General features: G+C 41.2%; 6 protein-coding genes and 1 long non-coding RNA gene across 13 annotated transcripts in view; 1 reads left to right on the top strand and 6 right to left on the bottom strand.

Annotated features, from left to right (window-relative positions):
• Positions 1-3,425, bottom strand: part of maco1b (macoilin 1b) — a 23,139-nt gene extending 19,714 nt beyond the window's left edge. The window contains exon 1 of one of the 2 annotated variants that reach the window (XM_034195425.1): positions 3,144-3,425. In XM_034195425.1, the coding sequence (XP_034051316.1) occupies positions 3,144-3,223 (80 nt within the window). In that variant the 5' untranslated portion in view covers positions 3,224-3,425. The remainder of the gene's footprint in view (positions 1-3,143) is intronic. The other variant, XM_034195424.1, reaches the window with a different exon arrangement.
• A 6,867-nt stretch (positions 3,426-10,292) lies between these two features.
• Positions 10,293-21,009, top strand: rhd (Rh blood group, D antigen). Its single transcript, XM_034159645.1, has 10 exons — positions 10,293-10,531; positions 11,736-11,922; positions 13,177-13,327; positions 13,398-13,545; positions 17,353-17,525; positions 17,763-17,900; positions 17,979-18,106; positions 18,177-18,256; positions 19,926-19,999; positions 20,369-21,009. Exons 1-10 carry the CDS (start codon positions 10,393-10,395, stop codon positions 20,393-20,395), a joined length of 1,245 nt encoding a protein of 414 aa, XP_034015536.1. The 5' UTR covers positions 10,293-10,392; the 3' UTR covers positions 20,396-21,009.
• On the bottom strand, positions 12,045-17,883 carry LOC117500862. Its single transcript, XR_004557874.1, has 2 exons — positions 17,736-17,883; positions 12,045-12,114 (listed from the first exon to the last, which is right to left on the bottom strand). It is a non-coding gene; the product is annotated as an uncharacterized LOC117500862 (long non-coding RNA).
• A 1,517-nt stretch (positions 21,010-22,526) lies between the features above and the next one.
• Positions 22,527-53,345, bottom strand: tmem50a (transmembrane protein 50A). Its single transcript, XM_034160048.1, has 9 exons — positions 53,336-53,345; positions 46,482-46,486; positions 30,876-30,906; positions 26,989-27,093; positions 26,386-26,498; positions 26,188-26,255; positions 24,079-24,171; positions 22,839-22,899; positions 22,527-22,740 (listed from the first exon to the last, which is right to left on the bottom strand). The coding sequence occupies exons 4-9, from the start codon at positions 27,088-27,090 to the stop codon at positions 22,695-22,697; spliced, it is 483 nt and encodes a 160-aa protein (XP_034015939.1). The 5' UTR covers positions 27,091-27,093; positions 30,876-30,906; positions 46,482-46,486; positions 53,336-53,345; the 3' UTR covers positions 22,527-22,694.
• mgst3b (microsomal glutathione S-transferase 3b) lies at positions 34,895-41,723 on the bottom strand. The gene is made up of 4 exons (XM_034160046.1): positions 41,518-41,723; positions 41,311-41,433; positions 35,801-35,873; positions 34,895-35,406 (listed from the first exon to the last, which is right to left on the bottom strand). The coding sequence occupies exons 1-4, from the start codon at positions 41,641-41,643 to the stop codon at positions 35,306-35,308; spliced, it is 423 nt and encodes a 140-aa protein (XP_034015937.1). The 5' UTR covers positions 41,644-41,723; the 3' UTR covers positions 34,895-35,305.
• Positions 45,176-48,910, bottom strand: rsrp1 (arginine/serine-rich protein 1). 6 transcript variants are annotated; one of them, XM_034160043.1, is made up of 6 exons: positions 48,717-48,900; positions 47,371-47,793; positions 47,248-47,340; positions 46,966-47,138; positions 45,774-45,848; positions 45,176-45,517 (listed from the first exon to the last, which is right to left on the bottom strand). In XM_034160043.1, exons 2-6 carry the CDS (start codon positions 47,780-47,782, stop codon positions 45,359-45,361), a joined length of 912 nt encoding a protein of 303 aa, XP_034015934.1. In that variant the 5' UTR covers positions 47,783-47,793; positions 48,717-48,900; the 3' UTR covers positions 45,176-45,358. The 6 variants fall into 6 exon arrangements, 4 of the variants coding, with proteins under 4 accessions (XP_034015934.1, XP_034015932.1, XP_034015933.1 ...); XM_034160041.1 differs by having other exon boundaries at positions 47,248-47,793; positions 48,717-48,901; XM_034160042.1 differs by having other exon boundaries at positions 47,248-47,793; positions 48,814-48,836.
• Positions 53,346-54,176: 831 nt separating the features above from the next.
• On the bottom strand, positions 54,177-67,466 carry syf2 (SYF2 pre-mRNA-splicing factor). Its single transcript, XM_034160045.1, has 7 exons — positions 67,419-67,466; positions 58,997-59,095; positions 57,490-57,615; positions 57,201-57,318; positions 55,899-55,989; positions 55,382-55,480; positions 54,177-54,351 (listed from the first exon to the last, which is right to left on the bottom strand). The coding sequence occupies exons 1-7, from the start codon at positions 67,434-67,436 to the stop codon at positions 54,186-54,188; spliced, it is 717 nt and encodes a 238-aa protein (XP_034015936.1). The 5' UTR covers positions 67,437-67,466; the 3' UTR covers positions 54,177-54,185.
• Positions 67,467-70,341: the final 2,875 nt, after the last annotated feature.

Below are 70,341 nucleotides of genomic sequence, written 5' to 3'. Positions count from 1 at the left end.
CGTGCTGCAGAAACGGTTGCTTACAGACCCGCTGCAGACCAAACCCTGAATATCCGACTTTATTTGTACGTCCGTATGACTCTGAAACTCAGACAAATCCGTATAATTTATGGACTATAGGTTGACATGAAAACCAAGGCTGTGTTCACCGCGGGGACACGTTCGGCACGGCGAATGATGTGGAAAAAAAATATCACCGATGCAACTGCATCGGTCCAAACCGGTCTGGATCCGGGCCGGGATAACACATTGTTTGACCCTTATTATGTGACAGCACTGATCCCAGCTTGCAAAAACAGGTGTTCAACCAACTCCATGTCTGAAGAATTTATTGGCATCACTCCACATTTGCGGGTGTATGAGGTTATGATTTCAAGTGCTGCCCCACCAAGCAAGGCTGCATGGCTGTAGCCATCTTGCTGCCCTTTCTTTAGAACAGAAAGGTATAAATCACAAATACTGGTCTGAAGTATAGTTCAAGGTATCAAAGTAATTTACTCTCAAATAGCCCACAGAAGAGCAGAGAGTTCTGTTCAACTCGGAAGCAGAGATTTTTCAGAACCTGTACCAAACCCTTAAAGTACAACATCAGTATAAATATCTGTGGTTTCCCTAGACTGGGTGTGTTGGCCTCAACAGGTATTCAGTGTAGTTTAATAACATCTGCTTTCTACCTGAGCTACAATACGACGCGTTTGATACTTCAAAATAATATCTATCCTCCTGACTACATAGGAGGATAGGGCAAAAATGCTGCTCAAAGGCACTTTTAGGCCCCACTTTGACCTAGATTTTCCATATGAAGGAGACAGAACACCAATTCAATCTTTTGAAGTTTTTATTACTGGAATATGAAAATTCACTGTAAAAAGTTTCAGAGTGATGCTATTTATCACACATGGTGAGAAATATGGTTGAATTTCACTAAATTTCAGACTCTCCCCTAATTAAAGTAGGTCCTACAGAGACACTAAACACTTCAACAGTGGTTCTAAAATGTCATTAAAGACCCACACACAATGGCCAAATACTATGAATCATGATTTACTGATTTATATGGCATACAGAGAACTTTAAAAACATGGGTGAAATTAAGATTGAGTTTTTTTTTTTGTTGTTGTCTCAAGAAATCAACCCTCCATACAATTTTTCACCCTCAGACTAGGGCTAAAAAGCTGACTGTTTTGTAACCAGCAAAAAAAAAAAAAGAGAATGCTGTGAATTTCATGCCTCTAGCTGTTATATTTAAAGAATTGTGGCCCTGTGAAGTACCTACCTGAATGACAGCCATCAGATGTAGACCTAAACCCACCCCCATATAATAGGGTGTAAAAGCAAAACACATACACATATTACAGAAAACCTGTTTCCTACCTTCCTTTTGGACCAAATGGCACACAGAGACCGACTATGATGTAAAATCAAAGGTAGTACTCCTGGAACTTTTTTGGATATTGGATGAATTGACATGGAAGATTATGCGCAACATTAAATCATTTTGAGGTTCTAACTATCAGCTTCAATAAATTTTTGTTTTAATTGCCCAGCCTTACTACATACGGCTCAAAAAGTACAGCCACTTGCCTAGTTCCGGATCACTGCTGTAGTTTTTGCGTCGCCGTTTCTCGTAATCAGTGTGAATAAGTTAATACTTGGTACCAATGGAAAGATTGATGTTTTGTCTACAAACGACCACAAGCTCGACCGGATCCAGCCATCTTTGTGATCAGGAGAGGAATCAAAACATCCCGGTGTCTGCGGTGTGCGCGCCTTTTCTCACTCACTCATTCCTGCAAGTTTTAAAGTAACGATCTCTAAAACGCAGCAAAGGTGAGTTAGCCATTGGGTGTTTTTGGTTCTAGAGTGTGAAAATACTTACCTACTTGGGTAGAAAATGTCAGTGTGTTATGTCTTGCTGTTTAATTGCTGTGAGCATTTATCTCCGACGCGAAAATTTGCCAGTTGCGGATCACTGATGCAGCAGCCTCATGTCAGTATCCAGAACTGGGCAAAGTGATCCATTTCCGGCAAATATTTGCACTACACATAATGTTGCTTCACACTTTAAGTAGAAGGGCTACACCATCCAGACTTTTTCAGCGCGATAACATCCAAATGACCAATACAACAATACCCAATAAAAGACATTCTGTTGCATTACAGCTCCGTATAGTGGGACTTTAAAAAAGGTGATCCGGAACTGGGCAACCATCTGTACTTCACAAAGTGTTTGTGGTAAGAAGGCTATTGGAGCAGTCAATAGCGAGAAAACTCTACATCTCACTGAAAACATTTTCTCTCCTGTCCACTGGTGGCTGTAATTATTACCCAGACTGGGTTATTAGTTTGTTGTTTGTTTCTAAACTTCATCAGGCAAAATACACGATATAATAATGACACTACAAATACGTATACTTGCGGAGAATGTCAAGAAAAAGCACAGACTTATTTCCATCGTGGTCCCACATGCGATTAAACAGTCCTAAACTCCAGAAAGTAGCACAGTGTAGGTGTTCTAACGTTAAAAACCTCGTAGTTGTGTGTACTGGGGCACTTGTTCAGTAATCCAGGGTCTGCCCATCATCTCCTGCCCCGCATGCCACGTGTGTACAGAATTAAATGTCACATATGGAAGAATACAGTTAGATGGAAAAGCAGTGATCGCGACAGGAACGGACACAGACTGCTATAAACGGTCCGCTACAACCACTACAAACGTCTTGAATGACTCATTGGGTTCCAGAATGGAGCTCTACATTAACGTCCACATATGTCACTATTTCCAAATAGTCGTGAAGTTACTGTTAGTTAGCATAGAGGCTAGCCCTCTGGCTAACAGAGCGCTGCTAGTAGCAGATGACAGCAGAGGGGAACGAGCGGCTGGTAGCCGTTCAGACACCAACGACATACTGCGTTCACTTTTATGTGACAACTCTTATTTTTATTCAAAACTGACTCTTTGGCTCCGGGGCCTAGCCTACATTAGCTAAAGCTAAGCTAATGTGGAATGACAACATAGCGTTAGCATAGCGAGCAGCTAGCCAGCTAGCTAGCTCACTGTCACCGCCGCTCACTCTGGTGTTTGTGAAGGCACCAAACCTCCGGTTGTTATTGTGACAAGACCCCCCGCCAACCTAACCTACCTGCCGTATATCCCCTCGGTGATTCGGTTACGTTTTAACGGCCGTCGGAGTTTGCTGCAGTCCGCATTGCGCCGCTTCATCCTCCTCCCCTTCGCTTTGGCCTTGTAGCCGCTGTAATCTGATCCAGTTTTCTTGCGTGTGCGGACAAAAACTAATAAATGAATTGGCCGTAGTTTACGTTGCTGTTATTGTTTTCCCCCCAACTGGAAACAAAGAAATAAATAAAGCACTCTACTCGGGTACCTCCTCTTTTTCTATCAGCGCAGACTCAATAAGCCCAAACCGCGTCCCGTTGTGAGACAGCGGCTCCGTCCAATCAGCGTGTCCGCTGTCACACCTCCGTTTGACGAATGCAGCACTCAGCCAGCAGCCGCTGAGCTGCCACGAACAGCGAAGCAGCAGTAGGCGGGGTCCCGATGGACGACTCAAGACTTTGACCAATCAAAATGTTCATGGACAAATCGGGCATCGCTGACTCACCAATCAGCTGCGCACACAGGCGGGGTTTTCTGTTGTCTCGTTCGTTTACAGTTGGAAAAAAAAAATGCAATTTACATTTTTATAGCAGCACACAAAAACAAGCTTTGCAGCATTTTTTGCTTCTGGGCTTTCATGTGACATTGAAAAACCTGTCGCAAAAATTTGTTTGCCAAATTCATGTGCATTTACATAATTGTGCAATTTACTGGAGGCTTTCAGTATGGACAAATGAATAAATAACTTCAATCCTGCTTTAGACTGAGGTTAGGACCACCTACATTATTAGCATAAAGACAACAATACACCAGAAATACATTGATTGATTGATTGAAATTATTTGTTGTAAAATTCAACACTAAAATAAACACATGAATGACACACAATGAAGTGAAAACATGTCCCTAGGGTGAATAAAAGTCTGTGGGTCACAGAGCTTTCTCTTATCATGCGCCTGTTCTGTGGAATGATCTCTCTGCATCAATAAAATAGTCAGATTCTGCAGAGACTTTCAAGTCCAGACTTAAGACACACTTATTTTCCCTTCTTTATGGCTGGCATACTGGCATAGTATGTTACTATGGTTTTTACCCTTTTAAATTAATTTTATTAGGAAATGGAGCGACCGCAGCCTCAACTTTAACGTCTGGGTCTGTTAGTGAAGCTTAGGGCTAGTGGCCGGTGATCACCTTAGTATTTCCTTTGTTTTTCTTGTTGTTTAATGCTGACAATTATACTGTAATTACTGTCTTTCTGCCATCTGATTCTGTTTTGTTTTTTTTTTTAATCTGTTTGAGGTGCGGCTCCATCTAGAGATGGGTGTGGTGTGTGTCTACTTCTGCAACCCTCCCATCCTGTGCACGTGTCGCAGACTGAACGGTCCCCCTTAAAAATTGGTACGCCTTGCTTCACTGTGCATGCGTCATTTCGGACCACAGCAGCACGTGTGAAACGGAGTCTCTTTACCCAAAGCAATCAAACGGATTAATGGGATTATTAACCATCAGATGATAAAGGTAAAACCTCTTAAATCATTCTGAAGTCAGTTTTAAGCAGAAATAAGGCTGTATTAAGCAGAAACTGTGAAATTCCTTGACACTTTGAAATGACTGATGTACAGTGAACATATCAGCTAACAGCTGTTCAGCCGCTGCTCTCTGATTGCTTCATCCGTCTTTTATGATGAAATAATGTCGAATTTATGTGGAAATGATTGTTGCACAAAAGCTTCAGATACCTGTCGCTGATGCAGATGATGACTGGAGTGCAGGTTTAAGCAGAAAGTGTTGGGAAGGTGTCGTAGCACGGACCCACAACAGGGGGCGCAAATGAACGGACAATGAATAAGCCAAAAAGTAACAATTTAATGTTGTGATAACACACAACTAAATACACAAAATTTGCAAAGTCAATTAACACCAGGTGACGTGTGGGCAGGCTCGAAGATAGAAGACCCCCGACGAGAGAGAAGCCGCGTCCCACACGGCTTCCACCACCAACGGTCTGAAGAACACCGGAGCCGCCAAGTCCCGAGTCCCCAGGTGGCCTCCGTCTTCGGCTGTCGACCCTGGTACTGCTGGCAGAAAGCAAAGACAAGATGAATGAGTGTGAGTCCGCACACTCAGTAATCCACAGTCTGCACACAGTTAGGAGGGAGCACCTCCACCTCCAATCACACACTCGTGCAGCTCCTGTTTAATCCACTTATCTGGTTTGGGGTGTGAGGCGAAGCCGTCGCTGTCACACCAAACGCCAATCCCACAGATAAGGACGAACACCACAGGATAACGGCTGCAAAAGAAGTTCAGATTATCACTCAACGGTTTGAGTCAGCAGAGAAATTACCTCTTCGGTAGTCGATTTCTCGGCGAGGAGGTGGAGTTGCAGTCCGGCTTATATAGTGGTGTAGATGAGTGACAGCTGGTGCGATGAGTGACAGCTGTCACTTCTTCTGGGTCTGGCGCCCTCTCGTGCTTGGAGCCCACACTCCAAGCAGGGCGCCCTCTGGTGGTGGTGGGCCAGCAGTACCTCCTCTTCAGCGGCCCACGTAACAGGACCCCCCCCCCTCAACGGGCGCCTCCTGGCGCCCGACCTGGCTTGTCCGGGTGTCTCTTGTAGAAATTGGCCAGGAGGGCCGGGTCCAGGATGGAGCTCCTCTTCACCCAGGAGCGTTCTTCAGGTCCATACCCCTCCCAGTCCACCAGATATTGGAACCCCCGGCCCTTACGACGGACGTCCAGGAGCCTGCGGACTGTCCAAGCAGGCTCCCCGTCGATGAGCCGGCAGGAGGCGGCGTAGGTCCAGGTGCACAGAGGGGCGAGGTGTGGTGTGGCTTGATGCGGGACACATGGAATACAGGGTGGATCCGCAGTGAAGCTGGGAGTTGGAGCTTCACTGCGGCCGGGTTGATGATTGAGGATTTTAAATGGTCCAATGTATCTGTCTTTCAACTTAGAGGAGTCCACACAGAGAGGGATGTCCTTTGTTGAAAGCCACACCTCCTGCCCGGGCTGGTATGTGGGGGCCGGGGAACGCCGGCGGTCCGCATGGGTCTTGGCCCTCGTCCGGGCTTTCAACAGGGCAGAGCGGGCGGTCCGCCACACCCGGCGGCACCTCCTGAGGTGGGCCTGGACCGAGGGCACACCGACCTCTCCCTCCACCAACGGGAACAATGGGGGCTGGTACGCCAAACATGCCTCAAAAGGGGAGAGGCCGGTAGCAGACGAGACTTGGCTGTTATGGGCATACTCGATCCAGGCCAGATGGTGACTCCAGTCCGCCGGGCGGGCGGAGGTGACGCAGCGAAGGGCCTGCTCCAACTCCTGGTTAGCCCGCTCTGCCTGGCCGTTTGTCTGGGGGTGGTACCCGGACGAGAGGCTCACGGTGGCCCCCAGCTCCTTACAGAAGCTCCTCCAAACTTGCGAAGAGAACTGGGGACCACGATCTGATACGATGTCCGATGGTATCCCATGCAGCCGCATGACGTGGTGGACCAGGAGGTCTGCCGTCTCCTGGTGAACCGATGCAGGAAGTCCCGCAAGACGTCATTTACCAAAGCTTGGAACGTCACGGGGGCGTTAGTGAGGCCGAACGGCATGACCAGGTACTCAAAGTGACCTAACGGGGTGTTAAATGCCGTCTTCCATTCGTCTCCCTTCCGGATCCGAACCAGGTGGTACGCGTTTCTAAGATCCAATTTTGTGAAAATTTGGGCTCCATGCAGGGGCGTGAACACTGAATCCAACAGAGGTAACGGGTATCGGTTGCGAACCGTGATCTCGTTCAGCTCTCTGTAATCAATGCATGGACGGAGCCCGCCGTCCTTTTTGCCCACAAAAAAGAAACCAGCACCCATCGGGGAGGTGGAGTTCCGGATCAGCCCGGCAGCTAAAGAGTCCCGGATGTAGGTCTCCATTGAGTCGCGTTCCGGACGTGAGAGGTTGTACAACCTACTGGACGGGTACTCAGCGCCCGGGACCAAATCGATGGCACAATCGTACGGTCGGTGCAGGGGAAGAGTGAGCACCAGATCTTTGCTGAAGACGTCAGCAAGATCATGGTACTCCTTTGGCACCGCCGACAGATTGGGGGGGACTTTGACCTCCTCATTAGCCGTCGTGCCGGGAGGAACCGAGGATCCTAAACACTCCCGGTGGCAGGTTGCGCTCCACTGCGTCACAACCCCGGACGGCCAATCTATCCGGGGATTGTGCTTCACCATCCATGGAAATCCCAAAATCACTCGAGAGGTAGAAGGTGTTACATGGAACAATATCTCCTCCCTGTGATTTCCAGACACAACCAAGGTCACTGGCTGTGTCTGATGTGTGATTAATGGAAGCAGGGTGCCATCTAGTGCTCGCACCTGCAATGGTGCCAGCAGAGCCACCAGGGGGAGCCCTACTTCCTTTGCCCATCTGCTATCCAGCAGATTCCCTTCCGACCCCGTGTCTACCAGTGCTGGGGCGTGAAGGGTTAGATCCCCACAAAGGATCGTCACTGGGATTCGTGCAGATTTGCGGGATTTCCCCGCGTGCGTGTTATGGCCCACCCTTAGCCCAGTTTCTAAGGACGGGCGTTGTAGTTTGACCGTTTTGGGGCAGTCCTTCTGCATATGCTCACAAGAGCCGCAGACAAAACACTCCCCGTGGGCCAGCCTCCTTTGTCTGACGTTTGTTTTTACTTTGGCCCTGCTCGTGTCCATAGCCTCCTCAGCAGGGGGAGCTGTAGCCACACGGAGCTCTCTGGCAGTGAAGCGTGGGGACGACGTCACCTTCTCGGAACCGGAAGGGGGAGGGACGGCTCGTGCCCTGTCACGCCCCCCCGGCCTGCTCTGGACGATGCTCATTTAAACGGTTGTCTAAGCGTATAACCAAATCGACAAGCCCGTCAAAATCCAGCGGTTCCTCCTTAGCCAGAAGGTGCTCCTTCAGGATCGGAGACAGTCCATTTACGAAGGCGGCGCGGAGCGCAACATTATTCCAGCCGGACCTCGCTGCCCCGATGCGGAAGTCGACTGCATACTCGGCTGCGCTGCGGCGCCCCTGTCTCATTGACAGCAGCACGCTCGAAGCGGTCTCGCCTCTGTTGGGATGGTCAAACACTTGTTTGAACTCCCGTATAAACCCAGCATAAGACGTTAGGAGCCGTGAATTCTGCTCCCAAAGCACCGTAGCCCAGGCGCGTGCCTCTCCTCGAAGCAGATTAATAACATAAGCCACCCGGCTGGCGTCTGACTCGTACATAACAGGGCGCTGTGAAAAGATGAGCGAACACTGCATGAGGAAGTCTGCGCACGTCTCAACACAGCCCCCGTACGGTTCCGGAGGGCTTATATATGCTTCAGGGGACGGTGGGGGGGTCGTTGAACGACCAGTGGAACGCCTGTTACAGGCCCAGGACCAGCAAGAGGAGTGACTGCAGCAGCGCCCTGATCGCGCGCTTCCACCCTGGCGGTGAGAGCCTCCACCCTCCGGTTAAGGAGAACATTCTGCTCGGTCACTAAATCCAGCCGAGCTGTGAAGGCGGTTAAGATTTGCTGCATCTCACTCAACACGCCTCCCGCTGACGCCTGCGCTCCTGGCTCTTCCATTGGCTGTTCAAGCTCGGGTTGACGCCCCTCGGAATCCATGACGAATGGCCGAGAAATCCTGTTGGGAAGGTGTCGTAGCACGGACCCACAACAGGGGGCGCAAATGAACGGACAATGAATAAGCCAAAAAGTAACAATTTAATGTTGTGATAACACACAACTAAATACACAAAATTTGCAAAGTCAATTAACACCAGGTGACGTGTGGGCAGGCTCGAAGATAGAAGACCCCCGACGAGAGAGAAGCCGCGTCCCACACGGCTTCCACCACCAACGGTCTGAAGAACACCGGAGCCGCCAAGTTCCGAGTCCCCAGGTGGCCTCCGTCTTCGGCTGTCGACCCTGGTACTGCTGGCAGAAAGCAAAGACAAGATGAATGAGTGCGAGTCCGCACACTCAGTAATCCAGTCTGCACACAGTTAGGAGGGAGCACCTCCACCTCCAATCACACACTCGTGCAGCTCCTGTTTAATCCACTTATCTGGTTTGGGGTGTGAGGCGAAGCCGTCGCTGTCACACCAAACGCCAATCCCACAGATAAGGACGAACACCACAGGATAACGGCTGCAAAAGAAGTTCAGATTATCACTCAACGGTTTGAGTCAGCAGAGAAATTACCTCTTCGGTAGTCGATTTCTCGGCGGGGAGGTGGAGTTGCAGTCCGGCTTATATAGTGGTGTAGATGAGTGACAGCTGGTGCGATGAGTGACAGCTGTCACTTCTTCTGGGTCTGGCGCCCTCTCGTGCTTGGAGCCCGCACTCCAAGCAGGGCGCCCTCTGGTGGTGGTGGGCCAGCAGTACCTCCTCTTCAGTGGCCCACATAACAGAAAGGTGTTAATCCATGAACCGCGGCTAATGATGTATACGCAGTGAAGGCAGGGGCAGACCATTCGGTCGGCGACACTGCAAAATTTACTGTATATTTGTTTTGCTAATTGTGTCTGTAGCATGGCCCAAGCAGAGGGTCACCCCTTTGAGCCTGGTCTGCTTGAGGTTTCTTCCTCAAATCATCAGAGCGAGTTTTACCACTGTGTTCTTGCTCTACTACACAGGCGAAGTAAGGTCTAACCTTACTAACCCCTAGGGCTTGGTAAGGTTATCCCTTACTTGTGTGAAGCACCTTGAGACAGCTTTGTTGTGATTTGATGCTACATAAATGAAATAAATGAATTTAAAGTAAAACACTTATTTCCACTGTGGTTCAGAATAATAATAAGGCATAAATGTCTCAATAAATTCATGAAGAAATGTGTAAATAAATAATTAATTAAAAATACACAAATAAATAAGGGGGAAATGCAGTAAAACAAATCAATGTATGAATAAATGGAAAGATACACAATAACTTAATTAACTAATGAATATGGAAATATAGAAATTAAAAACAAAGGAGCATGAAAATAAATAAATTAAATAAATTGGAAAAAAAAAACCAAGTAATAGTTGATGTATGGAAATGTAGAAATAAATTCGGTGGATTTGTTAAAATATACCTTTTCATAACTAAAATGTATTTAACTTTATTTATGAAGGCACTTATAGATGCTTGAAGCACCAAGTTGTTCCTTTCTGCTGAAGGGAGCGTGTAATCTGTGTGGATGTGGATGCGGCAGCAGCCCCCTCCCTGATAAGGGGCCCTGGGCTGCGCCTCTTTGGTCGGTTGGTGCATCTGTTGGCAGCATGGCGCCTCATTCGCACTCCCGTTTGCCGTCGTTACTCTTATTTCTGCAGATAACGTTCATTCTCATCTATGCTTTTTACACGGATATAAAAATCAACTTCAGGGCCGCTGAGATCAACTTCAGTGGCTCTTATTCGGGTGAGTCTTGTTTTTTTGGGGGGGGGGGTCAATTTAATCTGTTCACTTTAAGAATGGTAAAGTCATTTCTGTTCAACTATTAGAAATCCAGTCTAGTCATTTTGTGTAAATTTGTCTTATTTTAACTTTCTCTGTTCTAGTCAGTGTTTTTTGGTTGTTGTCTTTTTCGTAATTTATTTTATTCTTTTACTGTTTATTTTCAGTTTATATTTTATCCATCTTTGTCTCCTGTTTTTAAATAAGTCTTGACTTTTTTGTGTTATCCTTGAAATTCCATTGTAAATATGTAATATATGCACGTTTTAATACATTGTGTTTATTGTACATCACATGTGGAATTTGTAAATATCAATCAATCAAAAAAAAAGTTTGGGTTCATGAAATCTAAAGGAAATCGGCACTGCGAATTTGAAAATACTAAATCAAAAGTATTTCATATTCGTGAAAAAAACTTCTCATCCTTATGACTTAGTTTGTAATTCATTTATAAACAGTAACTCATTTGACTTTTTGAAATTACGACTTAATTTCCTCATACTTTTATCTTATGATCTCATAACTATGACTATATTGTAATTAGCATTGGGTGGATCAGTGATTAGCACTCCTGCCTGGAAACTAATGACTTGTTTTCTCATGAGAACTTGGAATATGAACAAAGCTGAAAAGGCTTTGAGATGTTTGTGCTTATAGCAGAGCTGAAAGAATATGATGGTGATGATCATCATCAATCAATCAATCAATCAATTTATTTTTATATAGCGCCAAATCACAACAAACAGTTGCCCCAAGACGCTTTATATTGTAAGGCAAGGCCGTACAATAATTATGTAAAACCCCAACGGTCAAAACGACCCCCTGTGAGCAAGCACTTGGCTACAGTGGGAAGGAAAAACTCCCTTTTAACAGGAAGAAACCTCCAGCAGAACCAGGCTCAGGGAGGGGCAGTCTTCTGCTGGGACTGGTTGGGGCTGAGGGAGAGAACCAGGAAAAAGACATGCTGTGGAGGGGAGCAGAGATCGATCACTAATAATTAAATGCAGAGTGGTGCATACAGAGCAAAAAGAGAAAGAAACAGTGCATCATGGGAACCCCCCAGCAGTCTACGTCTAAGGGATGGTTCAGGGTCACCCGATCCAGCCCTAACTATAAGCTTTCATAAGTGAAAGTTATAAGCATCATAACAATTTTATTTCTCTTGCAGAGTTCCAGGATGTGAACTTGGTGGTCATATTCGGTTTTGGGTTCCTGGGCACTTTTCTGGTGCGGTACGGGTTCAGCAGCTGTGGGTTCAACCTTCTTGTGGCAGCCTTGGTGACACAGTGGGCGATCATTCTCAACGGCTTTGAGTCATGGTACCACATAGGAACCATCAGGCTCGACCTGAGAAGGTCAGTAATCAGCTGAGGTCCAGATGGCACCACGGAAGTTATCTCACAGTCACACATTTGTGGATGCACATGTGCTGCTGGAGGTGAATGGCTGAACTCTCACCTCTACGGCTCATGTTTTCAGGTTGGGTCACTCTCGTATTTGAAAGGTCAGCAGATGATTCCACTTGGAGATCATTTTGAGAGATTGGCCTTTAAAATATAAATAAATAAAAAATATTAGAGGAAGCTTTAGTGGAAGTGACAAATCTTACATTTCAAAGAAGATGGCAACTATAAAAGATGTCATTTTGGAGGTTACAATATTGGAAATATTAAAATAGAATCATCTGAGAAGGGTTCCATTTGTGGCTTTACCCACTTTGCCTGTCAAACTCACAACTTGGAAGAAGTGATTTGATTTTGAGATAGTTTTGGATTTGTACTCTGAAAGTCTTTAAAGGATTTATCACCATTGAGAAATATGATAAAAATTACTAATTATTTTGATATAATAATAAAGACCTTACAAATGAGAAGACGTCAACTCAGAAAAATTGTCCTTATATACAGAAAATTCTTTATTTTTGCTCATTTCTTTTTTTTTTTTTTTTTGCAGTTCATTGCTTAATATATATAAGAGTTCAGGGTATTTTAAAGCGCTTATTTTGGCAGACCAACAACCAAAACCCAAATGCATTTAATTAACAGTGACATAAAAGAGGCCTGTGTAGGCCAGAGGGTGGCGATGATTAGCTCTGGATTCTGTAGCATCAAGCCGTTGAGAGTCTACGACTTCCCCTGGACGGGTCGCCAGTCCAACACAGTTTACTTTCCCAGCTGACACCAGTATCCATTTACACCTGGGTGGACTGGGACGGAGTAGTTGAAGTGTCTCGTCCAAGAACACAGTCAGGAAGCATGAGTGGGATTCGAACCCAGGTCTACATACTGGCAGGCCAGCTCCTCATCCACCTGCTCAATATATAACCGTAACAATGCGCAATTCAGACTGGAGAATCTAAAACCAGTGAACACTGAGTATAATTTGCTGCCGATCATTAAAATGAAAATAGCTCATTATTAAAATAGCTTTTTTTTTTTTTTTTACATGCAGGAGCGACACCAAGCCTTTAAAATGAGTACTTAACAGAAAGGAAACAGGACAGAGTATAAATCACAGCAGTTTTGTCCTGTTGACAATAATTTTACATTTAAGAGTTTAATTCTGGACATAAGTGAGGAACAAACTGATTTGTGGTATTTTGCTCTTAGTGTGGTCGTGGCTGAGATGTGCACAGCTTCTGCTCTCATCTCAATGGGGGCCGTGCTGGGCAAGACAAACCCGCTCCAACTGGTCCTCATCGCCCTGCTGGAGGTTTCTGCATTTGTTCTGAACCGGTGGCTGGTCCAGACTCTGCTAAAGGTATTCAAATCTGAATCACACCTTCCAGCTCCTGCAGATTTCTCATGTGTTCACTCCCCCCTCCCTGCAGGTCCGTCCCTTGAACAGCATCATGCTGCTTCATGTATTCGGGTCCTCCTTTGGCCTCATGCTGTCACGTGTCCTCCATCAAGAAGCATCAGAAGAACAGTTTGAGAAAGAGAAGTCTGACCGTACAGCAGGACTCTTCTCCATGATGGGTTTGTGATCAATGACAGAAAACACTTTTCACAAGTTGAAATAAAACATCTAAAGACGTCTATATAGATGAGGCTCATTTCTCTCAGATCCATTAAAATCCGTATTATTGAGCACTTCACTTTCAAGTCATGTGATGTGTCATCCCTTAGCCAAAAGAAGTTTATTCAAGTGTACTATGAGTGTACTTATTTTTTACTAAAATTGAGGAAATATACTTGAAGGTGACTTTTTATAAACTATATTTTATGTACTTAAGAATAGTATAGTGAAGTATACTTGGCTTATACTGAAAAGTATAAACAAAAGTCTAAGTACATTAATACTAAGACTTACACTCATACTTTAATACTAAAACTTATACTTTTGTATACTTTTTACATCTTTCTGCCACAAAGTACTAACACTTATGCACTTGGAGCAAGATATACTAAGTCAAGTCATTGACTCAAGTAACTGAAAAGAAGTCATAAAAGTACAGATTTTTTTTATGTAGTTATTTATTTTTGGTTCCAAAGGTTCGCACTTTTCTTTTACCTTTTTTGACAAGGAAGGACTTTAGTTCTCAGTTGAAGACACCGTGTTTACATTTTTACAAATAAGGACTTGATCTTGGAGAGACCATTATGTTCACATTTTACATGCACTGTTGTGTGGGCCGCCAGAAGAGGAGGTACTGCTGGCCCACCACCAGAGGGCGCCCTGCCTGAAGTGCGGGCTTCAGGCACGAGAGGGCGCTGCCGCCACGGACACAGCCGGGAGTGACAGCTGTTACTCATTACTTCCTGACAGCTGTCACTCATTCTTCATCATCTCACTCCATAAAACCCAGACGTCATCTCCACCTCATCGCCGAGATATCGTACTTCTTTGAAGGTAATATCAGCCGTTTTGTGTTACAATATATCTGTATATTGTGAGTGTTTGCAGGAGTACCGGTTCCTCTTTCTGTGGAAGCTGAGTGAGTGCAGGACGGCACTCTTTTCCTCTGAGGAATCACTGCGGTACTCATCACATATTGAGTGAGAGGTGGAGGTGGCATTCCCACCGTTGTTGTTACTGGGTGTACATACACCCACACTTGACTGTCTTTGTTCTCGCCAGCAGTACCAGATCCGACAGTCGGAGACGGTGATCACCTGGGAATTCGGGACTTGGCGGCTCCAGTATTCACCAGGTTCGGTGGTGGCGGAAATCGTGTGGTTCCGGCCCTTCTCAGGACAGACGTCTTCTATCCTCGAGCCTGCCCACACGTCACCTTTGTAATTTGACTGTAATCATATTCTGAGATTGTCTGTATATTCGTTGTGCACATTTCACAACATTAAATTGTTACTTTTTGGCTCATCTATTGACCGTTCATTTGCGCCCCCTGTTGTGGGTCCGTGTCACTACACTTTCACAACATGCACTTTTTCTTTTAATTTTCTCCACAAAGGAAGGACTTGATTTCACAGGTCTTTGTTTTTGAAATGTTTGAAAATATATCAAACTTGTTTTCAACATTCTGTCTTGTGATTTTTTTAAATGCTTCACACTCTTGTGTATATACAGTATGAGTAAACTTTAAGAATACTTTAAGGAGTATATTTTCAGTATATAAATAGTAAGCTACAAGTACACTCAACAAAAATATAAACGCAACACTTTTGGTTTTGCTCCCATTTTGTATGAAATGAACTCAAAGATCTAAAACTTTTTCCACATACACAATATCACCATTTCCCTCAAATACTGTTCACAAACCAGTCTAAATCTGTGACAGTGAGCACTTCTCCTTTGCTGAGATAATCCATCCCACCTCACAGGTGTGCCATATCAAGATGCTGATTAGACACCATGATTAGTGCACAGGTGTGACTTAGACTGTCCACAATAAAAGGCCACTCTGAAAGGTGGTTTTATCACACAGCACAATACCACAGATGTCACAAGATTTGAGGGAGCGTGCAATTGGCATGCTGACAGCAGGAATGTCAACCAGAGCTGTTGCTTGTGTATTGAATGTTCATTTCTCTACCATAAGCCGTCTCCAAAGGCGTTTCAGAGAATTTGGCAGTACATCCAACCAGCCTCACAACCGCAGACTACGTGTAACCACACCAGCCCAGGACCTCCACATCCAGCATGTTCACCTCCAAGATCGTCTGAGACCAGCCACTCGGACAGCTGCTGAAACAATCGGTTTGCATAACCAATGAATTTCTGAACAAACTGTCAGAAACCGTCTCAGGGAAGCTCATCTGCATGCTCGTCGTCCTCATCGGGGTCTCGACCTGACTCCAGTTCGTCGTCGTAACCGACTTGAGTGGGCAAATGCTCACATTCGCTGGCGTTTGGCACGTTGGAGAGGTGTTCTCTTCAAGGATGAATCCCGGTTCACACTGTCCAGGGCAGATGGCAGACAGCGTGTGTGGCTGAGCGGTTTTCTGATATCAATGTTGTGGATCGAGTGGCCCATGGTGGCGGTGGGGTTATGGTATGGGCAGGCGTCTGTTATGGACGAAGAACACAGGTGCATTTTATTGATGGCATTTTGAATGCACAGAGATACCGTGACGAGATCCTGAGGCCCATTGTTGTGCCATACATCCAAGAACATCACCTCATGTTGCAGCAGGATAATGTACGGCCCCATGTTGCAAGGATCTGTACACAATTCTTGGAAGCTGAAAATGTCCCAGTTCTTGCATGGCCGGCATACTCACCGGACATGTCACCCATTGAGCATGTTTGGGATGCTCTGGACCGGCGTATACGACAGCGTGTACCAGTTCCTGCCAATATCCAGCAACTTTGCACAGCCATTGAAGAGGAGTGGACCAACATTCCACAGGCCACAATTGACAACCTGATCAACTCTATGCGAAGGAGATGTGTTGCACTGCATGAGGCAAATGGTGGTCACACCAGATACTGACTGGTATCCCCCCCCCCCCCCCCCCCCCCAATAAAACAAAACTGCACCTTTCAGAGTGGCCTTTTATTGTGGACAGTCTAAGGCACACCTGTGCACTAATCATGGTGTCTAATCAGCATCTTTGTATGGCACACCTGTGAGGTGGGATGGATTATCTCAGCAAAGGATAAGTGCTCACTACCACAGATTTAGACTGGTTTGTGAACAATATTTGAGGGAAATGGTGATATTGTGTATGTGGAAAAAGTTTTAGATCTTTGAGCTCATCTCATACAAAATGGGAGCAAAACCAAAGTGTTGCGTTTATATTTTTGAGTGTAATATGCCAAGCAAAATTAAAGTATAAAAAGTAAAATAGTGAAATAACCAATGTCTATAACAGTATACTTTAAGTATACGATAATAAACTAAAAATAGGGAATCAAAGTATACAACTAGTACAATGGCAATATATCAATAAATGCACTTGTGGTATACATTAAGCATAGGAGAGGGATATATCAAGTACATTGGTAAGTGTACGTGTGGTATACTTTAAGCATACAAGAGGGATATACCAAGTACACTGATAGTATATAGATGAGTGTACTTGTTGTATACTTTAAAGTATAGTTTTGCAAACTTAAAACGAACTTTAAAATATACTTTTATAAACTTGAAACGTTCCAATTTAGTCAGAAAAAGTATTAAAGTTGTGTACTTTCTGGTATACAAAAGTACACGGTCTGTAGTATGCTTCCTATACTTATACTGAAGTATACTAAATAAAATGAACTTTAAGTATACTACTTTTTGCTAAGGGATATCAAGAAGCTGATTACAGACTTAGGTTTGAGGCTCATGGAAGTGTCTTTGAGTCCGATACTGAAGTTCTGTCTGTGGTATGCAGGCTCTGTGTTTCTCTGGATGTTTTGGCCCAGTTTTAACTCCATCCTGGTGGACGGTTCGAGTCCCGGGAGGAAGCTGGGTGCAGCGTGCAGCACCTACTTGTCGCTGGCTGTCAGCGCCCTCACAGCAGCTGCTACCTCAGTGCTCTGCAGCCCCAAAGGAAAACTCCACCCGGTACAACCCGACCACCAACACAGACATCCACTTCCAGACACACGAAGCTTCCACTGATGAAGGTTTTTGTCTCAGTTAATTTGTCAAAACAAATTTGCAGCATTTCATAATCTTTGTGGAAATATTGTCTGTTAATCTTTGATATTTTAATAACGCCAAAAACCTCAGAATGTATCTTAAAAATAAGAATGGCACTGAGAGGACACATACCTGACTGACTTATGTCCTCTCCTTCAGGGCCACATGCAGACGTGCATCCTCGCTGGTGGCGTCGCCATCGGCGTCTCCATGGCAGCAGTTCGTCAGCCGTGGGAAGCTATGACGGTGGGATTCCTCGCTGCTGTTGTGTCAGCCGTCGGATTCCGATACCTCCAGGTTTTCATCACTGAGGAAATTAACCCTTCATAGGCGAGTCTGTCGCACATCCTCAGGATGACCTTCTGGGTCTTGCAGGTGCACATGCTGCGTGCACTTCAGTGCCGTGACACCTGTGACGTTCTGAGCGCTCATGGCCTCCCTGGTCTACTGGGATGGCTGGTCCTTCTCATCCTGCAGATTAAAGACTCCGACGATCACACCACGTAAGTGTTGACGTGCACAACAGCAGACTCACACCGAGACGCCGTGTAGAACTGATCCTTTGCTCCGCAGGGCGGCCCGGTTTGCCGTGTTCCACATCTGTACCCTCTTCATCACCCTCAGTCTTAGTCTGTCCACGGGAATCCTGACAGGCAAGTTCATGCTCTGACAGCACCTCACCATCAGGACGCAGCAGACATTTAAATGGCGTTCAGCTCCAAAACGCTCACTTTAATTTATACATCTATATGTGTTTGTTATTGAAGTTATGTTCAACACATTTAGGATTACCAGTAACGCCAGAGCAGACTGAACAGCATGTAACATTTTTTCACTGTAACATTTTAAATAAAAATATAAGGCAACGCTAAAATACCCTCATAAAAATATGAAAATGTGACCTCTTGACCCCTTAAAATAGGTCAAGGTTAGCCACCTTTGAACCTGTCCAAGGTCTGTGTCCCAAGAATACTCCCTGTGAATTTGAAGACCCTGGCAGTAAAAGGACTGGAGTTATGTTGAGCACAGTCAGACGGATGGATGCAAAGTCTTCGCAATAATGAAATAATAATAATAAAAAAACAATAATTTAAAGGGATAAGACTTAAATAAAATGCTCAATTAGAAATCCACCAAACATATTTTGATGAATTCAGTGACCCCACCCCCCCACTAACAAATCAGACCCATTTGGGGGCGTGTCCAACTCCATTTTGGGTCATTCCATGTTAAATCAACCAATCACAGAATCTGCTGACATCTCAGTTTTGTAAATATTTGTGGAAAGATTTAGATTCATGTGTAACAACCCAGAACGCTCATATTTTTGCTCAGGTCTTCTTAAATACTGAGATACACGCTAGCAAAGTTTCAGCTAATTAGCACGCCCTTGTGCCTCAAGAGATACAGCAGCCAGAGAGATTGTTTCAGTGTCAATTTTAAGCTCTTTTCTTCATCGACAAAATTCTCCAACATCAATGTCAAAGCTTCAAACAGATTAAAGTTAAAACAATTTGAAGTCTTCAAATGTGAACCCCCCCCCCAACAAAAACAAAAGGATCCTTCAAATTTCTTCAGATTGATTCCTGTCAAATTTAGCTCATCTTAACATTCCCTGAAAATGTTGTAATGGGCGGTCCGACATCAGCTGAAGCTATGGTCAAATGTAAGCATCACGTTCACTCAAAAACCGCCATGAGTAAAAAATAAATAAATAAATAAAAATAAAATCAAAATAAATTGATCTCTAGAGGTTATAATGCACTGCTTCTTTACTTTCCAAACAGAAAAAAATTCTGAGAAATGTCCGCAGATTCTTCGTTGACTGTTTACTATTTACGCATCATATAATCTGAACTCAAAGTGAGACTCTGGGAGTAAAAGAGGTTGTACGTAGTCTCTGGTGCACAGACGAGTGCAAGTACGTCTCGTGGTTTAAAGACATGAGCGCCGGGCCAACGATGCGAACAGGAAAACTGGGCCCATTGTTTCAAGCCAAAAGAAATCATAGTTTATGGTAAAAGTAAAAAGTCAGCTCAGCTTTTTAGTTTGTTTTGCTGCCTTTTTTTTAAGTTTCAAGCTATTGAAAATCTTAAAGGTTTAGATTTTTGGTTGAAAAAAAGCTATTTCGGGTTTCATCTTTTGCTCCAGAAACATCACTATTATTACAGATGCACAATGAAGAAAATAACTTGGAAGATGCTTATTCAGAAGTTTAATCATAAAGTTTTTCTGCTTGCGTCAAGTCCTCGGTGCACAACCTCAGGAGAAAGTTGAGACTAACAAACGTTTTCCTGACCATGTCTGGTTCTTTGTTCAAAGGGATCCTCCTCAAATGGAATTTCTGGAAGCCGCCACAAGGAAAAAAATGTTTTGACGATCAGGCTTTCTGGGTAGTAAGTATTCAGAAGCTGTGAAGATGCTTCAGAATTTTAAGAAACACGTCATATGTATTCTGTAAATACGTCGACACGTGGATTCATTCCAACTCATTCTCAAGAGTTTAAAACAGGTTCTGCTCCAGAATCTGATCCAATTACTCAGGGAGTAATGCTGTTATTCTTTGTCTGAATGAAATTGTCTTTTTTTTCCTTATTAGGTTTAGTTTAACGTGAACTACTTCAGTTTGTCACATGAGTTAATCAGAAACCTGCTGCAAACAGTGACATTTACCAGCAGTTATTAATACACAGATTATGTTTCATTGTGTCAAGTATCAAAAAGACAAATTATTAAATCATCACTGGGAAAATGTTCTTTTACAGTTTCCACATCTGGCAAAGGGGAACTAAGAAGATGGAAAAAAGAAAGTGTGATTCTGGAGATACACGTCATTCTGTATACTTACAAAAAAAAAAAAAAAACACTTTTCATTAACAGTTTTTCAGTTTTATGTATATGCAACAAACAAAAAGTGTTTTTATGTGCATATGACTGAACTATAAAACGGATTTGAACTATGAGAGTCACTTCTTGTTTAGTATATTTTTTTAATGCTGTGGTTTGTTAGAAATGACCTCAGAGTCTGAATATTACACAAGGAAATGTTTGCAGTCACATACAGAACATATCTCATAATTTAAAAATAATGAATGTTTCCCATTGCACGAATGGAAAACATTCATCATTTGTTTTATAAGACACCTAAATAGATGACAGTCAATGCAAAGTCAACGTGCTACAGATAGCTTCCTCATACCGTGGACTTTTTTTTCTGTTTTACAAAAAGGTAGTGAGTCATTCAATGGAGCAAAACATATGGAGCAAAACTGCACAGAAAATGATGTACGAGGTCTATTAGAAAAGTATCCGACCTTATTATTTTTTCAAAAACCATATGGATTTGAATCACGTGTGATTACATCAGACATGCTTGAACCCTCGAGGGCATGCAAGACTTTTTTCACGCCTGTCGGTTACGTCATTCGCCTGTGGGCAGTCTGAGTGAGGAGTCGCCCACCCTCTCGTCGATTTTTTCATTGTTTAGGAATGGCTCAGAGACTGCTGCTTTGTTTGATCAAAATTTTTTCAAAACTCTAAGGCACAACTGAGTGGACACCATTCGATAAATTCAGCTGGTTTTCGGTAAAAATTTTAACGGCTGATGAGAGATTTTGGTCTGGTAGTGTCGCCGTAAGGACGGCCCACGGCGCCTGACGGCGATCTGCGCTTCGAGGCGGCAGCGTCTCGCCGTTTCAAGTTGAAAACTTCCACATTTTAGGCTCTGTTGATCTAGGAAGTCATCAGAGAACAGAGAACTTTCAGAAGTCGGCATGAGGAGTTTATTCGGACATTCCATTGTTAACGGACATTTTGTAATGAAAGAACGTGTGGGCAGAGTCGCATGTCGGGCCGGACCCGACCGCGGGGGGTCACGACAGGAAAAACACCTCCGTTGGAAACCTTAACGGGCAAGTTGGAACATGCCCAAGCTGTTAAACAATTTCTCAGTTACTCACTTGTTGAAAGCCATCAAAAGCCGCCTGAATTTTACAAATGGTTTTCAACACGGAGGTGTTTTTCCTGTTGCAGCGCACACAGATTCGCCGAGTCGTTTTGCGCACACGTCTTTCCTTAAAAAATGTCCTTAAACAGTGGAATGTCCGCATAAAGTCCCCATGCCGGCCTCTTCTGAATCTTCTCTGTTCTCTCACGACGTCCTGGGTGAATTAAGCCTTAAATTAGGATGTTTTCAGGTCGAAACAGGCCGACGACAGTGCCTGGAAGCGCTGCAGGACGTCCTGCTCTGTGGGAAGTCCTTAAAGCGACAGAAATACCCCATAATCTCTCATCAGCTGTTAAACTTTTCACCGAAAACCAGCTTAATTTCTCAAATAGTATCCACTCGGATATTCCTCACAGGTCCAGAAAAAATTTTGATAAAGCAACACGCGCCGTCTTGAGCAGCGTGTGAAACAAAAGAATTCAGCCGAGAGGGCGGGACCACATCTCACTCAAGGCCTGCCCACAGAGAAATGATGTCACCGACATGCGTGAAAAAACTCACACATGCGCACGAGGGTTCAAGCATGATTGGTGGAATCGCACGTCATTCAAATCCATATAGTTAAAAAAAAAGGGTCGGTTTATTGTCTAATAGACCTCGTAAATCATATAAATGACTATTTTTCTATAGAATGAGACAATCACTGCTACATGACATAAAATCCACTGATCACATGACAAGGATCTATTTAGGTATCTTATAAACACAAAAATACTTCAGCTGTGAAAGTTTCGTTGATTCCAGGTCAGCTGCATAACCGTGCTATCTTTGAATAGAAAATGTGAGTGAATACAAAATTTAAGAGCCTGAAAATAATAATTATCCCGTACAATTACATTAAGTATACATGCATAGAGGATTATGAAACATGACTGTGATGTTTTGTACCTTTAACATATTTTTGGATTTTCATAACATGTGCTTCAATGCAACTTGGCCTTTATACAGCAAACGTTATAAATTAATGTTAATTCCAAAGCTATAAAAGTCTATATAACAAGCAAATAACCGCTAAAGCATTATCTGTCTGACGAACACAAATAGCAGGGTTTATAACCTCGGACAAAAAGACACACCGCGATATGTTACTGCCACAGATCCTCAGTCCGTCCAAACTTGAAGACCAATCCCCTAAAAAGCAGAAGACAGGCTGGTAGAACCAGAAAACTATCCTGTTCTCACAGGCAAATATGAAAAGGAATTAAGTCACAGCTAAGATGTTGACTTACCCAAAGAAAATGAACGCGTTCTGGAAAAAGATGGCAATACCAGGGTACACGACATCCTTCTCTGCAAAACAAAGTATAAAACTGTTGACCTCCAATCACCACATGAAGACGCTAAGTTTGGTTCAATTTATTAACTTTGGAAGTGGTGCCTAATATCGGTCAAGGGCCGAGAGTGATGGCTGAACTGCAACATGTGACTAGTTTCTCAGTGAAGGCAGACTGAAATACCATAATTTCCTGACCTTGTATTTTGTTTAGTTTTTTTGTTTGTTTTTTTTAAGATAATTTAGGAGGTACTGCAGTATATATGAAAATGGCACAGGCTCAGCACATGACAAGCTGCTCCTGTATACTGAACGAGGTACTGCGATTCACACTCCGGAGCAGAATGTGGCAGTAATGCACTATTAAGCTGAATGCCAACCACCATAAAACAAGATGACGATCCAATATGAAAAAAAATAAGTGTTGTGTCTTAGAACGAATATATGAAAGAAATCATGCTCTCAAACAGAAAGACCACAATCTGGAATAAAAAGGAATATAGCTTTCATACTACTAGACTTGTCTGGAGTATCAGAGACAACAAAAACAGCAATGGCAGGTCAGCTAGCCACATCTATTAATAAAAAAATAATGCACTGAATTTACACTGCATGTTTACCTCACCTATGATTTTCTTTTCAGTGGGAACAAGAAGCAGTTCACCTGCCTTTTGTGCCTCATGCAATAACTTTAATTAGCTCCTTAGCTTCTGATGGCTAACATGGTGTTTGCATTGCAAAAAAGTAATATGAAAAGTTTTTCAAACATTTAATTACATTGCACATTTATCTCATGTATGATCATCTGTTCAGTTGCAAGAAGAAGCAGTTTATTCGTGTTCTGTGCCTCATACAATAACATTAATTAGCTCATTAGCTTCTGACCAGTAATGTGGAGTTGGTGTTATAAATAAATAATGCGCTGCTTAAATTAATTTTGCTTCTTGCTGCATAAAATTATAGCACCACATTTTAAAATAAATGTGACATAAACCAGTGTGACTACTGTTTTAATGTTTAATGATGCATTTTTGAACAGATACAACTAATAATCAGGTGCGACTTAATAGTCTGGAAAATATGGTAAATGTCATTAGTTCGTAGACGTTAAGCCGTGGTGGAACTGTACCACTGCCACACCTCAAGTCTGAATACTACCTAGTAATTGTGCACCAATATGGGCCAAGAAGACTTACGAGCAACGACAAAACCGGCAAAAAGAATCCACACGGAGGCAATGAGGGAACCAAAAGCCAGCATGAAGCCAATGAAGAGCCACACACGAGCGCCTGCACACAAAGATAAGAAAGGGTGTGTGTTCCTCAACCAACTGTTTGGATTTCACCGTCTGTCCTGAAACTGACAAATAGTCTCATACTACAGTGCTCTAATAACAAAAAAATAAACAGAAGTAAAAAAAAAACACAACGGGAGCCGTCAAACAATGACTAATTTGAAATGGGTCTTTTCCATCGTGAATGTTTGACACAAGTCAGGATAAAACAAACCAGCAAAAATGGAGGCCAAAATATTGGGGGGAAAAAAGGGGGACCCCTTTTTATTCTGCAAAGAATCAATAAAGCAGTTTGGTTTTTTTGTTGTTTTTTTTTTTCCTTTGGCTCACTGAGCAGTTTTTAGTTGTGGTTCAGTTAACCCTCATGAGTCCATGGACTCACCAAGGAGTCTATATCAATGTTTCTGTTTTTTTTTTTCATGTTTCTAACCTATAAGGGTTAAACCCATCCTTTTAAGAAACATTGATTTCAGTGTGATGTCAAAATAATTTCGTATTCCACTGCACCACACATATGATGACGTCAGCTGAAATCAGACAAACACAATTATTATAAATGCTGATGTTATCTCAATAAAGTGTCATTAAGGAAGCACAGAGGAAATGATCAGAGCTCATTACAGAGCATCAACTTTAGTTACGGATCTGATGATCAGTCACTTCTAATTGGTGTCCATGCTGCACCAATTCCAAACAAAGTTTAGAATCATTAATATGAACAGACATAGCCTTTCAGATGGTTTCCACAGTAACAGCTTCTAAAAATAATATACAAAAAATAGGTTTGCATGTGGTTGCTGTGGTAACCAAGAAAACGGCAAAAAATTAAATACAATAAAATAAAACAGGCTTTTTCATAGTTGCAAGGAAACTAAGGAAAAACTAAAAATAATGTAGAGTAACATCCTTTGTGGATAGTTGCCATGACAACAGTGGCAAATACTGTACTGGCCCAAATATAAGACATGCCTGATTATAAGGTACCCCCCCCCCCCCCCCACACACACACACACACACCTTTTTTAAAGACCCATTTTCATAAAAATGATTATAGTGAAGATCAAATCTTATTTATAAGAAATATAAAATACTTTTCATTGAAAATAATGCAAATAAAAGGATATCGGGGGGGGGAGGGGGATACAGCTGAGGCTGCACAAAATGGTAATAAAGTGCATTAAAATGACACAATAAACTACAAAATAACTGACCATCTTTGTCACTCCCTCACCATTTATGTAATGATGTAAAACTGACGACATCCTCCCTGAAAAAATGCGCCAAAAGGCATCAGCCCAGTAAAACTTACATGAATGGGTCTGGGGATTAGAATCAGGAGGCAGATTTAACGGTTAGTATCAGCTTACTTTCTGCAAAAGAAGGTTTATAGCAAGCTGTGATTGGTCAGTTTTGAGGACACGCGGCTTCGGTGCACGTTGCCATCACTCATCGTGTTCCATCCGCGGTTGAGGAACAACATTAAGTTTTATTTTTATTTATTTATTTTCATTTATTTATACAGCACCAAATCACAACAGAGTTGCCTCAAGGCGCTTCACACAAGTAAGGTCTAACTTTACTAACCCCCAGAGCAACAGTGGTAAGGAAAACTCCCTCTGAGGAAGAAACCTCAAGCAGACCAGACTCAAAGGGGTGACCCTCTGCTTGGGCCATGATACAGACATAAGTTACAGAAACAACTCACAAAATGAATATGGAGGAAGTAACCTTGTCGTGGTCCATTTGAAACTGTTTCAGGCAGAATTACACATGACCTGGTAGACACAAAAAGTTATGAACCTGAGGACGTCTCTGCAGACTCACCGCACTCACGACAGACTGCCCATGAACGTACGGATGTTTACAGTCTCATATTATGGAAGAAAACACTTTGTCCTCATCTATAATCATGAAAAATATGACTCCAAAACTTGTTGTGTTTTTCAGGCAGCTGTAAAAGCTGAACATCTTCAGTAAAGAGTGACTTCGTTAACCCCATGCTGGTACACACCTGTCTGTCCTATGCAGCCTTCACTGTAGCTGTCCCCTCTCACTTGTCCGTTAGACACGGCATTTATCCTGCGCAGAAGAAACAAAATAAAAACTGATGTTATTTCAAACTCATCACAAGCTGGTTGTTTGAAGCCAAAAAGGTCATAACATCAAAAAGTGGAGAATGTGGTCTTTTTGGAGACAGACAGTGTCTTACATGAGAAAGGCCACTGTAGCAATGACTCCACAGGTGTGATATGCATGATGGAACTCTCCTTCTGTGGGATATTTCACCGCTGCATCGATGATGATCCACCAGCCAGTGAAGAACTGTGACGACACATGATGCGTGGTGACCAAGATAAACGTGCCGACTTGTTAAAACTATCGCAATGCTGGAGTGCAGACCAACCCCAGCAGCTTACTCACGGTCCAAACACTCAATCTACCTTCACATTTCTGTCACCGTTTATTTATTAGCAGGGTTACATGGAAAAGAACAAAGTGATTTTCTTGGTGGAAAACTCTGTTCTTGTAAGAGGAACCTGACATCATGTTGCTAAAATGCTGAGACAATGTTGGTTCTCAAAGATAAAAAGGTATTTAATACATTTTCCAAAGTCAGAATATTTAGTCTTGTTTGCTAATAACTGCAGCTCTACCTCTCCCTATATATATTTTGTGTGTGTGTGTTTTAATTCCTTTAATGGGTCTTTGTGGAAGGGGTGCCATGTGGCGCACAGTGTGTAAGAGCTGCAGAGTCGGACAGTTCTCATCCACATCATCACACCGTGTTGGGATGGCAACTCAGGCAACGTACCAGAACTCCAGCAGCTATCGATGCGATGGTGTTCCTCCTCTCTCCCCACTCCACGTTACACTCACAGTCCCCACACCGGATTCCATCGAGAAATCCTGACATGATCTGGCAAAATTTAATTCAGGTTAACAACATGTATCATTACAAAAAATGATAAACAAGTGAATCATCTTCAGAGATACTCAAAGGGTCAACACAAATGTTCATTCAATACAAAAACTAAGAAGTTTTTTTTTTTTTTGGCTGTTCAAATGTGGAGTTCCTTTTCATTTTTCAACACAGAAATCACAAAAAATGATTTTCTTCAGCACCAGTAATAATTTTCTTTGTTCGTATTTACATAAGAGATTCACAGTCCTTTATTATGAATCTTAGCAAAATTCACCTCATCTGGAAACAATTTCGGAATTACTTGACCCACATGGATTTAAACTCAGTGTCACAGGTATGCCATTTCAGCTTCAAAGAGCACCGGAATGCTACGCGATATATGCCAGAGTTAGCATCACACAACCAAAGAAACACAAGTGTGACTGAAAGTGCCCCCGAAAAAAAAGAAAAAAGATTTTCTAATAATCTAATAAACATGGGCCAGCAGATATTTTGGTGGGAAAAAACTCAAGAAAAAAAATCTGGACATATTCCACACCAAGGTTTTGATGGATACCTGCTGGACAGTAAAAACACTCGCACAGTCTGCTGTGTCAGCTGTCAACTAAAATTAGTTAGTTACAGTTAATCTTTTTACTGGGTTTGCCAAATTGACTTAGTAGGGCAATTAACATTTTAAACAGAGCTGAATTTGATGCATACGACCGATCTCAATGCCGTCACGACTTTCAGCTGGTCCTCCTGTCTTTGTTGGTCATTGGGCTCCAGAGATAAAATATATTTAGCAGTCACTCTCATTTCAAGCACATATGAAAAACGAGGTGCCCAATGACACCAACCACTGACGACATGAACGTCTGTTCCCGCGCGCTACTGCCAGAGATGTTTCTGCCTACCAGTTACCGCACGCCGGGAGAACAGAATGCAAACAATAGCAACGGCTGATTGTATTTTTCAGAGCTGGACATCAGAATTTCTGAGATCCCAGTTTCTATCAAATGTAACAATAAGGTCAAAGCTTGCACATGCACAGTTTGAATATTTCTATTTTAAAATGGCGTTAAAACATTTTTATTTGATCAAATTTTAGATGAGGAACTTAACCCGTTTATGATTTATTAATGATTTCTGTATTCACCGATTAGCTGTTAAATATTTATTTTTAACAGGTTGGTTTTATTTATTTTAAATCTACAATTAATCCTTTGGTGTTATACACCAATTATTTATTTTATAAAGGAGTTATGGATGCCATTATCATTAACTTATTTCAAAATTGTTATACTGCATACTTATTTTGTTTTTATGGTTACTTGCTTTCTATTTTATTATTTGATATTTTTGTGTTTCTTGTGGTATAATTATATTTTTAAATATATTTACTTTATGTATATGCACTGAATTTTACTAAATAATTTCAATCAGTTTAAATCAATCACTTCCTTCTTCATGTCATCTTTACTACCAATAAAATGAGCTGGAATTTTGTAATATAGCACAGAAATTAAGGTATTTTATAATGAGATTTCAACATGAATTAATTAATTAATTAATGTTGATAAATCGAAAGGGATGGCACTGTTACCCTAGGATCACATTAGCTACACGCAATAGCATGTCTATTTTAAGCAAATACTGAACAATGTGACACGGCGTATGCAAATCAGAGTGAATATACAGCGTGATGTCAGCCGGTTGTTCGTTCAAACAAAATAATCCAAGATGGCAGAAAACTGTAGCAGCTGTATTTATGAATAAATCTGTTTCTCATATATTTCATGAACATTAGCAGTAAATAAAAGACTTCTAAAACTCAAGTTGCTTTTGTAACCAGATAACACTTCTGAGGAGACTTATGCCGCGTTCATACGGGGCGCGACGTGAGCGACAGCAGCGACAGGTTGCCATGTAATCCCTATGGAAGGACGCGTTTTGGCGCCAAGCCACGCAGCACGACGCGATGGAAGCGAATGAAGCGACGCGAGTGAAGTGATTTTGAGCGATTGGCGCATTTGTGGCACGATATTGCGATGCGTCACGTCGCGTTGCCCTCCTCCCCAAGTTGAAAAATCTGAACTTTTTCATCTTGTCGCACCGTGATGACCAATCAGGGACTGAATATGTAGTGACATGGAGATGTCTGGAGTTTGACTGAAGATGTGAACATGTCTTGTCTCTGTGAGCAGGACTTATGTCTCTTTTGTCCTTTATTTCACAATTGTGACAGTTTTTTGGGGAAGAGCGAGCAGCAGCCCCACAGCAGGGGGAGCGGAGTTTTTTCTTTTCTATGTGCGCACGCGAGCGAATCATCTGTGGAGATTATTTTAGTAATAATTTACACAGATGTATAATAAAGCAAATGGTGACTGGTTTCTAAACACAATTATGACAGAGTTTTTGGGGGAAGAGCGAGGAGCAGCCCCACAGTAGTGGGGGAGCGGAGTTTCTTTTCTTTTTTTTTACGTGCGTGCGTGAGCGAATCGCCCATGAAGATTATTTTACTTATTAACTACACAGATGTACAATATAATAAATGGTGACTGATTTCTAAACACAATTATGACAGTTTTTTTGGGGAAGAGCGAGGAGCAGCCCCCAGCAAGCAGCAGAGTTTTTTATTTTTTTTTAATTGTTTACATGTGCGCGCGTGAACGGGACAGGAGGTCCTCTAATCGGGTCCTGCAGAGGCGGAAGGACCGCTGAAAGCGGCCGTCATCCAGGCGCAGCTCCTGCAGCAAATGATGATACTCCCCGAATTGGGAGCTTTCCACAACAACTCGCTCCGTGTGATCAAGGTCCGTCATGTTAACTTGACTGACAACCGGAGCCGGTGAGCGGAATGGAAGCTCCTCCTATTTGATGACGCACTGGTGCAAATTTTCACAGCGAAAGCAGAGTGACACACCGGGCGATGGTGGCGCGTCCGTCGCCACGCAACCGAAGCGAATTTGTGGCGTCTGGTCACGCCCGGTGTGAACGCGGCATTACACAGATATTAGCATGCACGCCATGGGAACGCTCATCAAGTGACAGAGTCGCCGTTCTTTGCTGCTAATGTGCCCGTAGGGTTAAACATGAACACAGTGGGACTTTGAAGAAACAGTGGTTTTTCAAAGTTAAACCAAGCCCCCCCCCAAAAAAGCACACAAGGAACTTCTGTGACATATGTCACAGAAATCCAAAACAAGCAGTACAGACTTAGATTTTGTTGACAGCACTGTAGCTTCTAAATGCAAACAGAAAATCGCGGGTCTTCAGAGGATTTTTATTATGAAACTTCAGCCACAAAAGCTGACACAAAAAGATGTTACGACATATAACCCTTTAAAATACATATGAAGGTACAACACAAGCGGATGGGCACCTTAATCCAAAAAGAAACTAGGGAAGTCAAAATCTACGGTTAATATTTTATATTTTTTTTTTTTCGTGCGCAGCGAGTCTTCACAGTAAAATGATGCTCTGCTTCCACACGAACAGACAATAAATACAGAATTTTTAAATAAAACCACCAGCTCGCTAACGCGTTTAACCACAAAGCCGAGGATCCGAGTGGAATCATTTTATCAATAATAATAATAATTCTAGTAAACAGAAGAGACGCGTGTCGTCTTTTGTTCGTCGCGTTAGCTAAAACATTTCCTTGAAGGTTCCTTCTCACGACTAAAACTCGTTTAACTTAAGAACGTAACTCAAAGAACATCGGGGGAAGCAAGCAAAAACGTAGAATGCGGTGGTATTGCTACGTTATAATGTCACTTTCAAAGAAACGTCACCTTTTATTTTCAGCTTTTGATGCGGACCTCCCGGATCAACTCGACTTTCAGCTTCTCGTCTTGCGCGTGCGCACTCCACCCACACCCTGTTTGATGAACGCGCTGCCTTCACGGACCGTCGGAAAACACGACTTTGCCTCTTCGGTAGGTTGTTTTGGTTGAACACCAACCATAGGTGGCCAACGGGGTGCATTTTTATTTCCACTAGCGTCAGAAAAATTAAGCAAAAGTTCTCTCCATATCGTCTCTTTTTTCACTTTTAATAAATATTCCTTAATTTCTTGGTTTGAAGTTGTATTTTCAGACCGAAATCTGAAACTGTGAAAAACCAACCATCTTTCAGTGTCCTGTTATCAACAGCACAAGTAGGTTATCTTGACAAAATTTTTTTTTTTTGTTAAACATGCTTAATAAACATACAAGTAAGTTGCTCATAAGTGCACTGTATGTTGATTTTTGGCTGTCAGCCCATTTTATTTTTGCCAAAAGTTAACTGGACAAATGACTAGACAAGGAAGAGCTTGCTGAACATTAGAACAGCTTTTATCGCCATCTAGCGGGCAGTGTAAGAATTTCAGGCCTTCTTGTACATTTCCTACTTGAAACGAAGGCACACACAAAATCAGTTTAAAAAAAGCCATTTATAAACAGATCAGAAGGATTTATAGAAGGATAAACATCAGGATTATTGTATAAAAATTTAGTTTGTGAGAGATTTACAGATTAGTTTTAAGATACAAAAATTTGCTGCAAGGACAGCGAGTGTTCTGATTTTGCCTCTTACTAGCGACTGTTATTTGTTTGCACCATTATCTATCCACAGTACTCAAATCTAAGACTGACTCAAGTTCATGGCTCAATTTATGAGGGGGTGATGGGGGTCCCAGATGAAGACAAACTCCCCCAAACAAGGTAGAAACAGTTTTGAGGATCAAAATATTTATGTGCTTCTTACCTGTACTTATGTTACTTTGATTAAAGTGGACTGTACCATTTTTTAACATTATCTCATCTGTCCACTTCCACTGTTGCAATGATATTATGGTCCAGTAGTTGGTGCAAACCACAGGATACTTTCACACTTCCTTACCTTCGGAGGTTCTGAATTAGATTTTCAACTGGCCACAGCTGACTGTTGCTATTATCTCGTTTCTAACTTTGGCCTCAAGTTATAATTTAACAATGTAAGATGAGCTACCTAAAGCTAACGCTTGCGTTGGCACCACTCCTCCTCCCGTTTTATAATTTGCACTCTGCTCGAGTCCAACTTCATTCCTCATTTTCAGCACTCTGGACTTGATCACCGGACTCGATATTCAAACTCTGAAATCATACAGTACGATTGGAATGTTTTTGGGGGGCGGAAGGTATTAGGTCATAATTTAGCATATTGATATATTAACTTTAATGCTATATTGAGGACTCAACTCACACTTAGTGACTTGGAATTGGCTTGAGGTTTATTGACTCAAATTGAACCTTTAACCCCTCCCATAATGCACAGTGCATTTAGTGCAGCAGACAACTGAATCCTTCAAATAGTGATGCAAGCATCAAATTTGGTACAAATAATCCTTAGACGTTACTCTATTGTGAGAGAAAAACAACAAAAACCAAGAAACAACTGGCAATTTGAATTTTCAGTAGGCTGCCAGGTAGGGAGGAGACAAGTGAGGAATTACACGGGTCAAGACCCAGGACTAGGTGGAGAGATTATATCTCGACACTGGCCTGGGAATGCCTTGGGATCCACCAGTCAGAGGTGGTTAATGTGGCCCGGAAAAAAGGAAATTTGGGGTCCCCTGCTGGAGATATTGACCCCGCACCTGATCCCCTGATAAGTGGTTGAAGATGTATTTATGGAATTTTTCAATTGATCCCTACCTGGCCACCTATTGAAAATTAAAGTGGCCAGCCTGTTTTTCCAAACGAGTAATGCCTAAAAAGAATTTGTGCCGAATTTGATGCTTGTATCACCATTTGAAGTACTCTGTAAATATTCTTTTATCTGCTGCACTAATTGAAGACCATGTGACAAAGAAGAAAAAGGTTTTGAACCAATTGTGCAGGAACCTGTCAATGACACAACTCCCACTGACATCATCAAAACACACTTTCCTTCATATTTACTGCACATAGGAACTGAAAATACCTCAAAAGTACTTACAGTAGAAAAGTGGACACTTCAAAACAACATATTAACATGCACATTTTGTAAATCAGTGAATTTATTACAGTCACACTAAGAATCATCAATCTGCAACACTTCCAGCCTCAAAGTGTGGAAACACTCCCTGATTCCAGATTCTGGGATAAAAAAAAAGACAACAGCTGATAAACAACACAATTTAAAAATGTATTCTCCAAGTATGCACATTTTTAAACTCAAATGCAGATCTTTAAATGAAAAGGTATAATGGATATATACAGTGAGGAAAATAAGTATTTGAACACCCTGCGATTTTGCATGTTCTCCCACTTAGAAATCATGGAGGGGTCTGAAATTTTCATCTTAGGTGCATGTCCACAGTGAGAGACACAATATTAAAAAAAAACAGAAATCACAATGTATGATTTTTTTTAATAATATATTTGGATGTTACTGCTGCAAATAAGTATTTGAACACCTGTGAAAATCAATGTTAATATTTGGTACAGTAGCCTTTGTTTGCAATTACAGAGGTCAAACATTTCCTGTAGTTTTTCACCAGGTTTGCACACACTGCAGCAGGGATTTTGGTCCACTCCTCCATACAGATCTTCTCTAGATCTTTCAGGTTTGGAGGTTCAGCTCCCTCCAAAGATTTTCTATTGAGCTCAGGTCTGGAGACTGGCTCAGCCACTCCAGGACCTTGAAATGCTTTTTACGGAGCCCCTCCTTAGTTGCCCTGGCTGTGTGTTTGGGGTCATTGTCATGCTGGAAGACCCAGCCATGACCCATCTTCAATGCTCTTATTGAGGGAAGGAGGTTGTTTGCCAAAATCTCACAATACATGACCCCATCCATCCTCCCTTCAATACGGAGCAGTCGTCCTGTCCCCTTTGCAGAAGAGCACCCCCAGAGTATGATGTTTCCACCCCCATGCTTTACGGTTAGGATGGTTTTCTTGGGGTCGTTCTCATCCTCTAAACATGGTAAGTGGGGTTGATTCCAAACAGCTGTGTTCTGGTCTCATCTGACCACATGACCTTCTCCCATGCCTCCTCTGGATCATCCAGATGGTCACTGGTGAACTTCAAACGGGCCTGGACATGTGCTGGCTTGAGCAGGGGGACCTTGCTGCCCTGCAGGATTTTAAACCATGACAGCATCATGTGTTACTAATGTAGTCTTTGTGACTGTGGTCCCAGCTGTCTTCAGGTCATTGACCAGGTCCTCCTGTGTAGTTCTGAGCTTTCTCAGAATCATCCTTACCCCACAAAGTGAGATCTTGCATGGAATCCCAGACCAAGGGAGATTAACAGTCATCTTGTGTTTCTTCCACTTTCTAATAAATAATCATAACAGTTGTTGTCCTCTACCAAGCTGCTTGCCTGTTGTCCTGCAGTCCATCCCAGGCTTGTGCAGGTGTAGTTTTTTCCCTGGTGTCCTTAGACAGCTCTTTGGTCTTGGCTATGGTGGACAGGTTGAAGTGTGAACAGGTGTCTTTTATACAGGTAACAAGTTCAAACAGGTGCAATTAATACAGGTAAAGAGTGCAGAATAAGAGGGCTTCTTAAAGAAAAATTAACAGGTCTGTGTGAGCCAGAATTCTTGCTGGTTGGTAGGTGTTCAAATACTTATTTGCAGCAGTAACATACAAATAAATTTTAAAAAAATTATACATTGTGATTTCCAGATTTTTTTTTTTAGATTATGTCTCACAGTGGACATGCACCTAAGATGAAAATTTCAGACCCCTCCATGATTTCTAAGTGGGAGAACTTGCAAAACCGCAGGGTGTTCAAATACTTATTTTCCTCACTGTACACACACACACACACACATATATATACATACATATATATATACATACATACACATACAGCTCTTTTACTTTGGTTACTCTGAGGTTTATTAGTGTAGGTTTGGAGTAGCAGCTAAACGATTCTATAAAATGCTGCATATCACCATAATCATTTCACATTTTGGGCATGAGAACAATAATCTCCTGTGGACTTCTGTCCACAGTCCAGTCAGCCTGATGCTTCAGATGTCATGTTGGAGTCACACAGGTGATTAGTGGTTTTGGACTCAACAGGTCATCACTCATGCTGCACAGCTTCGGTGAAAGAATTCAACAGAAAATCATTTTGATGCTCATTAAAAAAACAAATCAAGCAATAATCATCTACTTTATTATCACTAAATACACAAGAAAAGGTTTATAAAAAGGCTGAGTCCTCATTAAACAGTGTTTTAATGTCGGTGTGAACGTGAAGAAACCACCCTAAAAGACTCCAAGCAACTGCAAAGCGACCGCGATGGAAAGAAAAATAACTCCGAGGTAGCCAATGTAGCCATAGGCGCCGTACATCCTCTTGGCCGGATCTATGAACCAAACATAAAAACATGGATACATAAAGTTGTTTATGACACTTTTGGTGACAAACACTACAACCTAAAGTTAATGCCAACACTTTGCGGCCATTAAAGTAAATAAAAGTGATATCTGCATTGAAGCCTGTATTTACAGTTTTATGGGAACAAAACATGCGATACCTGAAACCCACAGCAAACTTACAGGATATCTCAGTGTTGATAGTGTTCTGGACTTTGGGATACTTTTGAGATAGTGCCATTAGCTTGTAAAACATATTGACTGTGTAACGGGGTTAATGAACCGAGTACAGCCTTTTTTGTATTACTGCACAAACACTACTGTGACAGAGTGCTAGTAATCAGAGGACATGTGCTGCTGTCACACCTGTCCACTCAGTCTTACCTCCTGTGTAGTAGCCCCAGGCGTAGGAGAACCTGCTGGTGACCCAGACGGCTCCCAGCACCGATGCTGTCAACTGAGATTAAGAACAACATGTCAGAAACAGCTCTGAAAGTCAGCAGTGTGGTTATAGAGAAAAAGGAAATAAACCTGCTGAGTCAGCGTGACGCGCCTCTAGGCCCAACGAAATCAGTAGAATCTATGTCAAAGATCACACAGAACGCACATCCCTCCCACACATACCTGAGCAGCTCTCAGTGTGCACGGTTACTTTTACTACAAAACGATGTCAGCAGGACTCATCACACAAATTCTTCTGCAAAATATATCTTTCTCCACATATCATATTTAGATAAGTACAGACCTTATTCTTTAATATAAGTATTAATTTGTGCACACTTTATTCTTTACATTATACTTTGCACTTTGAAGATAACACTGTAGTCATTCATGAATGCATGACCAAAGTCAATTCTTTTTTTTTTTTTTTAAATCACAATTATAAAACTGGTTCAGTCACGTTGAGTGTTAGTTTTGCGCAATTTTTGTTCTTAGTTCAGCAAACAGACATGGATTTGAAGGACAGTTCAAAAATAACTATTTTTGTATTAATGTCAGATTGTAGTTATTTGTATATGGAAAAAGGCATATTGTCACCTAAATCTAATCCTGGAATAAATAAATGGTGGAACTCAATTAGCACAGCGCATGAAATTCTCTGCAGCATACAGGCAGGTACATAAATATTTAGAAAGATTTTTTTTTTTTTTTGCAGTTTTAACTGTCAGCTTGATGGAGTAGAAAAGAGAAGCATTTTCATTCAAGAAAATATCTCCTGTGTGCTTTCTGGAAACTTTTTTTTAAAGCCTTATTTCTACAATCTACCGTGACTATCCAGGGTTGGGGCCAGGAAGCAGAGTTGTAGTCTTACACACCTCTCTGCAGCTTCTCTCCCCCTGCCATCCCCTCATTACCCCATCCCCGTAGAGACGGTGCCTGCTCCCAGACCACCAATAACCAGTAAAAATCTATTTAAGCATAAAAATTCAAAAAGAAAAAATAATATAGCACCTTCAACTGCACCACAGACTAAAACAGTTAAATGTGGTCTATTAAACATTAGGTCTCTCTCTTCCAAGTCCCTGTTAGTAAATGATATAATAACTGATCAACATAGAATGCTCGTAGCACGGGCCGAGGCGGAGGATTAGCAGCAATCTTCCATTTCAGCTTATTAATTAATCAAAAACCCAGACAGAGCTTTAATTCATTTGAAAGCTTGACTCTTAGTCTTGTCCATCCAAATTGGAAGTCCCAAAAACCAGTTTTATTTGTTATTATCTATCGTCCACCTGGTCGTTACTGTGAGTTTCTCTGTGAATTTTCAGACCTTTTGTCTGACTTAGTGCTTAGCTCAGATAAGATAATTATAGTGGGCGATTTTAACATCCACACAGATGCTGAGAATGACAGCCTCAACACTGCATTTAATCTATTATTAGACTCTATTGGCTTTGCTCAAAAAGTAAATGAGTCCACCCACCACTTTAATCATATCTTAGATCTTGTTCTGACTTATGGTATGGAAATTGAAGACTTAACAGTATTCCCTGAAAACTCCCTTCTGTCTGATCATTTCTTAATAACATTTACATTTACTCTGATGGACTACCCAGCAGTGGGGAATAAGTTTCATTACACTAGAAGTCTTTCAGAAAGCACTGTAACTAGGTTTAAGGATATGATTCCTTCTTTATGTTCTCTAATGCCATATACCAACACAGTGCAGAGTAGCTACCTAAACTCTGTAAGTGAGATAGAGTATCTCGTCAATAGTTTTACATCCTCATTGAAGACAACTTTGGATGCTGTAGCTCCTCTGAAAAAGAGCTTTAAATCAGAAGTGCCTGACTCCGTGGTATAACTCACAAACTCACAGCTTAAAGCAGATAACCCGTAAGTTGGAGAGGAAATGGCGTCTCACTAATTTAGAAGATCTTCACTTAGCCTGGAAAAAGAGTCTGTTGCTCTATAAAAAAGCCCTCCGTAAAGCTAGGACATCTTACTACTCATCACTAATTGAAGAAAATAAGAACAACCCCAGGTTTCTTTTCAGCACTGTAGCCAGGCTGACAAAGCGTCAGAGCTCTATTGAGCCGAGTATTCCTTTAACTTTAACTAGTAATGACTTCATGACTTTCTTTGCTAATAAAATTTTAACTATTAGAGAAAAAATTACTCATAACCATCCCAAAGACGCATCGTTATCTTTGGCTGCTTTCAGTGATGCCGGTATTTGGTTAGACTCTTTCTCTCCGATTGTTCTGTCTGAGTTATTTTCATTAGTTACTTCCTCCAAACCATCAACATGTCTATTAGACCCCATTCCTACCAGGCTGCTCAAGGAAGCCCTACCATTATTTAATGCTTCGATCTTAAATATGATCAGTCTATCTTTATTAGTTGGCTATGTACCACAGGCTTTTAAGGTGGCAGTAATTAAACCATTACTTAAAAAGCCATCACTTGACCCAGCTATCTTAGCTAATTATAGGCCAATCTTCAACCTTCCTTTTCTCTCAAAAATTCTTGAAAGGGTAGTTGTAAAACAGCTAACTGATCATCTGCAGAGAAATGGTCTATTTGAAGAGTTTCAGTCAGGTTTTAGAATTCATCATAGTACAGAAACAGCATTAGTGAAGGTTACAAATGATCTTCTTATGGCCTCAGACAATGGACTCATCTCTGTGCTTGTTCCGTTAGACCTCAGTGCTGCTTTTGATACTGTTGACCATAAAATTTTACTACAGAGATTAGAGCATGCCATAGGTATTAAAGGCACTGCGGTGGTTTGAATCATATTTATCTAATAGATTACAATTTGTTCATGTAAATGGGGAATCTTCTTCACAGACTAAGGTTAATTATGGAGTTCCACAAGGTTCTGTGCTAGGACCAATTTTATTCACTTTATACATGCTTCCCTTAGGCAGTATTATTAGACGGCATTGCTTAAATTTTCATTGTTACGCAGATGATACCCAGCTTTATCTATCCATGAAGCCAGAGGACACACACCAATTAGCTAAACTGCAGGATTGTCTTACAAAGACATGGATGACCTCTAATTTCCTGCTTTTAAACTCAGATAAAACTGAAGTTATTGTACTTGGCCCCACAAATCTTAGAAACATGGTGTCTAACCAGATCCTTACTCTGGATGGCATTACCCTGACCTCTAGTAATACTGTGAGAAATCTTGGAGTCATTTTTGATCAGGATATGTCATTCAATGCGCATATTAAACAAATATGTAGGACTGCTTTTTTGCATTTACGCAATATCTCTAAAATTAGAAAGGTCTTGTCTCAGAGTGACGCTGAAAAACTAATTCATGCCTTTATTTTCTCTAGGCTGGACTATTGTAATTCATTATTATCAGGTTGTCCTAAAAGTTCCCTGAAAAGCCTTCAGTTAATTCAAAATGCTGCAGCTAGAGTACTAACGGGGACTAGAAGGAGAAAGCATATCTCACCCATATTGGCCTCTCTTCATTGGCTTCCTGTTAATTCTAGAATAGAATTTAAAATTCTTCTTCTTACTTATAAGGTTTTGAATAATCAGGTCCCATCTTATCTTAGGGACCTCATAGTACCGTATCACCCCAATAGAGCGCTTCGCTCTCAGACTGCAGGCTTACTTGTAGTTCCTAGGGTTTGTAAGAGTAGAATGGGAGGCAGAGCCTTCAGCTTTCAGGCTCCTCTCCTGTGGAACCAGCTCCCAATTCGGATCAGGGAGCCAGACACCCTCTCTACTTTTAAGATTAGGCTTAAAACTTTCCTTTTTGCTAAAGCTTATAGTTAGGGCTGGATCAGGTGACCCTGAACCATCCCTTAGTTATGCTGCTATAGACTTAGACTGCTGGGGGGTTCCCATGATGCACTGAGTGTTTCTTTCTCTTTTTGCTCTGTATGCACCACTCTGCATTTAATCATTAGTGATTGATCTCTGCTCTCTTCCACAGCATGTCTTTTTCCCGATTCTCTCCCCTCAGCCCCAACCAGTCCCAGCAGAAGACTGCCCCTCCCTGAGCCTGGTTCTGCTGGAGGTTTCTTCCTGTTAAAAGGGAGTTTTTCCTTCCCACTGTCGCCAAGTGCTTGCTCACAGGGGGTCGTTTGGACCGTTGGGGTTTTTACGTAATTATTGCATGGCCTTGCCTTACAATATAAAGCGCCTTGGGGCAACTGTTTGTTGTGATTTGGCGCTATATAAATAAAATTGATTGATTGATTGATTGATTGATAATGCTGTATTCAACTGCACATTTGAAGTCATGAATTACAAGTCATTATTTCCGGTGTCCGATCGAAATGTGCTCCAGTTTATCTGCTTGAGAAAAGGACATCGAGCTCCTTTCTGTGATATTTTCATTCCACATCTTGGGAGGGGAACTGTCACTGGTCTGTGGTCCAGTGCCATACTGACGACAACGCAGAGAGCTACAACTCAAATCAGGACCCGTGAAATAAAGAACTACATAAAAAGTAAATATTAATGAAAAGGTCTGTTTACTGCTCACTGTGTGTGCAGCCACACTGCCATGACATTCGATTGGTGACCTCGGTCTTCATGGATCTTGCGTTTCTGACTTGAATGGCCATTTTTCAGTTTCAATTTATACAGCGCCAAATCACACTCCACCCCCAATCACATACAATCAAATGCAGCAGAACTGGTGATACAGATTCTCCAGTCACAGCCATAGAGGTCGATAACTCCTTCACACTAGTCAAAGGTGCCTTGGTGGCTTTCCTCACTTGTTCCCTTCTTGCACAGTCACCCACTTTTCGAAAACTGCAGACAGTTTTACCAAGTAGTAACATACTGTTTTATTTCTTCATGACTAATGTAAAGACTCCCAGTAAAGACACATTCACTGACCTGGAAACGTTCATGTATCCATCCTTTGACTTCAGAAAACTGGCTGCAGAAGTGATTATTTCTCTTTAGCAAAAAAAAAAAAAAAAAAAAAAAAAAAAAAAAGAAAGAAACTGCTTTGTCCAGTTACTACTTCTGCACTCTGAAAACAGAGGGGCTCACTGTGTATACAAATAGCTGTAATTTCTTTAAAGGATTATGGGATATTTTTGTAAACCCTAAAAGATAAAAGTCGACACAAGAACATTGTAATTTTTTTCAGTTAACTGTGGTTCTGTACAGATGCAAAATTACAACATCTGTTCACATAATTATGTACCTGACTGTATTTGTCCTGCGCCCAATCCATAATCTGGGCATAATCTGAACACTTCCACTTCACAGCATCGCGCACTTCCAGAAGTCTTGAGCAGCACCATAATTCTAACACGGTGCGGGTCTAATTCAGACATACTTTCCGTTCGCGTACTTCACGGAACAAACTAACGATTTTGCTGGGATGATGGGGTTCTACAGTCCGTTATGTTGTAGTTTACTCAGACGATTTGACCGTGTGTGTGTGTTTGAGTATTTACCGGGTAAATAAGAGCTGCGATGGTCTGGAAAAGGAGCCACTGAGGATAAACTTCCAAAGTGTTCTGATGAGCTCTCTGGATGCAGTTGAACACCTGCTCCTTATCGCTGTACATTGTGGGATACTGCAAACACACAACACAGACAAATCTCACACTCGGGCACACAGTCAGCTTCGATTCATGTTTTTTTTTTTTTTTTAAATATACCTTGACGCCGTATTTCTTTCTGGCGCCTCCAACCTTCACTCCGAGATACGACAGCATAATCCAGCTGTACAGATAAACAAAGATGACGTAGCCAAAATTAGCCGGTAACACGTCCGTTAGATCCATCTTCGCTCGGTGACCGAGATCCTCTAAACTCCAAGCGGTCGTAATATGACTTTTATTCGCGGAACAACAGGAAATGAGAACCACGCCTAAACTATTATATAACATCTCGCGAGAGGTGGCGTCACTCACGCGATATCGACATGATCTCAGCGGGGGACACAGCGCTGCGGCAGTTATCGGTGGCGACAGGTCTGGATTCCAGCAACGAAGTCTTTTATCACTAAATGAAGATTTTGGTTCTTTCACACCGGGCCTGCGTAGCTACACTGTGTTGCATATCTAGTACGCAGGAATGGCTGCAAAATTGAAAGCAGTGGGGGTTGGGAAGCTTTGCTCCATGATGCCGTTTTTACAGACTGCCTGGACACGCAGATGCATTTGATCATTTGGAAAAAGTAAGAATACATTATTTCCGGGAGTTAATGGACTTTATTTAATGTGCCACAATCGTGAGAGAACTTGAGGTGAAGGTGGTGCTGCAGCCGGCAATCACACCCAAACCTTCCCTGAAGTTTTAGTGAATGTGGAAGCTTGGCCCATCTCTTGTTCTTCCGTGATTTTGAAGCTTCATTGCCAGCAAAGTTCAGCGGGTCGAATACAACCCCTGGCAAAAATTATGGAATCACCGGCCTTGGAGGATGTTCATTCAGTTGTTTAATTTTGTAGGAAAAAAGCAGATCACAGACATGACACAAAACTAAAGTCATTTCAAATGGCAACTTTCTGGCTTTAAGAAACACTATAAGAAATCAGGAAAAAAAAAATTGTCAGTCAGTCAGTAACGGTTACTTTTTTAGACCAAGCAGAGGGGGAAAAAAAATGGACTCACTCAATTCTGAGGAATAAATTATGGAATCACCCTGTAAATTTTCATGCCCAAAACTAACACCTGCATCAAATCAGATCAGCTCGTTAGTCTGCATCTAAAAAGGAGTGATCACACCTTGGAGAGCTGTTGCACCAAGTGGACTGACATGAATCATGGCTCCAACACGAGAGATGTCAATTGAAACAAAGGAGAGGATTATCAAACTCTTAAAAGAGGGTAAATCATCAGGCAATGTTGCAAAAGATGTTGGTTGTTCACAGTCAGCTGTGTCTAAACTCTGGACCAAATACAAACAATATGGGAAGGTTGTTAAAGGCAAACATACTGGTAGACCAAGGAAGACATCAAAGCGTCAAGACAGAAAACTTAAAGCAATATGTCTCAAAAATCAAAAATGCACAACAAAACAAACGAGGAACAAATGGGAGGAAACTGGAGTCAATGTCTGTGACCGAACTGTAAGAAACCGCCTAAAGGAAATGGGATTTACATACAGAAAAGCTAAACGAAAGCCATCATTAACACCTAAACAGAAAAAAAACAAGGAATGGGCTAAGGAAAAGCAATCGTGGACTGTGGATGACTGGATGAAAGTCATATTCAGTGATGAATCTCGAATCTGCATTGGGCAAAGTGATGATGCTGGAGCTTTTGTTTGGTGCCGTTCCAATGAGATTTATAAAGATGACTGCCTGAAGAGAACATGTAAATTTCCACAGTCATTGATGATATGGGGCTGCATGTCAGGTAAAGGCACTGGGGAGATGGCTGTCATTACATCATCAATAAATGCACAAGTTTACGTTGATATTTTGGACACTTTTCTTATCCCATAAATTGAAAGGATGTTTGGGGATGATGAAATCATTCTTCAAGATGATAATGCATCTTGCCATAGAGCAAAAACTGTGAAAACATTCCTTGCAAAAAGACACATAAGTGTCCATATCATTGCCTGCAAATAGTCCGGATCTTAATCCAATTGATAATCTTTGGTGGAAGTTGAAGAAAATGGTCCATGACAAGACTCCAACCTGCAAAGCTGATCTGGCAATAGCAATCAGAGAAAGTTTGAGCCAGATTGATGAAGAGTACTGTTTGTCACTCAATAAGTCCATGCCTCAGAGACTGCAAGCTGTTATAAAAGCCAGAGGTGGTGCAACAAAATACTAGTGATGTGTTGGAGCGTTCTTTTGTTTTTCATGATTCCATAATTTTTTTCCTCAGAATTGAGTGATTCCATATTTTTTTCCCCTCTGTTTGGTCTAAAAAAGTAACCGTTACTGACTGCCACAATTTTTTTTCCTGATTTCTTATAGTGTTTCTTAAAGCCAGAAAGTTGCCATTTGAAATGACTTTAGTTTTGTGTCATGTCTGTGATTTGCTTTTTTTTTCTACAAAATTAAACAACTGAATGAACATCCTCTGAGGCCAGTGATTCCATAATATTTGCCAGGGGTTGTAAAATCTAGCAATGTACTGATAACAAAAAAGCAATGTACAGAGACATCCTGGATGAAAACCTGCTCCAGAGCGCTCTTGACCTCAGACTGGGGCGACAGTTCATCTTTCAGAAAGACAATGACCCAATGAGTGGCTTCAGGAAAACTCTGAATGTCTTTGAGTGGCCCAGCCAGAATGATCTGAAATTGAAAATTCTCCCCATCCAACCTGATAAGAGCTTGAGAGGTGCTGCAAAGAGGAATGGACCAAACTGCCCAAAGATAGGTGCACCATGTGCATCAACAAAGTATCGAGCAAAGGCTGGATTTTTTTTTTTTGTAATAAATTTGCAAAAATAACTTTAAAAACTAACGTCATTATGGGGTGTTGTGAATAGAATTGGGGGGGGGGGGGGATCCATTTACTCAGTTTTGGAGTAAGGCTGTAAAATAAAATCAATCTTGATTCTAAAATGTGGAAAAGTAAAACTCTGAATACCTTCCATATGCACTGCATCTCTCCCCACATCTTTTCTACCATATTTAGCCTATGGTCTAAAGATGCACAAATAAATTAAATTTCTCATTTGTCAAGCAAACAGTCTCATGTTTGGTGTTGGCCCCCCCCAAAGTAATGATCCACTGACTGGTTCTGTTGTCCAGTTGCCCTCTTTAGTTTTTCTGGTTGCATTTTGTAGTCTATTATTGTTCTGTAAAAGTCTATGTATAAACACACCATTTGATGCTGGTTATGATCAGGAAGTTTTGTCCCCCCCCACCCAAGGGTATTAAGACGTAGTTGCAGTTATTTCTTATGGCCAAATATTTACACATGAATGTTCAATTTGTTCAAATACATCACACCTGAAGAGTTACACTCTGCAGTCTTTAAATCTTTTTGTTCTTGCAATCTCATATTGGCATGACATCACACTAACCCAGTTTTGCAAGCACAAAAGCACCTACCTTGACCATACACTGGGTGGAGCCAGAGATTGTACTTTACATGAAACAAGAAACCACTGAGCAAACAAGAATTAACATTGCAAATTCTCACCACTGCCTTTAGTGTAATAGGTACCCAATTCATAATTTATATATCAGGCCCTCATTTCCAGGATGTACAGCATACAATTTTGGATTTCAGGCCACTATGTCAGTGTTGAAAGACTGTCTTGCAAAGTAAAACAGCATATTCCAAACACGTGTCCTTTGATACCTCTGGTAACTGTGAAAACTTAAAAAATACACAAACAAAATATCCAAATCATATTTATTTATTGACCCTGAGCAGCATATTACACAACCACAAGAAAACTAACCGAAAAATGAACTCTTCACTTCTTCCTACTTCCTTTAACACCTGAAAGAAAAATGTTGTGAAATTTCAGAACTTATTTTCCAGTCTTTTCATCGTATTTACAATGTCCATATACAGTCACACTTAATGCGACTTGCTGAGTGTGTGTTTGCGTGACATGGAGGTTTGTCGTGTCCTCACTGGAACCCAGTGTCCATAGGGCTTCCTGCTTTCAAAGCTGTCCACTCTGGCAGTAAGTTTAACACAAGATGATGTTGTCACTGTCGGCTTAGCCACAGAGTTCTGAAGAGACACGAGAGACCAATCAACATTTCACAGTTCATTACTGCATTTATGAAGAAAATGATTCAATTATACAAGGTGAAAATGGAATGACAGACTGTTAAAAGGCACAAAAACAATGTACCAAAGTGTTCAAGGGCTGTAATTCTGACAAGTATTGACAAAATTTTTAATGAACTCAGTCTGGACCTCCAGGTTCTAATAGTCATAGCTCTTTGTCCATAAAGACATTAGGACCTGACTGCACATCACTCACCTTAACGCTGAAAGAGATGGTTTTTCTGTTCGGGGACATCTTCAGACTGGGCACATCCTCTGGCTCTTCGTTACTCTGTTTCAAAGAAAAGAAAAATCCATCCAGTGAGACCAGAGTGTGAAAATGAAGACATGCTGAGCTCTGAGTTTGAACTTTATAGACTTTAAGCTGTGTGTCTGACAGAAACACATCTCTATTCTATCAACCATGCACATGTGGCCCTCACACTGCTGTCAGAGGCTAAACTCCACAAATGAATGCTTCAAGGACAGCCCTCGTAGCAGAGACAATAAAAACAAAATGAGGGCAGAGTGTTAAGAGTAAAAAGGATGTCTTGTGTCTACTGTGGCAGAATGATGCAGGATTCCAAACCCTCAAAGGACTCATGTACCAACTTATCTTTGGCATATGGAGAGAGGAGTTCTTCATCTGTTTTTAGTTCTCCTGACAGGAATACAGTCACTATAATGCCGTCCACATGCCTGTGGTCCTTCAGCGAGTGGAAGACTCTGCTAGATAACAACGACCCATTTCAACGGCAGGCAGACACACATTTGTATAAAAAATGAGAAATTTCCACTGTATGAAATATGATATCAGAATGTGAATTAAAATGCAGTTATTGTTTGTATTTAGCATTACTGGGATTGAAACAAGAAGGTAAAGTGTGTGTGATTGTGGTGCATAAATGTTAGTGTACTGTTGACAAACGACTGGTGAACGTTATAAAAAATAACCTTTCACGCAAAAACACATTATGTCGTCACCCAAGTCACATGACAGCACTCTAACTCCAGGTGGTGTTCAGTGAAGGAGACCACTGTCAAGTTATCTATGAAGACAGGAATAAATAGAGAGAATGCATGTTCCCACGTGTGGTCCAAAGGTTAACAAAAGACACAGGAAAATTCAACAAAACACTAACCTCGAGCTGTCTGCAAAACAAACGCAGTAGCAAGGAGATAAGGCGAACTGCAAGGGCACTTCTGAAGTTAACAGATCCACTTTAGTTGTTTTACCAGGAGACTTATATATATATAAACACTTCACTATTTGACAGAACTGGTACAAAGAAGTGATTTTATTTTATTTTTTTAAGATTTAAAGCACCCTTTTCATCTCGATCCAGAACATAGCTGTCAGTTTGATGCATCATTGTGGTCAACCCCCCCGCTCAATGTCAGACACCCACCTGTGACGACACACTTTCAGAGTCTTGTCTCACTCTCAGTTCTGTGGGGACTTGTTTGGGCTTCACAGGTGGTTCTGGCAGAATCTGCTTCAGACTCTCAGGAAGCTCCAGCTCGTCCACACTGAGCAGCTTTTTAGCATTAGCCTCTGCGACTTTGAGGAGTTCCCTTTTATCTGCAGAGAAAAATCATTTGTCAATTCAGAATTTTTTTTTTTACCATTTTAGATTCCGATGCCATCAATTAACAACACTGAGCATCAGTTATGGGTGAACTTTACTTACCGTCCACAGTCAACCTGACGGAGCATCTTGAAGATCTGGACCTTGAGCGACTTCTGTAGGAAGTAGACGGTGATTGAGATAATTTGCGACTCCTTCCCTTTAAGCGGCTAGACCTAAAGTGGGGTCTGTAGATTCTGCTGCACAAGGAACGGTTTGATGAAGGAGAGCGGCTGTAGGAGCGAGAATAGGCCCTGTAGCGACGTGGTGGCGAACGGCGGTATCGTCCACGTCCATATCTGTTGTGACTGTGGCAGCGGGAAGAACGTCTGTGGCAACGAGGGTGAGAGCGGGACCTGGGACAAGAGGGTGACCTACTACTGGACAAAGATGACGAAGTCGATGGAGACCTGTAACGCCCTCTGTAGCTGCCACGACCTCTTCTGCCAGATCCAGAGGATCGACTACTACTGGAACCACTTCTGGATCGTGAAAGACGCAAACCAGAATTGGACAGGGAGTCTTCAAAGATCACATTGATGCCATCGTTCTGACGTGCTTGTACCATTTCAGCATGCAACTTCTCACCCTTGCTCATTGTGGTTAACCCTGAAACAAGACAAAAAATAAAAATAAAATTCAGCTCACTTTAAAGCAGAAGCCAATAAAGTTTTGCAAATATGACTTTTTCATATAATGCAAGCAAGAATGTCAGTTTGGTAATTTGTCAAGCTATCAATTAAAATAATTTAATATTTGTAATTCAATTTGTAATTGAACAGCTGGTCAATTTGAGACATGAACACATTCATATTCCAGCTTTAGTTTTTACAAAAAGCAGATTTGCTTCTCTTCATATTATACTGAAGAAAATGTTTTAACAGACAAAATACCAAATATGTCAAACACCTTAGAGTGAGGCCAAGCCTTGTAGCTGCAAAACTACTACTACTACTACTACTGTTTGTCATATTTATGGCGAATAAATTAAAATACCAAGTTTAATATTTCTAGCCTGGCTGCGACTAGTTCATGAGAAATTACGGCAACTGAACGGCTACCTAAAAACAAACAAAAATACGGGAAAAGAAAGCCTTTCTAAATTTTCTTAAGCAAATGCAACAGTTGCGCAACTGTCGGGCGCAGTGCTGCCCCCAAGCGGCAAGCGCCTGATTACATAACATGAACGTTCTGGAAAATTCCAATTTGGGTTTTTTAAAAGAAACCACTACATTGTTCACTTATTCCTACCAAAATAAATACTCTTAATTCAGGACAGTAGCACATTATATCCAACTAGCGTTCTGATGTACAAATAGCCACTTCCTAAACGTAACAAGAAATTAAAAATTGAGTTTTTAGTACACAATTAGCAACATACTATAAACTTTATAATAAATTATTTTGGAAAGACAGCAGTCTTTAAGACTAATGCTATCTTTCCAGAATAATCGGAGCACATCAACAAAAACGATAGATCGCTTTTTAACACCGCCATTAAACTAGCGTTAGCGTGACGTCACACTACTTACCTGATTAAAAAAGTGCCGAATCCTTATTCAGTTCGATCCAATATATCATAAGACTGGCGAATCGTCTTCAAAATGTTATTACGATAAAATATTTTACCGAATATAATTGACGAATTTCGCTGAGTCGATTGGAGGAGAGTCAGCAGACAGACAGTCTTCGATCGCTGATGTGGAATTTTCCAGTGTCCTTCTTTTGGTGCAGTTCACGAAGGACTAAACGCAGCACATTCGAATTGCTGCCCCCCTCAGGTCATTAGCGTAACCCCACGTAAAGTCCATAAGCGCAGCAGATAACAGAATAGTGTAGCAGATAAGTCAAACAATCATACAAATGGTGATAAAAGCATCAAATTCTGCAGAAATACTCCTTAGACACGCCTCCTTTGAAAAAACCGATTGGCCACTTGACTTTTCAATTGGCGGTCAAGTAGGGGTCAATTGAAGAATTACACAGAGGTCAAAATTAAAAGATGCTCCAATTTTGGTAAAAAGTGGTGCAAATTATTGGTTGAGCCAATAGGATTAATAAATCGAATAGTGTTGACAGTGTTTAATGCTTGGTCTCCAAAGTAAAAGTCAAACAAGGTCTATGTCTATTGGATTCTATGACGTGACATATGTTACCTCATAAGTAAGAATGATACATGGTTCAGACTATTCCTTTTTAAAACCGTGCTAACTCAAATAGTAATTTGCATCACTTTTTACCAAAATTGGAGCAACTTTAATTTTTGACCCTGTACAAAATTAAACTGACCTTTGTCACCATTCTTGCTGTTTTTATCCCGTAACTCCATAGAATTCAGTCACAGATAGTCCAAACTATACCTTTTTGGAATCTTTATGATCAGGCAAATAATGTGGAATATTTTTCAATATGATTGGAGCATCTTTTAATTTTGACCTCTGTGTAATTCTTCAATTGACCACCGATTGAAAATTCAAGTGGCCAATCAGTTTTGTCATAAGAGGATTGTCTGAGGAGTATTTTTGCCGGATTTGATGCTTTTATCACCATTTACAGGATTCCCCTCTAAATATTCTATCTGCTGCACTAGAATATTTACAGAGGAATCTTTCAAATGCTGATACAAGCACCAAATTCGGAGCAAATACACATTACTCTTTTGAAAGAGCAGACTATCCACTTGAATTTTCAAGGCCGTGGATATCATTATGGTAACTGTAACTGTGCTGTAGGGTATTTTTACGGTGGTGATGTGACATCCTAATCCTAATCTTGATTGCCCAAATAATCCAAATCTCACAGATACATGAACCCAAAGAATAACTGAAACAAGAAACGTTGGTTGATATGAAGGGAGCTTTAAAAAAAAAAAAAAATCATACAATGTAATCTTTTTGTTTTTCTTTTAGATTGTCTCTGAGTTGAAGTGTACCTATGATAAAACTTACAGACCTCTCCATTCTTTGTATTTGGGAAAACTTGCAAAATCAACAGTGTATCAAATGCTTATATGCCTCAATGTATATGGACATTGTAAATATGATGAAAAGACTAAATAAGTTATAGAATTTCAATGCACATTTTTCAGGTGTTTTGTTAACTGGTAAGAAATGAACCACTTATGTTGGATTATTTTTCCTGTTATTGTGAAATGTGTTTCTTAGGATTATTATTATTATTTTAACTGCATACAGAACCCTAATCAGCCGCAATGGATTCTAACATGTGGAACATGCTCTGATTCACTTTGCAAAACAGACTTTCTCAGAATTTTCAACAACCACAAACCCAGGGCCGGCCCAAGCCTTTATGGGGCCTTAAGCAGAATTTAATTTGGGGGCCCCCCTACCATCACCTCAGCACCAGATGCCTCATTATTCCATAGGCTACACTGTTATGTGTGTAACGTACCCACAGTCATTAACATTATTTGTAATTATCTTACATCATACAGGTGTCATTCTTGTTTTTAACCTTAAAGGGGTAGCAAACTCATAAATATGTTTTAATTAACTTCTACATACAGAGTGATGTATAAGTATGGCTCATTAATTTAACTATTTGAAAGTAACATCAGCAGGCAGGAGACTGCATTTATAGTAAACACGTTAAATAGTTTAATTTCTTTCAGATGTGCAATGGTGTGCAAAATGTTCAATATCCAAATACAAAATAGAATCAAATGACATTCACATTATCTTACAGAAAAATAAAGTTGTAATCAAAATTAAATAAAGAATAAATACTTAAATAATCTCCAAAATGAACATAGAAATCCACAACATAACAGCAATGTGTATGAATAGCAATGCACGAACATTGCACCAAATTAATCTGAGGAGTTGATCTGCCCTGCTGTTTAAGTTTTTCTTCGTAAGGAAGACTATCAAATGGCTTCGCCAAAATCCGGTCCACAACATTCAAATTGTCTGCCATTATGTGCAGCTTGCTACCTAGCTAGCTGGGACTGGCGCGAGGCTAGTGTGAAGTTTGTCCGCCTGAGTGCTTAGTGACGGTGAAGGAGCTCAGCAGCACCCGCTGCTCGGTAGGGACAGAAACTGCGATAGAAGTCAGAAAGCGTGATAGAAGTCAGTCTCCAAACACAAGCAGCTACAAAAAAAAAACAAAAAAAAAAAACAGAAATAGAAGCTCGATTTGTCGCTAGTCGTTTATAACAAAGAAAATGCCGCTACGATGATTAGGAAAGTCTCAACTCAGAACAGAATGAAAATGCTCCCACGGATGTTTACGCCAAAAGTTCGCTGATTCGCTCATTTCACTGTCAATCAAAAAGGGATTCAGCCTCAGACAGATCATCCAATCATCATGCAGAAGATGAGCGTCCGGGCCAGCCGAGGCCAGCCCACTGCCCCCTAGACCCCCCAGACACGCTGAGCGTCCGATGGGCGGGACAAAGCCCAGCATTTATCCAATGACTCGTCTCGTTTCGCTGCATGGTTTGTGTCGCTACACTGTTTAAAGCACTGTCAAGCTGCAGGTTTGAGTGAGAGGAAAGCCGCGTCATTACCAGTGATGAGAAGCTGATTCTGAACAAAAGTTGAGCGCGTTGTAGCGCATATTTAGTCAATGACATGTACACACAACAGTATATATTCGATTACTTATTTTTTGACATTTTAGGGGAAGCTGAGCTTCCCTTGCAGTCGCCTCTGACTTTAAGACACCTAAAGCACTTTACACTAAACGAACGGAGCATTTCGCAAATAATCCATCCATCCATCCATTTTATTCCGCTTTATCTGGAGTCGGGTCGCGGGGGCAGCATCTCACGCAAACCCGCCCAGACCTCCCGATCCACACACACCTCCCCCAGCTCCTCCGGGGGAACCCCAAGGCGTTCCCAAGCCAGCCGAGAGATGTAATCCTTCCAGCGTGTCCTGAGTCTTCCCCGGAGCCTCCTCCCAATGGGACGTGCCCGGAACACCTCTCCAGCGAGGCTATGAAATTGGGCTATTAGTTTAAAAAAAAAAGTAGAAAAGGGGGTGTTCACAATAATAGTAGTGTGGCATTCAGTCAGTGAGTTTGTCAATTTTGTGGAACAAACAGGTGTGAATCAGGTGTCCCCTATTTAAGGATAAAGCCAGCACTGTTGAACATGCTTTACTCTGAAAGCTTGAGGAAAATGGGATGTTCCAAGACATTGTTCAGAAGAACAGTGTAGTTTGATTAAAAAGTTGATTGGAGAGGGGAAAACTTATACGCAGGTGCAAAAAATTACAGGCTGTTCATCTACAATGAGCTCCAATGCTTTAAAATTGACCAAAAAAAAAAAATGCGTGGAAGAAAACGGAAAACCATCAAAATGGATAGAAGAATAACCAGAATGGCAAAGGCTCACCCACTGATCAGCTCCAGGATGATCAAAGACAGTCTGGAGTTACCTGTAAGTGAGAGTCTACTGAATCTACTGGTACCTTGTTTCCCATCTAACAGTAAGAAATATACTCAAAACCTGGATTAATCTTTTTAGTCACATAGCACTACTATTATTCTGAACACTACTGTATGTAAGGGAGCGTTTGCAATAAAATGATCATTCTTAATACAATTAAACTCTGTTGACGTGCAGGGAGTAATAAAAAAAAAAATACTTATGGTGAAACCAAATCCAGAATTACCTTTCCTTTAAAAAATAAATAAATAAATAAAATAAATAAAAAAATAAATTGTTTTTCCAACATAAATCACTGCTTTGTGAGATCTCTGCCTTGGCAATAGGTCATACTTTTTCTTTTCCAGTGAAGGCACCGTTTAAAGTTCTTTCTCCATACATCAGACAAGATCCTACAAGAGTACTCGAGTGCAAACACCCACCATGGTCCAAGTCCTTCCTGTGCCTCTTCACACCTTCCTTCATCGCCTCTGATCTCTTTTCTAATGTTCTCCAACACCGTTTACTGACCTTGGACCCTGATTAATCATCTGTGATTGTGATATCTGATCTTAAGATCCTCATTGTTCTGATCCTGGAATCAAGATCAAAGGAATTCAGATCAAAGGAAGGATCAGGGTCAAAGGAGAAAGGTTTAATCCTCGAAGATCAAAGCCAGCTGCACCTTGATCCGGATCTACACCAAAATTTTTCAAGTTCTTTCTTAATCAAAGGAAAAAATTCTCCAGCAACTTTAACTCAAACTCGTTATGCTGCATGTTGGCTGTAAACGGCAGATGATAAACTCAGTGCTGCATCGTTTTCAGTCAAAGGCCAGCAGAAAATTATGCCACCACACTGCAATGGCATTTGTCAAAAAATAAAAATATATAAATAAAATTTGCCAAGTGCTGTAGTGACAAAGAAAAAAAAAACTGATGTTTTATCTTTAATGATAAAAAAAAAAAAATTGGTAGCAAGCGATGGACTAGTTCAGAGCAGCCACTCGTTATTAATCAGATAAATGTGAATGAATTTACTTCCTGTTTTAAAAACTGCAAAAACTGAATTTTTTTTTTGCATGTTTCAATTAATTATTGCACGTCATTAACGCTATAAAATAACCACACCCACTTGACTGGTTTTTTGTAATAGAGATAGGAAGCTAAGCACTGTCTGACCTGTAGAGGGCGAGATTGCACTCTTTAAACACCTCTGGAGTGACGGAACATTTTTCTTTCTTACTCACTAGGTTTTGGATCTGGTGTGGCAGCTTGGGCGAGTTAACTCGCGGACAAACTGAACCGCTCGATTGTTGCTCCTCTCTGACACTCTGTGGCTTTTTGTGGCCTGAAGCTCGACTGCTGGTTTGTTTTTCTCACACTGAGACTGTTTCTGTCATGTGACCACACAATAAACCCACAAAATAAAGAAATAAGAACCAGGCGTGAGATAACAGAGTAAACAGAAATGGTTTATTCACAAATAAAATCTCACCAAACATATGTTACAGGTTTCATGTGATTCGTGCGTTCTGAGCAGTGAAACGAAAGAAAAAGAAAGACAGAAAGAAAGAAAGAAAGCCATGTGTCCTGAAAGAGGGGACGTGTTACACGGCTGTGCCTCTTTCTAAATTCTGTTTGATCTCTGCGGTGTATTTGCCGTAGAAACGCTCCGCCTTCTTGTTGAACTTGGCGTTCCTCTCGTTAATGTAGTCGATGTCGGCGTCATCGTTGTAGGCCCGGCGTCGGCTGTACTTGGCCCGTTTCTGGATCCTACCAATTACAAATAAAGAGCAGTTTAGGGAGGTTTCCACAGCCGCTGAATATCCAGTAACGGTGATGTGCTGCAGGCAGGATCTGGGGGTGGAGGTGGGGTGAATTTAAATTTGGCAAACAGAATGGCGATGGAAAAGCAAACGCTCAGACCCGAAGGAAAATACTGTCAGCCTGTGAGCTCCCAGTCTTGATTCGCTGTCTTCAAAGCATTGTTGTGCGTCAAAAGCTGGCAACCGAATCCTTGTCTAATGCCCCACAGTCGCGTCACTAACGCGAGCCTGAGGCTGTCAAACACAACGCAGCTCAGTGAAAAGCCAACACAGTACCACGTGAAAGGGTCCTCTGTAGCAAAAACAAAGATCCACCGGATGAACTTGATGTTTCAAAGCAGCAAACAATTATTATGATGTCAAAAGTAACAGTTTGACCTCTTTGTGGTACTTATATTAGCCTCATGTGGTCTTACTATATGCTCATTTAGACCACACACACACACCTGCAGCACAGTACACAGGTCAAAATTCAAGTTTATGGGAGCTTACAAGAATTAGATTAGATTTTAGGCTCTTGAAGCACGTTGGTGAAAATTATGCTGTGATGTGGTGCTAAATGAACTGAACAGTATACGCTATACTCAACACTTTGGCTCAGACTGCTGCCATCTACTGGGCAAATATTGTATAACACACTATGATATAAGATGGAAACGACAGATTCTATGAACATGCAAAATGTCTTATAATCATAAGAGCAACACAGACCAAGAAGGACATTTTTTATATTTTGTCTCAATTTGATTATTTCAATTCTCGTTTAATTAAATAACATAATTAATATTGGACTCTGCTTATTTCATTGTTTTACATGCTGTTAAAGGACGTCTATTCTCAGACAAGTAAAAATGCTAAATAATGCAGTCTGCTGTGTGTTACACGCAGCTTCCAGTAAGTCCGACTGAGTCTGATTAAGCGGCGGGTCAGGGGGATTCTGATCGGATCCTCCCCATCTTATGGCGAGTTGAACTTACTGCCTCTCAACGTCTTCAGCCATGCGGTCAAGCCCTTCCTGTGTGGGAACGTGGGTGCCGTGGATCAGGCTGTTGGATGTGGGATAGAAGTCTTCACCACTGTGGGGAAGCATCAAATCAGTTAGCAACACATAATCACCGTTTTAAGGCTGTGGGTTCAACTCCCTCACTGTGATGATGCTCATAATGGAAGAAGTTAAATTTGACTCCAGGGTGAATGTTTGCTGCATTCGTCGCAGTTCTGCATACAGCAGGCGTACTGGGGGAAGACATCCCGTTGGCGCTGAACTTATAGACTGAAGTGGGCGTGTTAATTTATGCTTTGTGCACGTGATGTATGAACGCTGCAACAATCACACTGAGCAAATGGCTGCAATTCATTTTCTTTAAGTGCTGATTTCACAGAAACGGTGTTAAGACCAAGATACTCTTGTTGAGAATTTAACACCACCAGAGGATGTTAATTCCATCAAAGGCACAGCACAGCAAAGGATGCTGGGAGAGAGGCGAAGCTCACCATTCTTCCTGCTGTCTCTCGTAGTTCTCCATGTCCGGTTTGATCTGCTTGGTGAGTCTCTGGTACTGCCTGAACTGTGCTTCAGCATAACCTACAGCCCAAAGAGAAGAAACAGAAATACTGGAACAAGCAGGAAGCAACCAACTAACTCATCTGTTAATCCGTAAGATCTGACAGTTACCAACCAGCAGACACCACCTGATTACAGGTCACAGAGGCTATTATACAGTCCACGTCTGCCCAAAATGCAAAGAATAATTTCAATTAAACCTGTTGGATAAACTCAGTGGACCGTCCTCTTGTAACACAGGTCACATCAGGATTACAGGTGTAGGATCAAGGTCAAATCAGAGGTCATTATCTAAAACACATTACCAACCATAACTCAGGAGCTAGATGGGGTACTGGCATGCGGTTTTCTGGACTGACCTCCACTTGCTCAGAGTTAATTGCCTCAGACCTACGACATCAAGCCAAGCTGAAAGATTAAGTGGCAGTGATGACGCACTGCAACCATTTCAATACCTTGTTAGGAAATGAGTCACAACCAATCACTCATTTCATTTTCTCTGTGTCCGAGGCACTGATGACATCACACAAGGTGGACTGACCATGAGATGCTGAAGCAGAACACTGCAGTCTGCTTTTGGAATGTGGTCTACCATGAGGACAGCTTGTGCTGTGGCCCACTGATGTGATGGGTGGGTGCTGGCCCTGCACCCCAGGGTGCTGGAGGACCCCCGCCTGTGGCACCAATGACTCTGTGCTCACATCAATCATGCAGTTTGCTTTAGATGCTATTATGGTTTTTCTGTTTCCTGAGCTTGGTAAAAGCCTTGTAACTGTCAGAATGGCCTAAGCAGTGGGTCACCCCTCTGAATCTGGTCTGCTTGAGGTTTCTTCCTCATTATCATCATAGGCAGTTTTTCAATACCACTGTCGCCTGTGTGCTTGCTCTGTGGGTTGGTAAGGTTAGACCTCACTTGTGTGAAGCTCCCTGAGGCAACTTTGTTGTGATTTGGCGCTATATAAATGAAAATAAATTGAAACTGAACTAGTACCACACACCTCTACCACTAGCAGTTTTATTTTTGGTACAATGTATCATCAAGGTGAGGTGACTCTGTCCTCAAACTGACTGCAGGGACGTGTTTGTTGGCCTCTTTTTTGATTTTTTTGTCTTATGTCTGTTGAAGCACCTCGATGTGCCCTGAAGCCGATTTAATAATTTGATTCATTTAAACAAATCTTACTTTTTCTGGATATGTCCAACAATTAGTTTTAAATGTGTTGTACACCAACCTGCAAATCCTGGGTCTGGGTTCTTCTTCTTTTTCTTGCGCTCCCATCGTGCAGCGTCATCAGCGGTGATCTCGAGCAGTTTCATTCGGTCGTAGTCCTCCCCTTTATCAGCACATTCCTAACAACCACATATTCATTTAAACTGCAAAACAGCTTTACATCTATGTCAGACGAAAAATCTCCTTACACGAGGGTACAATGTCTATTTGGATCAAATGTGCAAATATAAAGAAAGTGTATTTAAAAAAATACGTTAAAATACTACATAGGTACTTGGGTCTTTGAATACCTTTTTCTTTTCATCCTCAGCCAGCTGCCACTCCAGCCGGGCTTTTTTAGCCTCCCAGTTTGAAGGCAATTTTAATCTTTTCTCCTCCTCGTGGAGCTCCTGGCGATTAAGTTTATATGCTTCAGTCTGCCAAAGAAGATTTTGGCATTAGAGACATTTAAAGCCAGTGAAATATACACTAAAATCTGGTTTAATTCAAACATATTTGCAGAGGCTTAATAGTGGGTTTAAACTAGGGGTGACAAACTCATTTTGGTATAATAACAACATAATTACGTATAAATAATATTAAGTCCATGTTTTTCTGCAAAGAAGTACAAGTACATTAGAAAAATCTTCATATTTAATGAAAAACTGCAAATTCTGTCTCGAGTTCACCAAAGATCTGAAACCGTTTCTCAAACTCACACAGCAGTCCTGCAGTCTTGTCTTTGTACTGTTTCATGTCAGCATTAATGCCTGTTGCAAAACCTCTCTTAGGCACGGGGAATGTTCCGGCTCTATTTGAGCCGGTGTTCTGTCGAGATGAGGTGGGTCATCGAGATGAGGTTCATCGCGTAAATGCATATGTGTGCACTGAAAAAAATTACTTGACAAACTTTGCTTATTTTGATGGGCAAGTAAATGTATAAATCGTTGCGCCGAAAGTAGTAATGTATAAAATCTAGTCACTATAACACGATAAGTATTTTTAACCTGGAGTTAGCTTATTCCGACAGGCAAAATATACATACGAGGGCTGTCAATAAAGTAACGGTCCTTTTTATTTTTTTCAAAAACTATATGGATTTCATTCATATGTTTTTACGTCAGACATGCCTGAACCCTCGTGCGCATGCGTGAGTTTTTCCACGCCTGTCGGTGACGTCATTCGCCTGTGAGCACTCCTTGTGGGAGGAGTCGTCCAGCCCCTCGTCGGAATTCCTTTGTCTGAGAAGTTGCTGAGAGACTGGCGCGTTGTTTGATCAAACTTTTTTCTAAACCTGAGAGACACATCGAAGTGGACACGGTTCGAAAAATTAAGCTGGTTTTCAGTGAAAATTTTAACGGCTGATGAGAGATTTTGAGGTGATTCTGTCGCTTTAAGGACTTCCCACGGAGCGAGACGTCGCTCAGCGCTCTCAGCCGCCGTCGTCAAGATTTAGGCATTGCATTTTAATAGTTCAATAGTTCAAGTCCTTTATGATTTTTTTTTTTTTTACTTTCAAAATTCATCCAGTGGGTCGGAATGAAACCCCTAGTGGGCCGATTTTGGCCCGCGGGTCGTATGTTTGACACCCCTGGTTTAAACCATTTAACAAGAGTGTGAACATGAGTGAAAGCTGACATTTATCAAACAGCATTGACATTCAGCTTGTAATGTTATAAAAGAAAGAAGCTGGAAACAGATTGCCAGGAACCACTGCTTGATCATCACCTTAAAGGAATAACAGATTATCTGATTCGTTCTTCAAAATATGCCTGTCAACTTTTATTTTTTTCCAGACTGAATGTTCACAGTTCTCACCCGTTTGAAGTGTAGCTCTCTAAATTTTCTCAGTCTCTCGATTCTCTTCTGAGACGCAGGACTCTCAGCCAGTTCCTCTTCAGTGGTTGAAACGGATTCCTGCAAGTTTGGAGTGTGACAGTAAGGAAAACTTGAAGTCAATACAGGACTATGTTTCACCTGCATGAGTGTTCCTGGCACACATTAGAAGAAAATAAAGTGATAATGTTTTCTAATTAAAACAGCAACAAGCAGAAATGGCAGTAAATGCAAGCAGCAACACATTTGACCAAAATGGCAACAAAAACTACATAAAGCTATAGTCCTGGCATTCATCCATTTTCTGTGCCCCCTTAATCCAAGTAAGGGTCACGGGGGGTGGAGCCTATCCTGGCAGTCATAGAACGTGAGGCGGGGTTCACCCTGAACAGGACGCCAGTCTGTCCCATGGTCACATACAGATGAACAAACGCATTCAAACCCGCACGTACACATACGGTCAATTTAAAAATTCCAATTCACCTAACCTGCATGTCTTTGGACGTGAGAGGAAGCCGGACCACCCAGACAGCACGCACACAAACACATGGAGAACACTCCACACAGAAAGGCCACAGGTGGGAAGCCATCCCAAGACCTTCTCGATGTGAGGCAACAGCGCTAACTACTAAGCCATCATGCTGTAGCCCTGGCATGCTACAGTGATGGTCTAGTGATTAAGCATTGCGCCTGAGACCAGAGGATCCTCGGTTCAAAGCCCAGCCAGACTAGACAATCACTAAGGGCCCTTGGGCAAGGTCCTTAATCCCTGACTTGCTCCAGGTGTGTAGTGGTGGGCGCCTTGCATGGCAGCGCTTCACTTTTTCCACATTTTCTTATGTTACTGACAACTTTTTCCCAAAATGGATGAAATTCATTTTTTCCCTCAAAATTCTACAAACAACACCCCATATTGATGTAAAAAAGCGAGATTTTTGCAAATTTATTAAAATTTAAAAAAACTAAGAAATGACATGTACAGAAGTATTCCTTTGCCATGAAGCTTAAAATTGAGCTCAGATGCAGCCTGTTTCCACTGATCATGCTTGAGATGTTTCTACAGTTTAACTGGAGTCCAGCTGGGGTAAATTCAGTTGATTGGACATGATTTGGAATGGTGTAACGGAGGCCAGCAGGTGTCGCTGTGCAGATGTAGTTAGTAAATCTCACTCCCAACAGCTCAAAAGGATTCTCTGGTCACAAGGCCAGAGCCCTGGGTTTTAGCCTTCTGGTTAGAGAGACCGACTCCCATGCCGTAGCTCGTGAGTTCGCGTCCCGAGGGGAGCGAATAGGTGGAGTCATAACAACACAACTCAGAGTGCAGCCGCTACAATGGCACACACCTGTCTACATTTCAGGTCCCACAGATGACAGTGCACGTCAGCACACAAACCAAGCATGAAGTCAAAGGGATTGTCTGTAGACCTCTGAGACAGGATTGTCTTGAGGCACAGATCTGGGTTAAAAGGGTACAGAAACATTTCTGCTGCTTTGAAGGTCTGTATGGTACAGTGACCAGAAAGAATCCACTCCTCAGTAAAAGGCACATGGCAGCCCACCTGGGTATGTAAACTTTTGATCAGGGACATTTGAGTAGTTTCTGTTGTCATTATGATTTAAAAAGTGTAAACACAGCTGATTGACAATAAATGGCTTTACACAACCACTAACCATGAGTGAAAAAAAAGTTTTTGTGTTATCATTCATATTCTCTGAAAAATAGCAAAAAAAAAAAAAAAAAACAATTCTGCCAGGGCATGTAAAGTTTTGAGCTCAACTGTATATTTAAGTGTGGAAGCTTCTCGGTTCAAACCCCACCCTGTCAGTTTCTCCGTGTAATGTGGATTTGTGTCAGGAAGGGCATCCAGTGTAAAACTTATGCCAATTCAACATGCAAATCCTTGAAATTTTTAGTATTTTTGATGATGTTTATATTTCCATCAATTTTATATCTTGACAATTTTTATACTTGTATTTGTGCATGATGTGTGCTTTTCTGTACACTTGTTATTAATCACACCAATAAATGAATTAGGAATTATATGAAAACAAATGTTTAACTGACTCTGGTTAATCATACCACATGAGCCATACCATACCAGGAGCCTATGAAACAGTTTCAGCTGTTTTAAAATCGATGGATATTTTAGTAAAAAAACTTTTTGATCACAGTGATCTTAAATTATGGAATGACAACTGGGCAATTCTATGGTAATGGAATTATAATAAAGCAAAATTTGGCCTATTTGATCTCACCATTAAAGATTTGATCCGATTGTAATTCTGTTACTGTGGAATTACCTATTTCTACCAAACTGTTAAGGACTAAAGATGCTTTCAAAAAAATTATTAAATAATTCTACAAGTTTCAACTTGCTGTCAGTGATCAAGACCATTGTATATATTATCAGGATCATTTTGTTAGAAATCTTCTATGTGGTTCCAAGATAGCGGCGTAAGGATAGGTCGTGTCCCGGTGTGCTCGCAAAACGTTTTACTAATACGTTAACTTATCCCAACTAAAGACTAAAAGCCACGTAGAGAGGTGATTACTAACTTGTAATGAGCATTGATAGTTACTTCCTGAGACTTCCAGAGATGCCACGCAAAAAGAACCAGAATACGTCAGAGGAGCAGGTGCTCGAAGCTAATGCTAACGCGAAACAGCAGGCTGGCACCGGTGTGGACCGGGGCGAAGCCAGTATGCGGGTTTACATATGTGAAGCAATGGCCGAAATGACGACCAATTTTACGAATGCACTCAACGTTGACACCCGTGTTGGAGCTTTTGAAGATACAAGGCGGCCGGCTTGACGCCCACGAAAATAGGCTGAATGCGTCGGAGCGGCGCATTTCGACTCTTGAGGACGCTGCTGACCCGACTCGTATCAGATTGGCCTCACTGGAGAAGTCTGTGCTTTTCTTGACTGACCAGATTGATGACCTAGAAAATAGAGGGCGCAGAAGAAATGTCCGCATTCTCAACTTACCCCAGGATGTTGAGGGGACGAATCCTACTCTGTTTTTCGAGCGCTGGCTTCCTGAGGTGCTGCGCATTAAAACGAAAGAGGGACGAATCAAGCTTAAAAGGGCGCATCGTATTACTGGACCCAAGCCGTCCCCTACACAGAAGCCCAGACCCGTGACTGTGCGCTTTCACAACTATCAGGATAAACAACGACTGATGAACGCTTCTTGGGATATTGGGCGAAATGGTCAGACGGTGACACATGAAGGCGCCACTGTGATGTTTTTCCCTGACATGTCAGCTGCTTTGGCTCGTAAGAGGAAGGGATACGACGCGGTGAAGAAGCGACTTCGGGCACTCGGCGCTGCTTACAGGCAACTATACCCAGCTTTACTAAAGGTCACTTTCCGCGGATCGAGCAAAGTGTTTAACAGCCCAGAGGAGGTTCAGCACTTCATTGACTCATTAGAGCTTCCTGGGACCAGCGGCGAGTGAAGACGTGACACAGGCTGGGTTGAGGGGAGAATGCTTACTCTTTTTTTTTTTTTCTCTCGCCTGCTACCTAACATTGAGTGAGTACATTAACATAACAGCCCTACTGGTACTCATAATTAGTTTGGACACTGAATACTGGGATAGAACTGTATAGTTTCCTGGCCCCCCAGGCTGATGCGTCTTGTCAGGGACCCCATTCGCTCGATCTTCTCTTGTTCTGAGAAGAAGACAGTGTTTAGTTTTGCGTGATATGTACCTTAAGTACATAGTTATTTGTTTTAGATGTTTGCTCAGTGTTCTTATTGGCCTTATTCACAATGTTAATTTGTGTATGTCTGTGATGGAAATTGAGAGATACCCCTGTGTTTTATTTTTTGTTATTTTTCATGTCTGGCTTAAAACTGTGCACCTGGAATGTTAAAGGAATACACACGCCGGTTAAACGGAAGAAAGTTTTGAATTATCTTAAGAGGGAGGGAGTGCAAATAGCTTTACTACAGGAAACACACTTGAGTGACAGTGAGCACTTAAAACTACAGCAAGGAGGTTTTGGTCAGGTTTATTTTTCTTCTTTTACATCAAGAAGTCGAGGTGTAGCCATTCTGATACAAAATAATGTTTCATTCAAGCTCTTGGACTGTAAAAAAGATTTAAAGGGCTGCTATGTCATTTTTAAGGGGACTTGTTTTTGGTGAGGAAATTGCAATTATAAACATTTATAATCCACCTGGCTACCCCAAAGACCTTCTAATTTCAATTTTTTCAAAAACTGTTGACCTGGAAGTCAGACAGACTCTAATAGGTGGGAATTTTAACTGCCACCTTAACCCCATATTAGACAAATTTCCAGTTGGGAAAGTATTGTCCCCCCATGCTAAATGTGTTAATGCCTTCTGTGAAGATATAGGTTATGCAGATGTATGGCGGGTACAACATCCCACAGAAAAGGGATACACCTTTTTCTCAAATACTTCTCAATCATCTACGAGAATTGATTATTTTTTACTTCCAAAGTGCCACCTTAACTCTGTTATCTCATGCTCTATAGGCCCAATAATGGTTTCGGATCATGCAGCTGTGTTTCTGCTATATAAATTCTCAAACCCAATCAATCAATCCAAATATTGGAGGTTTAACCCCTCTCTTTTAACTGACCAGAGGTTTCTATCGTATTTTAGAGACAAATTTGCCGTTTTTCTTACAACTAATTCAAACTCCACTGACAACTCCTCACTGTTGTGGGAAACCTCCAAAGCATTCTCTCGTGGGCTTATAATATCATATACATCTACTAAAAGGGTAGGCAAGCTGAACAAAGGAAGATTCTTGAATCTAAATTAAAGCGTGCTGAAGGAAAATACATACAAACCCCAACTGCTCATAAAATTAAAGTGATATCGGTGCTTAGAGGGGCCGTAGACACACTTCTGACAGGTGAAGCCGAAAATCAAATTATGTTCGCAAAACAAAAGCTGTATGAATTTGGTGATAAAGCAGGAAAATACTTAGCAAATATAACAAAGAAAAAGGCAGACTCACAGTCTATTTCTTCCGTAATAGACCATCAGGGCCACCAAAATTTTTATTCATTAAACATTAACAACACATTTAAACGTTTTTATGAAAATTTATATAAATCCGAAGAACCACCTGATGGTCTTGAGAAAATGGATACCTTCTTTTCTTCCCTGACCCTTCCATGTCTGTCAGAGGAGCAGAGAAGATCTCTCAATGCCCCAATAACTAAAAACGAGCTACTCCATGCTATTAAAGGATTGCAGTCTGGCCGATCCCCGGGTCCAGATGGACTAAGCGTAGAATTTTACAAAGAATTTCACGATATTTTGATTGACCCTCTATTGAATATGTTAAATGAGTCACTTGCTAAGGCTATACTGCCTCACTCATTGAGAGAAGCAAACATTTCTCTTATTTTAAAAAAAGATAAATCCCCTGAGGACTGTGCATCATACAGGCCAATCTCGCTCTTGAACGTAGACTTAAAGATTCGTTCAAAAACTCTGGCGACACGACTTGAAAAATGGCTACCCATCTTAATTAATGAAGATCAAACTGGATTTATTAAGACACGCCAGTCTTACAATAATGTACGGCGGCTCCTTAATATTATTCAGTACTTTCACCAACACTCGAGAAGTGGTCTGGTGCTCTCCTTGGATGCTGAGAAAGCGTTTGACTGCATAGAATGGACATACTTATTTTACACTTTACATAAATTTGGCCTAGGAACTACTTTTATCAATTTGATTCAAATTCTTTATAAAGACCCTCTCTCAGCAGTCATCACGAATGGTCTACGTTGTCCTTACTTTCCTATATTTCGGGGAACTAGACAGGGTTGATATTTAGGGGAACTAGACAGGGTTGTCCCCTGTCACCTTTGTTATTCGCCTTGGCGATGGAGCCTCTGGCGGAGGCCATCAGGACAGATTACAACATTAGTGGTCTCAAAATTGCAGATAGAGAGCACACGATTACACTCTACGCAGATGATGTTTTGGTGGTTGTAACTGAACCTGAAGTGTCTGTCCCCAGACTGATTGAGAAAATAGAAATCTTTAGCTATTTTTCTGGCTACAAAATAAACTTTAACAAATCCGAAGCAATGCCCCTGGGCATTCTGCAACAAATACCTGCTAACCCATTTCCTTTCAAATGGTCTTTAGGTGGTTTTGTTTATTTAGGAATACGTATTACTCCTACATTTGAACAGATGTATAAAGTGAATCTGCCTCCTTTACTTGATCGTATTCGGTTTGATTTGGAGAGGTGGAACAGCCTGCCGATCTCTTGGTTAGGACGAATAGCACTACTGAAAATGAACGTTCTTCCCAGGCTGCTTTACCCATTACAAATGTTTCCAGTTGTGCTGACCCATAAGGTGATTAAGCAAGTGAATGGCTGGCTCAGCTCCTTCATATGGTCCAAAAGAAAGTCTCGCCTCAAATTCTCTGTTATGTCGACCAGCTTTGGAGGGTGGCCTAGACTTGCCCAATATCAGAAACTATTATCTTAGTGCACACTTGCGCACAGTAGCTGAATGGGTGCACAACAGACCATCCTCACTTTGGATGGACATAGAAAGTACTATGTCTAACTCTCCGCTGACAGTTTTATTGTTTCTCAAAAAAATCAAATCCTTGAAACTTGCTTGCTCAAATCCCATTACTATGGCCACAGTAATGGCATGGCAGTCAGTAAGAAAACTGGAGGGCAGACTTAATCTGATTTCTAATTTCACTCCTTTATGTAATAACCCTGAATTTCTACCTGGAGTAACTGATGGAAGATTTCAGATCTGGGCACAAAAAGGTCTATCCAGTATACAAAATTTATTGGAGAGACATGTGTTTATGTCATTTAATCAGCTAGTTAAGAAATATGATATCTCAAGGAGAGACTTTTATCAATACCTCCAGGTAAGAGACTTTATCAAGAAAGATACTGCAGATTTAAATTTTGGGAAAACATCAGACATTGAAAGATAAATTTTCCTCACAGGGTCACCTAGTCCTATAAAAGTGTTTTATAATAGTCTAAAAGTCCATACCACCGTAGACACATCTTGCCTGAAGGGACTTTGGGAGAGTGAACTCAATTGTTCGATTACTGATGAGGAGTGGGAAACAGCTTGGAGTAATGCAAAAACACTTTGTGTTTGTAACAGGGTTAAAGCTACCCAGTTTCTAATCCTTCATAGAGCCCATATTTCTCCCTCTTGGCGCAACAAATTTAATTCTAGCTCCTCCCCAATTTATTTAAAGTGCAAGACGGAAACCGGTACTCTCACACATTGCTTTTGGACTTGTCCAAAAGTGAAACAATTCTGGAAAGTAATCGGCCAAGAATTAAATAAAATCTTGTCTGTTGACTTGAATGATAACCCTAAATATTTACTACTTGGTGTGGTTGACCCTGTTGTACATGGGAAGTATAACAGGAAATTGTATAAAATGCTGTCCTTTTGTGCTAGGAAATGTATTTTGGTTAATTGGATCTCAGACCAGACTCCGTCTTTGACTCAATGGCAAAAGATGATCTTTGGCTTTGTTTCTTTGGACTATTTGACATGTCGGCTGCATCATAAGGACAATGTTTTCGAAAAGACTTGGGAACCTTTCCTGAAATATGCTGGACTTGAAGTCTCAGCTATCATGCACAGTTTCATTTTAAATTAGGAGTATCTGTATTTGTTAGGTGAAGAGGCCAATGTTCATGTTCTTTTTTATTTATTTATTTTCTTTCTTTCTCTATCGTGTTGTTTTATTCTTTTTAAAATAAAACCAATAAATACATATATAAAAAGAAATCTATGTAATTTTACACTCTTAGCTTTATTTTGCATGGTCTTTTAAAACCAGCTACTTTCCTGACAAGCCCACTGGAAGTAAGTTTTAAACTTCCTTGTGTTGTCCTCAGTTTTATTTTTGTATTTGTATTTTATACTCGAAATATTATCAAATAAATCTAATCCAATCCTCATAAGTTTTTGTGCCATTGTTGTTGTTTCATGTATAATGAAACATGTTTTCTTATACGTGTTAAATTAATTCATATGGTCTCGTTGAAATCTGAAATCCAAACCTGTTTAAGAGTTCGCTCACAAATTTGATGTACAGACGGATTGACAGAAGGACTAACAGTGTCACAAATGTTCACCGCTTTTCTTATTCTCCTGAATATAAGCAATCTAAAAATAAATACGTGATTACGGTCATACAGAGAGAACTTTCCGTTTTATCAGCTAGCGCGTTAGCTTATCACAACCACACGGCTCGTAAAGACAAACGGATCACCGCAAACTTGCATTTTAACATCTTTATGAAAATATTACTCTTAAAATCACGACATTAAATATTTAGGTTATGACACAACGATAAACAAGTTGTTTTTACTCGTATTCGTTGACAAATTACTAACCTCAGTCGTGTCCGCCATTGTTGTTGAAAACAGGATATGACGAAAGGAAATGCAGCTGCCGTTTTAGATTTTCAAAATAATTTTCACAGTAATAAATTATTTACTTCAGATTTTTGTATCATAAATATTCTTACTTTGTTTCCCCCATTTTACTTTTAATTAATTTATTTGCCATTATTGTATACTGTAATACAGCGCTGAATTAGATAACTGATTTTGTTCACTCACTAAAGTTACAAAAGTAAATCTCAAATCTCGTTGCAATGTGAATTACAATGACAATAAAGGCGATTCTGATTCTGAAATAAATATTAAAACTTAATTACATTAAAAAAAAACAAATCTTGTTATTAAGTAGTGATAGGATCACTAACAATGTTTTGTTATGGAAATTAAGTGCTTATTATTATTATTATGATTATTACTACTACTACTACTACTACTACTACTACTACTACTACTACTACTACTACTACATTACATTTTAAATAATAATAACAATAATAACAGAAAATCTCTTTGAATGTTAAACCAAAAGTATGATAGTATGTTGTGTATGACAGTTTTTCAGTAGTTTGCATGATCTCGTCACAAAAAGATCCCAAGCTAGAAGGTGATTTGCTTTAAATGTATTTATTTATTGCTGGACTAGGTTTCAGCACTGGGAAGAAATTATTAAATATTGGGGATCACTAATACATTTTACCCATTTCATCATGTTGAGGGTCATGGGGCCTGCTGGACAGCATGCATTAGGTGAGACATGAAGTAAACCACATCCTGATAAATATCTGCTCTAAAATTGACATTTAAACAAAGAATGTTCACACTTACAAAATCAGTGTGGTCGATAGGCGAGTCCAGTATGATTAATATTTCTCAATAAAATGGCAATACATGGATATTTACTGAAAGCTTACCTTCTCCAGAGCAAAATGAGTCCAGGCATGACATTTATGAAGCAGTGATGACGAGATAAAACCAATAAATTATATAATCTGGGCTTCTTTTTTGCATTTTGATAACATCACTTCTGAGATGGTTTTAAATTTTAAAGTCTTTCTCTGTAATTTAACAGTAGACTGCCTGAGGATTTGACTGACAGGTTGATGGTCCTATCAGCTTTTGTTTAGCTACAACAACAGGATTCCCTGTGCAAAAAGTAACAACAGCTGGCACAAAACAGTCTGTTTTGTGAGGAAAAGAAAGAAAAAAATGGTGCCAAACACCATCAAAAATCTTACAATTTGTTTAATAATTACAAATGTTTTTGCAGGTCACACTTACACATTTAGTAACATCAGGAAAGAGGGTACTAATGTGACCACCGGCAGCTAACCCTATGCTTCACTAACAAACCAAGAATTTAGATATATTGAGGCTGAGACCTGTTCTGTTGTTAACAACACAAATTAAAACAAGAGGAAAGATGGTTCAACACTATGCATCGTGTGCGTTATATCATATTAATATCTGCAAAAGTGAGAAGGACTCGTCAAATGGAACCTGAACCAGGCATCCCCAGTTCACTAGTGGAGCTGAATGGCTTGCGCGCATGCACGCTGATGGGAGCTATGAGTCTGGCAAAATCAGAGGCGGCGGAGTGTGCATATACATCAGAGATGAATGGTGCAGGCAGTATAGTGAGAGAAACCATCTGCAACCCTGACGTTGAATACTTGTGCAACACGCTAAGACCGTTCTACCTGCCCAGAGAGTTTGAGAACATAATCATCTGTGCCGTCTATGTACCGCCCAGTGGAAACGCTGGAAGAGCAGCAGCACTAGTGGCCGAGTGTGTGCACAGACAGTTACAGCAAACGCCTGATGCCCCAGTTCTAATATTAGGCAACTTTAATCATTGTAGGTTGGAAATGTCCCTACCAGAGTTTGAACAATATTTCAAATGTGGCACTAGAAATAACAAAGTGCTTGATCAGTGCTATGGAAACATTCAGAATGCATACGTAGCAAAGGTTAAACCACCACTGTCCAGCTCTGACCACAACATTGTGCAGCTAATCCCCATATATCGTACTGCCCTTAAAAGGACCAAACCCTTGATTAAAGCTGTTAAACTGTGGACACATGACAGTATTGAAACTTTAAAGGGGTGCTACTTAAGTAGAGATTGGGAGGTTTTCCACGAACCTGACCTAAGTAAAACCACAGATATTATAACATCTTACATCAATTTCTGTGTTGATGCTGTGATACCCCAAAAGACAACAAAATTGTATCCTAACAATAAAGTCTACATCACAAAAGATGTCAAAGACTGCATAAAATGTAAGAGGATTGCTTTTAATGATAAGGATTTTGTAAAAATTAGATCTATTCAGCAAGAACTGAAACATAAACTTAATAACACAAAAAAACAATACAGCGATTCAATTGAACGAGACTTTAGAACTAGAGACACAAGGAGAATGTGGGCCACGATGAAGCCATTACAAATATGACTCCCAGTAAGAAATCCCTACACTCAATAGATGAGAATAAAATGGAAAATGACTTGAATATGTATTATTTGAGGCATGATTTACATAATTTCTCATCTGATTGTCATAACATCTTGAGTAATTTAACAGTTGAGGACACGCCACAAATTAACATCACTACTGAATAAGTCATACAGCTTTTTAAGAATGTCAAAGCAAATAAAGAAATGGGCCCTGATGGTATTTCAGCCTTCCTTTTGAAGACATGTGCGGCTGAACTTTCACCAGCCTGGGTCCCTGTCTTCCAGAGGTCAGTTGACTCCCACATTGTTCCATGTTTGCGGAAAAAGGCAACTATCATCCTGGTTCCCAAAACATCTGTCCCCAGAGAAAACAATGATTACAGACCGATTGCATTAACATCCAATGAAATGAAGTGCTTTGAGAAGTTAATGGTGACAGAGCTTCAGTTGAATACTGAG

Source organism: Thalassophryne amazonica, chromosome 19, assembly GCF_902500255.1.
Source record: "Thalassophryne amazonica chromosome 19, fThaAma1.1, whole genome shotgun sequence".
NCBI lineage: Eukaryota > Metazoa > Chordata > Actinopteri > Batrachoidiformes > Batrachoididae > Thalassophryne > Thalassophryne amazonica.
Note: the sequence above shows the minus strand (reverse complement) of the source record. Positions and strands in the feature narration are given on the sequence as shown.

What these genes read in the sequence shown, in the direction of transcription:
- rhd (XM_034159645.1), top strand. Translation starts at nt 10,393, where the DNA reads ATGGCGCCTCATTCGCACTCCCGTTTGCCGTCGTTACTCTTATTTCTG. An exon ending in TGGTCCAGACTCTGCTAAAG is followed by an intron (nt 13,328 to 13,397) that starts GTATTCAAATCT and finishes CCCTCCCTGCAG; the next exon opens with GTCCGTCCCTTGAACAGCAT. An exon ending in ACGATCAGGCTTTCTGGGTA is followed by an intron (nt 20,000 to 20,368) that starts GTAAGTATTCAG and finishes GTTCTTTTACAG; the next exon opens with TTTCCACATCTGGCAAAGGG.
- rsrp1 (XM_034160041.1), bottom strand. Translation starts at nt 47,782, where the DNA reads ATGAGCAAGGGTGAGAAGTTGCATGCTGAAATGGTACAAGCACGTCAG. An exon ending in CGTCAGGTTGACTGTGGACG is followed by an intron (nt 47,139 to 47,247) that starts GTAAGTAAAGTT and finishes TTTTCTCTGCAG; the next exon opens with ATAAAAGGGAACTCCTCAAA. An exon ending in CCATCTCTTTCAGCGTTAAG is followed by an intron (nt 45,518 to 45,773) that starts GTGAGTGATGTG and finishes GTGTCTCTTCAG; the next exon opens with AACTCTGTGGCTAAGCCGAC.
- tmem50a (XM_034160048.1), bottom strand. Translation starts at nt 27,090, where the DNA reads ATGTCAGGATTTCTCGATGGAATCCGGTGTGGGGACTGTGAGTGTAAC. An exon ending in GCTACAGTGGCCTTTCTCAT is followed by an intron (nt 26,256 to 26,385) that starts GTAAGACACTGT and finishes TCTTCTGCGCAG; the next exon opens with GATAAATGCCGTGTCTAACG. An exon ending in TGCCGGTTTTGTCGTTGCTC is followed by an intron (nt 22,900 to 24,078) that starts GTAAGTCTTCTT and finishes TTTGTTTTGCAG; the next exon opens with AGAAGGATGTCGTGTACCCT.
- syf2 (XM_034160045.1), bottom strand. An exon ending in GAGAGCTACACTTCAAACGG is followed by an intron (nt 57,616 to 58,996) that starts GTGAGAACTGTG and finishes CTTCTTTGGCAG; the next exon opens with ACTGAAGCATATAAACTTAA. An exon ending in CCCAGACCCAGGATTTGCAG is followed by an intron (nt 55,990 to 57,200) that starts GTTGGTGTACAA and finishes TTTGGGCTGTAG; the next exon opens with GTTATGCTGAAGCACAGTTC.
- mgst3b (XM_034160046.1), bottom strand. Translation starts at nt 41,643, where the DNA reads ATGGATCTAACGGACGTGTTACCGGCTAATTTTGGCTACGTCATCTTT. An exon ending in TCGCAGCTCTTATTTACCCG is followed by an intron (nt 35,874 to 41,310) that starts GTAAATACTCAA and finishes TCTTAATCTCAG; the next exon opens with TTGACAGCATCGGTGCTGGG. An exon ending in CTGGGGCTACTACACAGGAG is followed by an intron (nt 35,407 to 35,800) that starts GTAAGACTGAGT and finishes TTTGGTTCATAG; the next exon opens with ATCCGGCCAAGAGGATGTAC.